This window comes from Astyanax mexicanus, chromosome 1 (assembly GCF_023375975.1).
Source record: "Astyanax mexicanus isolate ESR-SI-001 chromosome 1, AstMex3_surface, whole genome shotgun sequence".
In the NCBI taxonomy this organism is placed as follows: Eukaryota; Metazoa; Chordata; class Actinopteri; order Characiformes; family Acestrorhamphidae; genus Astyanax; species Astyanax mexicanus.
The window spans coordinates 87,188,647-87,260,735 of NC_064408.1; the positions used below are offsets into that span (position 1 = coordinate 87,188,647).

General features: G+C 38.5%; 2 protein-coding genes across 2 annotated transcripts; one reads left to right on the forward strand and one right to left on the reverse strand.

The window, feature by feature from the left end:
- The first annotated feature begins 4,451 nt into the window (after nucleotides 1-4,451).
- On the forward strand, nucleotides 4,452-46,792 carry si:dkey-174m14.3 (uncharacterized protein LOC563117 homolog). Its single transcript, XM_007252924.3, has 7 exons — nucleotides 4,452-5,514; nucleotides 10,686-10,714; nucleotides 33,667-33,828; nucleotides 34,117-34,183; nucleotides 36,494-36,601; nucleotides 39,685-39,765; nucleotides 44,264-46,792. Exons 1-7 carry the CDS (start codon nucleotides 4,678-4,680, stop codon nucleotides 45,653-45,655), a joined length of 2,676 nt encoding a protein of 891 aa, XP_007252986.3. The 5' UTR covers nucleotides 4,452-4,677; the 3' UTR covers nucleotides 45,656-46,792.
- An 11,913-nt stretch (nucleotides 46,793-58,705) lies between these two features.
- On the reverse strand, nucleotides 58,706-71,041 carry crip2l (cysteine-rich protein 2-like). The gene is made up of 8 exons (XM_007252928.4): nucleotides 70,884-71,041; nucleotides 66,222-66,316; nucleotides 64,763-64,820; nucleotides 63,897-64,031; nucleotides 62,411-62,479; nucleotides 61,190-61,284; nucleotides 60,779-60,836; nucleotides 58,706-59,181 (listed from the first exon to the last, which is right to left on the reverse strand). Exons 1-8 carry the CDS (start codon nucleotides 70,924-70,926, stop codon nucleotides 59,117-59,119), a joined length of 618 nt encoding a protein of 205 aa, XP_007252990.1. The 5' UTR covers nucleotides 70,927-71,041; the 3' UTR covers nucleotides 58,706-59,116.
- Between the last annotated feature and the right edge of the window lie 1,048 nt (nucleotides 71,042-72,089).

Below are 72,089 nucleotides of genomic sequence, written 5' to 3' on the forward strand. Positions count from 1 at the left end.
TTATAATGACCCTGCAGGGGACGCTGTGGAGGCATCATCGTCATTGTAAACTAAAAGCCACAATACTCTGGGTTTTCATTGTCCACTAAGGTACATTGTTTGTGCACTGCTTATTGGGATGCATTGTGGGATTGGTAGAGTGCACTGCATATTCAAAAACGCTTCCCATTACAGAAATAGTGCAGTTTATAGTGTCAGCTGTTTTATTGTGTTGCTTGAAATCTCACTGAAATTTCACTGCCTATTTAGTTCACGATTCCTGAGAGGGACCTAGACCTATAATTGAAACACACACACACACACGCATAGACACACAAACGAGGTGCTGCAAGATGCCAGGTTTGTACACAAAGTACACAGATATGCAAAAGATAGCAAGACAAACAAAACCAATTCAGATTTATACTTACATTACTGGCTTTCAGTAGTCTAGACATTCATTACCTAACAACTATATCTATATTTCATTATATAACAACACATCCAGTCAAGTAACAGAAGTGTTGATCTAGAAAAAAACAAACATGATGAAGTGCCCAGTTAGGCAATCAGTATTGGATTGAATGTGATGAAGACTATTTAACCCTATATGGTTCACGCTGTGCAATATATATATTTTTTTCTGCCCCTGCCATTTAAACTGTCCACCACTAGAGAGAGAGGTTAGTTATGCTCTTCGGGACTCCGAGCCACAAATGGCTGTGGCATCACCAGGGACTGAACCTGTGATTTTCACAGAGCCAACACCTAGATGCCTTCAATTTAAAAGAGTTGCACTGCCGGCGTCTCTGTAGATGCTCTAGTGTCCATTCTACTGTAAACCCCCCTGGAATAAAAGAGCTTGAGAGCTTCTCTTCGTTCACTGTGAGTGGGGGAAAAAGCATCCTCCAGCTCAGTCGTCGCCAATTATCCCCTCTTCTCCTGCGTAGTAGGAATCAATTCCTCATCCACAGGCTCTCCAGGGGCCTTTCTCCTCATCGTCTTCCTGTCAGTGGCGAGGAGGCTAAACTGGCCCCCAGCTCCTCCAGAGAAACAGAGCAGATTATTAAAAACATTTATCATCGCAGAATGTTTAAACCGTCCACTTTATTACTAGGTGGACATGTTCAGGAGACCGCAGGGTCCACTCCGGTCTCGGCTCCGACAACAAACGGCAATCAGAATGAGTCTGCGGGGTGGTTTGTTTATTAGCAAGAGAGGCATAAACAGCCCGGCAGCGAGGGGCGCTGTAGAGCCTGCTCCTCCAGGAGTTGCTATATTTAGCTTCAGAAACTTCAAGCAGGCTTTGATTAGAGCTCGGGGTGCTTTATCTCGGCACAGTGCCGAGCTGCGTGAGCAAGCTGTGCCAACAGCTAGCATGTGTTAGCATTTGCCTCAGGCTAACGTGCTAACATATCTCAGACTATTTTTAGATACGCAACTCCAATAAAAAGGGTTCAACCTACATCACGGGACATTATATATCAAAAGTGATGAAATAACATGGCCATGCTATTCTAAAGGAAAACAAACCATTAATTTATGCAAACTAAGCTGCAAAAACAGCATTTTTTAAATCACTGTTTCTCAGCTGTCAGCCTACCAAGGTTTAGACCCTTCTATTACATTTTAGCACATTAATCGTATATAGTAAAGCACATTTAGGTTTATAATAGAGAAAGCTCTGAAGCAATCATCTAACCTACACATCAACCCAAATTTAAAATACAACCTACTGTACCTAAACCTAAACTCAAACCTAATGTACACCTCAACCTAAAACTAAACTTAACCTACACCTTAGCCTAACAATATAACCTTAATATATACCTTAAACTAAAGCTAAACTTAACCTACAACACAACCTAACACATATTTGGTTCTACCACATTTAGCTCAACCCATTTATATTACAGTTCTCAGGAAAGTTAAAGCTTTGGAGTTATTTTTAATACTCATTATCAGATTCAATACCACGTCATCTGTCAAACTTGGTGGAGGGTCAAAAGCAGTTTATGGGTCAAAGCACATATTGGGTGATTTATTTCAAACAGAAGCAAAATGTTATTTATAAATGTACAAAATACTAAATATAATGATAAAGGACAGGATGTGACATAAAAGTCTCAGCATTTACCTTCTAAAATATCTCACATTACATTTTTTTTTACATAAAATTAATCAAATCCATTGAAGAGACTGATAAAAAATTCTTATAATCTTATCTTATTTTACATGATAAATATTACATATACAGTGGTATGATAAGGTTTGGGCACCCTGATCATTTTCATGATTTTTCTTTATAAATCATTGGTTGTTCAGATCGGCAATTAAAGTTAAATATATCTTATAACAGATGAACACAGTGATATTTGAGATGTGAAATGAAGTTTATAGGTTTTACAGAAAAAGTGCAATAATCATTTAAACATAATTAGGCAGGTGCATAAATTTGGGCAGCCTTGTCGTTTTATTGATTTGAACACATTTAGCACTAATTATTGGAACACAAAATTAGTTTGGTAAGAGAAAGGGTTAAACCAACTGCTTTTTTTTTTCAAGTTTCTCTTCTCTTTGCATCTTTTATTGAAGAGTGGCAACATGGGAGCCTCAAAACAATTCTCAAATATCCCGAAAACAAAGATTGTTCAACATCTTGGCTTAGGGGAGAATACAAAAAGCAGATGTCAGTTTCCACTGTGAGGAACATAGTGAGGAAATGGAAGATTACAGGCACAGTTCTAGTTAAGACCCGAAGTGGCAGACCAAGAAAAATCTCAGATAATCAGTGGAAAAGGATGGTAAGAACAGTCATAGTCAACCCACAGACCAGCTCCAAAAACCTACAACATCATATTGCTGCAGATGGAGTCACTGTGCATCGTTCAGTTATTCAGTGAATTTTAAACAAGGAGGCTGTATAGGAGGAATGCAGAAGAAGCCTTTTCTGAGCACACGCCACAAACACACAGCATTCCAAGACGAACACTTGCTAGCCACAGTAAAATTTGGTGGCGGTTCCATCATGCAGTGGGACTGTGTGGCCAGTGCAGGTACTGGGAATCTTGTTAAAGTTGAGGGTCGAAATAATTATTGAAATAATTATTGCACACTTTTTGTAAATCCTATAAACTTAATTTCACTTCTCAAATATCATTATGTTCATCTACTATATGATTTATATTCAACTGAAATTGTTGATCTGAAAAACCAACCAAACCTGAATTAGAGAGGAAAATCAAGATAATTATCAATAGTGCCCAAACTTCTTCGTACCACTGTATCAATTTTGTTTTTGTACATTTCAGAGATTTTCAGAAAAATCTGCTGTGTAAATAAAAGTTCAGCCTGCATTACCAGCCTGCTGCTCTCAGCACTGGTGCCGAATCTGATCGCTCCCAGCAATCAGGCTTTGTGTTTTATCTGCGATCAATCCTCACAGCAGGATGCACTGACCTGGAAAGCGTCTGAAAAAGAGAACACAGGCAGAGCTGCCATCAATAGACGGCCTAATTAAAGCCATAACTCTTGAAAACACTCTCACTGATGACCTGGCAAGTCTCAGTTTTACATGGGTTTAGCCTCATTAGCTCTTCTTTGTGGGTCACATGCTTTGATTTGGGGGGGTTCTCTGAAGTGTTCCCTCACTCGGCAGAACGGTGGGACTGCGGGGTGTTGGAAACACAGTCACACCGAGCACGCTAACGGTGTGAGCACGAATCAACTCACATGCAGGGTCACTCTCTGAAGCACTGACCGTAACTGCAGGCTGACTTGTGCTGATTTTAATCAATCTCCAGCACACACAAAAAAAGGTGTACAATAATGGAACCAATTCTCTTGCTGTATAGAACCACTTTGAAAAAAGTCATTTGAAGTAATGTAAAAGAGAACTGCTGAATTGTTAAGATACAATTTTAACAATTCTAAATATGGAACTGTTATGGCTTAACTAAATGGTATTCTACTATGGATACAATTGAGCCTTTCCATTAAATAACCATATACACTCTCCTCAAAAAGTATTGGAACAGTGAGGCCACAATACTTAGTTGCATAAAATTTGTTTGCAATAACTGCATCAATGTTTGACCTATTGCCATAGTTAAACTTTCGTGTTCTTCTTTTGTGATGTTTTTCAGGCTTCTGCTGCAGCCTTTTTTTAGGTGGTGTTTGTGACTGTATCAACCATTTCTTTGTTTTGGGAAAAATCTGTCATTTTACTTTACTGTTGTATATTATTTTATTTTACATGTCCTAATGAATGAAGTATACATTTTTACTATATTTTTTAAGGGGAAATATTATAGTTATTTTTAAAGGTTTTATCAGAAAAGATGTACCAGATGTATCAGGTATTGTTTTATTGCTTTTATTGTTGTTACTTTTAAGAAATTATGCCTGGCATAACATAATTCTTATCTTATAACAGTTTAACAATTGTTATTATTATCATTATTTTTATTATTATTATTATTAGTCAGCATCTCAATTCTTCTGAATACATAAAAGCAGAAAGGAATGGCCCAGCCTGATGCCAGGCAGAGACCACTTATCCTACATATTGAACGTTGTGGTGTTTTTGGGACACATTGGGGTTGAACAGTTTAAAATCAGTACTGCGCAGCCATTAGTGTCCAAGCCATTTGTGTCCCAGCCTTCGATGCATCCACTCCAGTTGTGCAGGACAGCAGCATGCTGACCAGCAGCTTCTACACCGAGATTCGGAGAACATCATGGAGCTCCACCACCACCTCCTCTACTTCCTCCTCCTCTGTTCATCCTCAGCCTCTCCACAAAGGTCCAGCATGGCCTCCAGTGTCCTTCAGCAGCTCCTCCAGCGCCTCCTCCAGCAGTGTGGGCTCCAGCAGCAGCTGGGACACCGTGGGTTCAGACGCTTCCAGCGTCCAGCAGCTTCTGCCCAGAGACAGAAAAGTGGAGCACAGCGAGGATGTCCAGCAGCACTGGCCGAGCTACAGAACAGCTTCATGTGGGTCTGAGGGAAGCAGCGACCAGCAGGGGGCTGCACTGAGCTGGAAGCAGGGCCAGAGGGGCTCTGTCCTAGGACTGACCACTGGACAGGAATTGGCTCTAATGGGCGGGTCGCTGCAGCGGCTAGAGCTAAAAATCGAAGCCAAATTGAAGTTCTCCCAGTTCCTGGACGAGGTGAGCCACCAAGTGCTAAAGCCCACCAGCTTAACGGCCTTTAACTGCCGCAGAAGGTCCAGCTCAACAGACTCCACCTACGTCCGACTGCAGGCCCCACGGGACCAGCCAGAGAACAGGTCTCAGCAGGTCAGCATGCAGGAGACAGTGGGCAAAACATACCTGGAGACAGACATTGACAGTGTGTTTAAGGGCGAAGAGCTGAAGGAGGTGAAGGTCAAAAAGGAGACGGCCATAACGTTTGAAAGTAAAGATGCGAAAGATGGTCCAGCCTCTCCAGAGTCCAGTTCTGGATCCTACCAGAGTTTACGGAGCTTCACCAAGAGCACGCCCAGAGCTGTTGCCTCACCCAGAAGCATCCACAAGGTGGGTTTACAAATAGAAGGCCTTCTTTAGAACACCCACATGTTTTTAAAGTGATAGTTTTGTTTAAAAAATTATATTTAAATATCATAGTCCACACAGATATAATGGATCAAATGTTTTTTGAATTGCTTGATTAGATTTTGGTAGTGTTGACTATAGTCACTTTCAGAAGCAACTTTAGGAGGTCCATAAGCCCACATTACATTTTTTGTTCATAACAAATGTTAATGTAAATGCATGTTTGATTTAGTTTGTTTTTTGTGAGTGACATGAACACACTGCAGTGATCACTATAGCCTCTGACACCAGCATGGCAAAAACCAAGCTGAGCAAATAATTGTGTCCTAGAAAGTAGAACGTTCTTGTTAGATGTCTAAATGTTTAAGGCATGTTTTGGGCAAGGTATCACTTTTTCAGCTAATTTTCCTTTGGTGCTATGAGTAAACGTGCATATGTGTTATCCTGTGTGTTTGTGTGTGTGTTTGTGTGTGTGTGTGTGTGTGTTTGTTTGTGTTAGAGTAGTAAACAGTGCAGGCTGGCCTGACTCATCCACTGCTCCTGAATCAGACTGTTATCAGCAGGAGCTTCTGCATTACTCTTTCCCTCTCTCTCTTTCTCTCTCTCACCCTCTCTCTCTCTGTTTCCTCTTGCTTTCCCTCTCTCTCCCTCTTTTCTCTCTCTACTTTTTCCTTTCTCTTCTATCTCTCTTTCTGCCATGCCTCATTTCCCTGCCTCACACTGTTAAACAGGCTTATAGAAACCACACTGCAGCAGACTAGCTTTGCACAGTGCCACTTAGGCCCATGCACACTCAGTTTTCTGATGGGGGTGGAGGGGGGGGCAACCTGAAATAGTGACAGTAATGCAAATTATACTTGCATTTATTTATGCAATTGCAAACAATCTTGTGACACCCTAGTTGTGTTTCAGAGGAGAGCAAATATAGTGATACGAGATACTGAAGGCAGTCTAAACTACACTTTAGACTTTAAACTCAGTCACATTGCTTAGTCCCAAACCCTGCATTAAGACGTTTTCCTGTCTGTTTTTTTTATATGCAGCTCATGTAATTCATGTGAATCCACTAGATAGTTAGTGGAGACTTGCCAGAGCTGGAGCCATACTCACTTACTTTGTTAGACCCACCTCTTGCTTCCAGAACAAGTGTGTTTCAGCCTTATTGAGCTTACAGTACAGAAGCAAAGCAGTACTTAGTGCTTACGACTTACAAAATCACTTCATGTTTTTAAATTTTAATTAATTTATTATGGATACTTTCAAACTTCTTGAAAATTAATCTCCTTGAGTATTCTTTATTCTGTACTAATTTAATCAAAATAAAGCTAATCAGCATACACAAACTCCATATCTTCAAAAAACAACTGATGCTCTCAATCACATTAAGAGGACAAGAAATTTAGGTAATTGTTAACTCTTAAAAAGGTACAGCTGTTAACTGAAAGTCATTCTAGGTGACTACCACATAAAGATACAATGCCTAGATATGCAAAGCTGTCATCTAAGCAAGAGGTGCTTACTTTAAAAAAATCTTGATTGTAAAACATATTCTTGTTTGTTTAACACTTTTTTTTTACTAAATAATTAATAGTTTGGATGTCTTTAGTATTCCTCTACACTGCAGAATTTTAAAATAATGAACAAACACAAAATTTAAAGTGTGTCCAAACTTTTTGTTCCACTGCAACTCACTACATGTAATGGACAGAAAAGCCGTGATGCAGGTCCGGCAGATGTGCCAATATAGCACAAGGCGTGCTTCTTGGTATAAGTATATTAAACAGATGTGGCACTGCTAGTAAAATATTGAAGCATTGACATTTGACATTTGGCACTTCTAGGGGTAGCTCCCAGTCTTGGACTACACAGGTTTTTAAATGTAGATTTCCCATTGAAAGGAAAATAAAGTCTATGACTAGACTGAAAACTCAACCCTAGTGTAAAGAGGCCATTCATGAATAATTACACAACTAAATGCAGTTAATCATAATTAATTACATATTATAATAACATCAATCACTGCTGCTCTTCAGCATCACAACCTCCTTAATCTCAGTTGCTTTGCTTTTAGCTGCAAGTTAAGACTGTAAATGTCCCGAGTTAATGGACGGGGGCCTGTGTACTGTGGTGCTCTGTACATCAGACACGTTGCATGTGTGTATGTGTGTGTGAGACTGGTGGGATTGATCTGTGTTTATGTAAGAGTCTGAAATGTCGCCTGACTGAGTGCTGGTTTAGCCCGTACAGCTGAGCTTTCGGCACAGCAACTCCATTCACAAAATGTTACGGAGAGAAAAAAAGACAAAATTAAATAAATAAATAAAGATAAAGTGCATTATCTCCTCATTATCTGAGGATATGTTTACACCACAGATCCATACGTACATCCAGTGCTCTGCGGCGCAACAGGAGAGAGCACGCCGCCTTCATTTACTGTCTGATTAAAATGCAGCCGTCACCTTAGCAACTGCCTGAAAAAAAGGTGGGCGGTGAGGGGGCAGAGAGACGAGCCTGTGTGTTCCTGTGAGAATGCTGAGAGTGTGTGTGTGTGTGTGTGTGTGTGCGTGTGTGTGAGCGTGTGAGTGTGTTAGTGTGTGCCTGTCAGCAACAACACTGTTCCTGTGCTGTCTGTCAAAGTGTGGTTCAGTTTCCAGCTGACGCAGGACACATACACACAAACACACACACACACAAACACACACCAGACACACACACGACAGCCCAAAGCCCAAACAAAAATTGTAACTCACTAGTTGAAATGTAGTCTCAGCAAACACAGTTCTACCAATCACTACATGTAGCATGGTTCATCTATCCATAAATTGAATGGAGTTCTACATAAAACCTTTGAAGGTTGACGACACGGGTTCGGTCCCGCTTAAGGAGCGGTGTGTTTATTTATTTATTTTTTCCTTTCTTCTTGGATTTACCTGCTTTAAGATCAACTGTTCTGCAATTGGGTTCAACAACCCTCTGGGCTGGAGAGCTACTAGTCTGTAGCACTCCATCCCATTACACTTCATTTTCCAAAACAGAATTTTTTTTTGTGGCCCGCCACTAATGGCTTGGAAAATAGTTGTCCCGCAGCCAAACTTATTTGCGACCCCTGATTTAAATCCTCAAATAAGTCAAATGAGGTTTCACAATTCCACACAAAACCGTTAATGTTACTAAAAAAACTATGAAGAATCCCCTTTTTCTGTCAAAGTAAAAACAATTTAAACATTTAAAAGTTTCTTTTAGTTGTCACGGTACCACACAGGCCAATATCTTTTCTAAAAATATTAAACAACTCCATTCTTTTATCATGCAGAAAAACATTGAAATTGTTCTTTACGTTTTCACAATGTCACAAAAAATGTTAAAGAATCATTTTCTTTATCATACATGAAATCAGTTTAAACATTAAAGATAACATAGTATCACAGCTAACAGATTTTAAAACGTCACAATTTACATTCTTAAAATGATCAATGTCAAGTTTTCTGAATGTTCTTAATAATACTTAATATGAGCAAACATCAAACCTTAGCAACAACCTTGGATATCACATAAACCACTTAGCAATACATTAGCAACGCCCTAGCAACAACATTGAGTACCATTGGAAAAAAAAACTCTTATCAATACTTAAACCACTTAAACAGAATAGAATAGTGCTAAGATGGATTCAAGCAGCCACCTTAAAACCAAGGAAATCACCTAGCAACCTTTTGGGCTACACACCGTTCCAACACTGTTACACTAGCAATCACCAAGGTTATCATAGAAAGTGCTTAGCAACACCTTAGCAACCACACTGAATACACCCTAGCAACTACCTGAGAACTGCCTAAACTCTGCAGTCTCTGCTTTTTTTGCACTTTTATAGTTGCATCATAACAGAACGCTGTATTCTGGATATTCCCCTGCTGGGTTTATGTTGTGTGTGTGTGTGCACGAATGTGTGGATACTGGATAAATCAGTATTTATCATGCGAGGTGTCTGTTATTTGCAAACGCAGTGTTATACAGACTTGATCTGCATATGCAAATATAATCATCATGAACAGACAGATTTTGTGCTATAGCATTTATGACATGTGTCTGAACATACAGAACCCATAACGGAACACCGGCACTGTTCCCATACACACACCTGACTACAGAGCTGAATGAGAACACCAGAACTCCAGCACCTTCTAACTACTGCATTATTCACACACACACAGAGAGAGAGAGAGAGAGAGAGAGAGAGAGAGAGAGAGAAAAGAGAGAAATTGCAGAGTGAAAAAGACAGAGCAGGGAGAGATAGCAGAGTGAAAATAAGGATTAAAAGAGAAATAACATAGAGAAATGGAGAAAGAGAAGGAAAGAGAGAGAGAAAGAGGAGATGGCTGAAAATGCTCCATCTATCAACAGATGGGACCACCTGTTATCTCTCTTATCAGTTTTGTCTTGTTCTCTCCGTCTCTCTCTTTATCTCTCTCTCACTTTGTATGTGTGTGTGTGTTTGTACGCAGTGTGGCGACAATCTAATATGCCAAGATTTTCTTCTCCCCCTCTTTATTCATGCAAAGAGAAAGAGAGAAAGAGAGAAAATGTGAAAGATAGAGAGAGAGAGAGAGAGAAAGAGAGAGAGAACAGAAGAGGTATAGTGAGAGAAGAAAATAGGGGAAAGGAAAACAGATAGAGAACAAGTAGGAGACAGGAAGAAAATAGAAGAAAAAGAGGAAGGAAGAGAGAAGGTAAAGAAGGTAAAGAGAGGTGCAGTGTGTGTGTGAGAGAGAAAGAGAGAGAGAGAGATTGGAGTAGAGGAGCGAAAGAGGGGGTAAAGAGAGGTGCAGTGAGAGGGAGAGAAAGAGAGAGAAAAAGGAGGAGAGGTGGCAGACAGAGCGGGTGAAGAGAGATGTAGTGGATGTTAGGGAGAGAGAGGTAGAAGAGAGGAGAGGGAGGGGGGTAGAAGAAAGAGAGAAAGAGAAAGGAGGAGAGAGAAAAAAAGTGGTTGGTAGAGAGAGGTGCACTGTGTGTGTGTGTGCGTGAGAGAGAGAGAGGGTAGAGCTGTAGTGTGTTGCAGTGTCAGTAGCTGGAAGAACGCAGTGCTGTCTGTTTCAACCCGTTTATTTTCTTCTTTTTCTCCTCTCTCCTCTACATTCATCCATCTATCCATCCAGCCTTCTGATGAGGAGATGAAGACTATAAGGTAAGCTCTCTCTCTCTCTCTCTCTCTCTCTCTCTCTCTTTCTCTCTCTCTCTCTCTGGCTGGGTTTTCCTCAGTGTCTGTACAGCAGGTTGCAGATCACTCTGGTACTCCGCTGTGGAACGCAGGATTCCCCAACGCTCCTCCATCTATCCATCTGCAGAGATGAGGTGGTGTATGATGGCAAGGTAGATGACGAGCGGCGTTTCCCTCCATCTGTAAAGCAGCAGGATGTGTGATGATGCTGAGGGATTTTTCTGCATGCTAATTTAAAGCTGTGTGTGTATGTGCTGCTGCAGGGCAGGGCAGTGTGTTGGCTGTTTCTGATGATTTTCAGTATGTGTTTCTGTCAGTCATCTCAGGTTCTGGATTATTCTAGACATCTGCAGCCCACCACATTGACTGGGCTGGGATTTTAAGGGGGAATCACCCCCTGTTCCCCTCACCAAAATGTTCTCAGTGAGAGTGTTGTAAGAGTGTTTTTAAGCTTTAGGGTTCTGCTGAGTGTTGTTGGTCCATCCTCAGTCTGCATTAGTCAGAGGAAAGCACAGCAAGGCGAGAGAGAGGGGCGAGAGAGGCAGGATGTACGTGTGAAACTCTCAGCTTCTCTTGTGTGCTCCAGGAATTATTGCCATGGTGACACACACTGTACTCAGCAGGGCTCCGGTGCAGCGCCACTGAACGGGAGAGCCGACCGAGTCTGATGTGTTTTAGAGAGAACATGTCTCCGGAATTGTTCCCTTTACTGCTTCCTTTATTGAACATCAATGAGACAGTTACAGTAACAGCGATGATTTGGTAATAATGCTAATTCAGTTACAGCACTGATCCAGTAACAGTTACAGTTCCGATTCAATACTGCATTTAGTAGCATCCCTAATTCAGTAGCAGTAACATCACTTATTCAGTAAGAGCACAGGTTCAGAAACAGTACTGATTCCGTAGCTGTTCTGATTCAGTAACAGTCACACCACTCATTCAGTTACACCTCTTATTAAATAACATCACATATTCTAAAACAGTAACAACACAGGTTTAGTCACAGCACTGCTTCTGTAACAGTGTCACTAACAACAGTAACAGTAACACTAACAACACATTTAGTAACCATAACAGCAGTTATTCAGATAAAGCACTGATTCAGTAATAGCACTGATTCAGTAACAGTACTGATTCCGTAGCTGTTCTGATTCAGTAACAGTAACACCACTCATTCAGTTACACCTCTTATTTAATAACATCACAGATTCTAAAGCAGTAACAACACAGGTTTAGTCACAGCACTGCTTCTGTAACAGTGTCACAAACAACACATTTAGTAACCGTAACAACAGTTATTCAGATAAAGCACTGATTCAGTAATAGCACTGATTCATTAACAGTGCTGATTTAACAAGAATTTTACTGATTCAGTAAAATCCCATTTTGAGGAACAGTAACATCACAGATTTAGTAAATGTACCAATTTTGCAACATAACAGATTCAGTAACATCTCTGATTCGACAAACTTACAGAATTAGCAACATCAGAAATTTACATACAGTAATATCACTGGTTTAGTAACAGTACGGATTCAGGAAAATAACAGCACTAATTCAGATGTAGTGGAAGTAACATCACAGATTCAGCACTGTATGATAACAGCAATTCAGCAACAGTAACAATACGTATGTAGTAACAGCACTAATTCAGTTACAGTTACAGCAATGATTCAGTTATGGCACTGATTAATGCAAAACATTCCATTTTGTAACAGGATATAAATTGATTCAGAAACAGTAATAGCACAAATTGATTAGTATTTAACTAAAATATAGCACTGATTCAGGAAAAGTAACAGCACTAAATCAGGAACAGTAACATCACTAATTCAGGAACAGTAACAGCACTGATTCAGGAACAGTGACATCACTAATTTAGGAACAGTAACAGCACTAATTCAGGAACAGTAACAACACTAATTCAGGAACAGTTACATCACTAATTCAGGAACAGTAACAGCACTAATTCAGGAACAGTGACATCACTAATTTAGGAACAGTAACAGCACTAATTCAGGAACAGTAACAGCACTAATTTATGGAAGCCCATTCCCGCCACCTAAAAAAAATAAATAATCCAGCAAAATGTTTTTTTATTATTATTAAGTAAACTGCTATCTCAATATTTTGAGATACTAAGTCAATATTTTGAGATACTAAGTCAATATTTTGAGATACTAAGTCAATATTTTGAGATACTATCTCAATATTTTGAGATACTAAGTCAATATTTTGAGATACTATCTCAATATTTTGAGATACTAGTAGGCTGTACAGAGACAGAAGCAGGTGAGACAAAGATGCAAAATGGATACCATCATTGAGGACTACTTCAGACGTGGATTCACAAATCATGAAATATTGGAACTTTTAGAGGAATCACACAATATCAAAATAAGCCTCCGGATCTTGGACGAGGCTGAAGTTAGCTTCTTATTCGCCAGTGTCTTATTCAGATTTCCGTTCCACCTTAAATGCTGGCTGAACATTCATGCGGCCGCCTGTAGATGTCGCATTTTAACAGTAAAAAACAGCATGTAAGCAAAGTGCTGTGAAAACGCTCTGAATAAAGGGGAGAACACAATGCGAGGGACAGAGTTTAACTCTGAGTGAAATATAATGTAAATAAAATTAAATATGAATTAAAACGTTATTGCTCTCACTTTTGGCCTAATTCCCAGGTCATTATCTACAGGTGGCCGCATGTATATTCAGCCAGCATTTAAGGTATCTCAAAATATTGACTTAGTATCTCAAAATATTGACTTAGTATCTCAAAATATTGAGATAGTATCTCAAAATATTGACTTAGTATCTCAAAATATTGAGATAGTATCTCAAAATATTGACTTAGTATCTCAAAATATTGAGATAGCAATTTACTTAATAATAATTAAAAAAAATTGCTGGAGTATTTTTATTTTTTAGGTGGCGGGAATGGGCTTCCATACTAATTCAGGAACAGTAACAGCACTGATTCAGGAACAGTAACAGCACTAATTCAGGAACATTAACATCACTAATTCAGGAACAGTAACAGCACTGATTCAGGAACAGTGACATCACTAATTTAGGAACAGTAACAGCACTAATTCAGGAACAGTAACATCACTAATTTAGGAACAGTAACAGCACTAATTCAGGAACAGTAACAACACTAATTCAGGAACAGTAACATCACTAATTCAGGAACAGTAACATCACTAATTCAGGAACAGTAACATCACTAATTCAGGAACAGTAACAACACTAATTCAGGAACAGTAACATCACTAATTCAGGAACAGTAACATCACTAATTCAGGAACAGTAACAGCACTAATTCAGGAACAGTAACAACACTAATTCAGGAACAGTAACATCACTAATTCAGGAACAGTAACAGCACTAATTCAGGAACAGTGACATCACTAATTCAGGAACAGTAACAGCACTAATTCAGGAACAGTGACATCACTAATTTAGGAACAGTAACATCACTAATTCAGGAACAGTAACATCACTAATTCAGGAACAGTAACATTACTAATTCAGGAACAGTAACAGCACTAATTCAGGAACAGTGACATCACTAATTTAGGAACAGTAACAGCACTAATTCAGGAACAGTAACAACACTAATTCAGGAACAGTAACATCACTAATTCAGGAACAGTAACATCACTAATTCAGGAACAGTAACATCACTAATTCAGGAACAGTAACAACACTAATTCAGGAACAGTAACATCACTAATTCAGGAACAGTAACATCACTAATTCAGGAACAGTAACAGCACTAATTCAGGAACAGTAACAACACTAATTCAGGAACAGTAACATCACTAATTCAGGAACAGTAACAACACTAATTCAGGAACAGTAACATCACTAATTCAGGAACAGTAACAGCACTAATTCAGGAACAGTGACATCACAAATTCAGGAACAGTAACAGCACTAATTCAGGAACAGTGACATCACTAATTTAGGAACAGTAACAGCACTAATTCAGGAACAGTAACATCACTAATTCAGGAACAGTAACATCACTAATTCAGGAACAGTAACAGCACTAATTCAGGAACAGTGACATCACTAATTTAGGAACAGTAACAGCACTAATTCAGGAACAGTAACAACACTAATTCAGGAACAGTGACATCACTAATTCAGGAACAGTAACAGCACTAATTCAGGAACAGTAACAACACTAATTCAGGAACAGTAACATCACTAATTCAGGAGCAGTAACAACACTAATTCAGGAACAGTAACATCACTAATTCAGGAACAGTAACAGCACTGATTAAGGAACAGTAACATCACTAATTCAGGAACAGTAACATCACTAATTTAGGAACAGTAACAGCACTAATTCAGGAACAGTAACATCACTAATTTAGGAACAGTAACAGCACTAATTCAGGAACAGTAACAGCACTAATTCAGGAACAGTAACATCACTAATTCAGGAACAGTAACAACACTAATTCAGGAACAGTAACATCACTAATTCAGGAACAGTAACAACACTAATTCAGGAACAGTAACATCACTAATTCAGGAACAGTAACAGCACTAATTCAGGAACAGTGACATCACTAATTCAGGAACAGTAACAGCACTAATTCAGGAACAGTGACATCACTAATTTAGGAACAGTAACAGCACTAATTCAGGAACAGTAACATCACTAATTCAGGAACAGTAACATCACTAATTCAGGAACAGTAACAGCACTAATTCAGGAACAGTGACATCACTAATTTAGGAACAGTAACAGCACTAATTCAGGAACAGTAACAACACTAATTCAGGAACAGTGACATCACTAATTCAGGAACAGTAACAGCACTAATTCAGGAACAGTAACAACACTAATTCAGGAACAGTAACATCACTAATTCAGGAGCAGTAACAACACTAATTCAGGAACAGTAACATCACTAATTCAGGAACAGTAACAGCACTGTTTAAGGAACAGTAACATCACTAATTCAGGAACAGTAACAGCACTAATTCAGGAACAGTAACATCACTAATTTAGGAACAGTAACAGCACTAATTCAGGAACGGTAACAGCACTGATTTAGGAACAGTAACATCACTATTTTAGGAACAGTTACAGCACTAATTCAGGAACGGTAACAGCACTAATTCAGGAACAGTAACATCACTAATTCAGGAACAGTAACAACACTAATTCAGGAACAGTAACAGCACTAATTCAGGAACAGTAACATCACTAATTTAGGAACAGTAACAGCACTAATTCAGGAACGGTAACAGCACTGATTTAGGAACAGTAACATCACTATTTTAGGAACAGTTACAGCACTAATTCAGGAACGGTAACAGCACTAATTCAGGAACAGTAACGTCACTAATTCAGGAACAGTAACAACACTAATTCAGGAACAGTAACTGCACTGATTCAGGAACAGTAACAACACTAATTCAGGAACAGTAACAACACTAATTCAGGAAAAGTAACAGAACTGATTCAGGAACGTTAACAGCACTAATTCAGGAACATTAACAGCACTGATTCATGAACAGTAACAGCACTGATTCAGGAACGTTAACAGCACTAATTCAGGAACATTAACAGCACTAATTCATGAACAGTAACAGCACTGATTCAGGGACAGTAACAGCTCTAATTCAGGAACGGTCACAACACTAATTCAGGAAAGTAAAAGCACTGATTCAGGAACGGTAACAGAACTAATTCAGGAAAAGTAACAGCACTGATTCAGGGAAAGTAACAGCACTGACTCAAAAACGGAAACAGCACTGATTTAGGAACTGTAACAACACTAATTCAGGAAAAGTAACAGCACCGATTCAGGAATGGCAACAGCTCTAATTTAGGAAAAGTAACAGCACTGATTTAGTAACAGAAAAAGCACAATGTCAAGAACTGTAACAAGACTAATTCAGAAACAGTAACAGCACTAATTCAGTAACTGTAACAGCACTGATTCAGGAAATGTAACAGCACTGATTCAGGAACTGAAACAATACTGTTTCAAGAACTGTAACAGCACTGATTCAGGAACAGTAACAACACAAATTCAGTAACTGTAACGGCACTAATCTGTATATTCAATAAATACATTGTCAAGCACTAAATTAAACTAATCCTTTTTTTAGAATGCTCATAATTCCAACGGAATATAATGAATATATTTTATCAACACAGGGACATTTAACAGTGACAATAAAAATACAGTAACAATAAAACATATTTGAGTAAAAAATCAATATCTGACTTTTACATCTGTCTTTCTATCTGTCTGTCTATCCATCTGTGTGAATATCACTGTGGCATTCTAAGCTAAGGCCAAATTAAATATGCACTGATTGTTAAATGATGAAAAAGACGCTCTCTGTGGGCTCCTGAAGTGTCAGTGTATCTGACGCCTGGGGGAGGAGTGGGGGCTGTCTGTTCTTTTCTCTTATTCCATCCCATCATTAGGCCAATTCAGCCCGCTGGAGTGATAGTGTGACACTGTATGAAGTGAAGGGCTGAAGGCTGAACGACAGCAGAGGAGGAGTGCGGCACCCAGACATTCTGATTCATAACGAGCACCCCAGCATGGCCTTGACCCCTGAGCGCCCAATCTGATGAAATGCCCTGAAATCTCATTTTTCATCCTCTTATTTCTTCGCTCTTCTGCTTTAGGAGAACACTATTTTCAGTCTGACTCACAGACCAATGAGACATCTGTTTTCTAATGTCCGTTTGCGGACGCTGCCATACTTTAACAGGAGGCTGCATATGGAGATGTAGAATTGGATGGGTCACACTAAATTTGCATTTGGGAGGCTATTGTCAGTGTCTGGTGCGTTTTGTGGTTTAACTTGGTTAAGAACCACTTACATTGGCAGTATATTGACAATATACTGCAATATAACTGACAGATAAACCGACCAATCATGGGACTGAACACAAAAAGACATTTTCAAGAGCTGTGTAAACAAGTAGTCTATTTAGTCAGTATAACCTGCACACTGAACTTCTGTCCTTCTGTTTAAAATGGTTTGTGGCATGTAGATTAGGTTAGCTGTGGGGTTTGATTCAGTATAGGGTTTATTGTAACAGCCCTGATTCAGTAACAGTGACATTACTGATTCTATTACAGCAGCAGTACTGATTCAGTAATAGCTCTCATTTGGTAACAACACAGATTCTGCAACAGCAGCAGCACTGATTCATTTAAAGAAATGTTCAAAAAAGTAAATGAACCGATTCAGGAATTACAACAGCACTGAATCAACAGTACTGATCTGTCTGTTAAAGGTGAATTAATTTTATACTTTAACAGGGGGCGTGTATGACTGACTGGAGAACGCCATGAACTCAGTTTTGCAAGGATGTTGTTGTTGAGTCTAGTTCTTTTTGTGACTTAGATTTAGGTTAGCTTTAGAGCTTTTGCCTAATTTAAGATTTAGGTTAGGTTAGTCTGATTTAGGGTTCAAAATAGCTTTCAAATGTTTAATCTCATTTAGTCTTTGGTCTTGTTAAGAGTTCAGTCTTTTTTAAAGTTTAGATTTAGATTTAGGTTTCAGTTTAGCTTTAACCTAAATCATTTTGGCTTTAGGATTTAGGTTAGGGTTTAGTTTAGCTTTAGATTTTTTTCTGATTTTGTTTTTCGGTTAACTTTAGGATTTGGTTTTGTTTAGGGTTTAAATTAGTGTTAGTATTTGCTCTGGCTTATGTTTATAACTTGTTTCTGTTCACGGTTTTGTTTAGTCTGAGTTAGGTCTGATTTATGGATTAGGTTTAGGGTTTAGGGTTTTATGTTGAGCTCAGTAAGACAGTGTTCAATACAGGCTACTGCAGTGAGTTTCTGATGTCTGCATCCATATGTGTTATTAAAATAGGTCTTCCTCTACACTCTGTCTAATTAAATAGCCATGTGGACATATCACCTAGACATGCAAAAGAGGAGAAAAAAGAGAACAATGATATTTAGCTGTGTTTCAGTTAATGTTTTTGCAATTTAAAAATGATAAAATGAAAATACATTATTCTGATTATTCTGGCAAAGTCAGGAGCTAGCTATGTTTATGCTGTCAGTTCAGTAGTCCTGTTTGCTAGTATAGGATTTAGCTTAGGGTTTGTTTCAGGGTTTTAATCTAGCCTTACTGTCCCCCCGTATCATTTGACTGCCGGTTCCTTTATACAAAGCTTCAGGACTGGACTGGGAAATTAGACAAAAGACAAGAATGGTGCTAATTGGATACACCTTGTATATCTGTGGCTTTAAATGAATGCAGTGTCAGGCCTGGTGTAGACAGAGAAAATAATTTTAAATTGACAGTTGTGTTATCGCTGTCTTCATCAGTATCACAGCGTTCATCATATATTATCATTACTGGTGCCCACACACAGAAATTCCTCCACAGTTACTCTTCCTTTCATAATATAAAATACCACACTAGATCAGTGTGGACCACTTTACTGAGCCAAGACTTTCCATGGCAGAAATCAAAGCTTGCAAGCACTTTTTGTTTATTTCTTCCTTTCTATTTTTCTATCAAAACTAGAAGATAATTAGCCTTTCACTAGCAATGTCTCCAACACTAGGCAGGTAAAGACTAGTACATGCCTCCTCCACACATGTGATGTCAGCCACTGGCTCTTTTTAAACTGTCGCTGGGTAGCCTGCACGCTCGGAGGAAAGTGATGGGTCTGATACATCAGCTAACAGACGCCTGTGATTAAAAAACATCACACAAAAAGTTTGACTTATTTCTTATTGGATTCCTAAGAATACTTCATGTATGTTGAGTTTTGTGATTAGATCAATGATAAGATTTCCTTCTTATGATATGTTTGTGCAGGCAATGCTGCACAGTAGAACAGTGCACCACCATCATGACTCGACTAAACGTTCATTCTGGTACTTAGCAATAATTTGGGGTACTGCCTGTATAGAGAATCTGAGCCAAGCAGTGGTTTGTCAGACTTGCCTGTCTTACCAGTGGACAAATACTACATCCAAAAGACATTCAGTGGAGTTGATATTTCACAAGTATTGCCTCTCATGGCTTTCAGTAAAAACCTGATTTTGTTAATTAAAACCCAGGGGTAAAAATGGATTTTGGAGTGTGTCACTTGAGGTGAGTCATTTGCGTCAGTGGAAGTGATTGGACAGAAATCATATGAGGGTTGATTCCATTTTGGTGGGAGCCCTACACAGGATTATATATACTGTTAGAAGATCAGCATTAGCTGCAGGAGAGTACTGCAGCACCTGTACACCCAAAAGTACCTGGACTGTCTTTTAAGGAGTGATTTCTTTTGCTTTAAGGTGAAGCGCCCACACACAGCTTGTATAATCTCCACAGAAAAGTAGTGCAGACTATAGGGGTGTAAAGCCCCCCAGCCTTGGACTGTGGAGCAGTGAAGCTGCATTCTTTGCAACAATGCTAAAAAAACAAACAAAAAAAAAACTAACAAAAAGCAAGTAAAACAATCTAAAATCTAGTCTGAAATATTTGAGAAATTGAGATTATTTTAGAAGCTCCTACTTAAAAATATTTCTTTTAAGCAATTTTGTGTAGTTAGGGTGTTTTGGTATATTGACAGATAATATTGCCTATTTAAAAATGTATATTAATTACACAAATGTAAATATTTTCCATTGAAACAATACTTGAATAATGTAAATATAAATATATAAATTCTATAAATATCTAAAAATAAGTGAAATAATTTACCCTAGTCTTAAAACTATAAATAAATGTGTGTGCATTGCATCCAATACTTCTGGGAAAACATCTAACAATGCTTAACAATGCTTTTTTGGGACTGAAGGCAATAAAATCAATGAAATTACAACAAAGTTCCAACATCTAGTGAAAATCCCTCCCAGAAGAGTAGAACTCACACTTAACTCCCTATTAGCTAGTACTCTTAATACAGTTTATTAAGGAGAAACCCATTGTGCGTTTACATGGACTATGTCAGTAATTCGATTAACTTGCTTACATTACCTAGGTTATTCAAAATAGGGGAAAATTTACATGATTCAGACAATAACTAGAATGTTACTTTGCAACCAGTTAATAATTTCACAAAAATAATAAACATCATGTAAACCTTCATATGGTAAACAGATGTTGTAAGCTGTACTATAATCTGTTTTTACTCATGCACAGACTAAAAAATCTGAGAAAACTCTAGTTAGAAGTACACATGGATGGAAAAATCTTATAACTGAGATAAAATATAGCGCTCTTTATTGAATTTCTTACTCAGATTTAAATGGGATGTTTGAAATCTGAGTATACTGCTTACTTTCCTTACTTGAATAATCAGATAAGTGCCGATGAATGCATGTAAACACACTCACTGTGTCATTAATTCAGTGCATATGTAGTTTAAATGTTTTAATGTCTTGTCTTACAATTCTAAAGGAAGCAAGTCCGCTCTGAAACACGACTGCCTCGGTTAGAAAATCTGTGAACATAGTGCTGCAGTCTGAACAGCGTGTGTGAGAGAGGGAGTGTGTGTACACACGTGTGCCCTGTGCAATTTCACATGTCCTACACAGTCAATACAATATTCATCCAGTAATAGGCAGAAATATTCAATAACCCTGATCTATAGCTCTCAGCAGAAAGCCTCATTAAAGCATTGCAGCACAACCATGGTGTGTGTGTGTAAGCTTGATAGAGTCAGGGAGGACAGACGTTAAGGCTAGCACTAGTGGCTTTTGTTTAAAAGATTATCAGGAGCAAACAGAAGAAGGAAAGGTAGATAAGTCTATGAACGTGAATAAATTATGAAATAAAACAAAAAGAAAATGTCAGTTTATCTAAATAACTTGTCAAACCTGATCCTATTGGTCAGTCTTGTTCATTAACTTATGACTTAACTTACATTATATACTTATGCATTAACTTACATTATATATACAAACGGTATGGGCCACCTTCTGGGCCCACAATGGTATTTACTGTTCTTACAAGATGTATGTATTTTTCAATAGTTAGTAGATACACAGTATGGTCAAATGTATTGGAACACCTGCCCAATAATAATATATATTTTTTAAACTGTTAAAATGCTGATCCTGTTTTTGTTGAAGTAACTGTCTCTACTGGCCAGGGAAGAATTTCTGCTACATTTTGGAGTGTTGCTGTGGGAATATGATTGCCTTCAGTGATAATTGCATCAGTCATTCCCAACTCATCCCAAAAGTATTGAATGCAGCACCATCATTCCAGAGGACACAGTTTCACTGCTCCACAGCTCTATCCCACTACCAACATTAGGCATCTAATTTGCACATCTGTGTCAGCATGGGTGCAATTTATATTTGAACAAATTTATTAGAAGGAATGTCCACAAATACCTGAAATTCCTACATAAGCTGTTAAACCTTTTAGACCCTGTATGTGAGCCTATACCTCAATACTTCATTCTCATAACCACAGTACTATCATAATTAACCTCAGTTCTAAAGGTTATATCATAGAAATCTATGAGGAATAGCAATTAAATAAGAAATGTAAGGTTTAGTTGGACATATAATTAGGTTCATTCTAAGCTAAATGTATTATAAAAGCAATTGTATGTTTAATAAATGTTCTGTTTGTGAGTGGTTTTTCATTGATTTGTTGCTGCTATAGTGATTGTACATATGTGCTGATATAATATTAAAATTGGACTGATTACCTGGTTCCTAGATATTTCTAAAATTCGCCTGCAGGTGTTTCTGCAGTGTATCCTTGAGCATGTATCCCAGCACAAGAGCCTTTATTAATCAAAAAAGACATATTTGAACAACAAAAAAATCAGATGCCTGTTAATAAGGGGATTAAGGGGAAATATTTGTTTTTAAAATAAGTGTTGGGTTTACCCTGTTCAATTAGAAACTTTGAGAGATCCGTGCAAAGCCTGTTTGGCAAAGATTAGCTCCAATTGTACACTTAGGAATCTACTACAGATTCTCTAATACAATTTCAGAATTAACACAACCAGTATTTGAACATGCATTGCTGGTCAGGTGCATTGATTAAGCTGTTTTGTGTCAGGTGTGCTGAATCTAATTTGCTGGTATAAAATTGCTGGGAAAAAAATAAGAAACCACTTAAAAATGATAAGTGTCTTTGATTATACCAAATTGAAAACCTCTGATATATTTAAGAAAGCCGAACAGCTTGTATTTTTGCACCAGTAGTGGCATATAGTTATCCAAAAGCAGTGTCTAAGACTGGTGGAGGAGAACATGCCAAGATGCATAAAAACTGTAATTAAAACCAGGGTCATTACACCAAATAATTGATTTCTGAACTTTTAAAACTTGAATATGAATATGAACTTGTTTTCTTTGCATTATTTGAGGTCTGAGCTCTGCATCTTTTTTTTGTTATTTCAGCCAATTCTCACTTTCTGCATTGAAGTATAATTTGGAATTTTAAGAGAAATGTTGTTCTTAGTTTATAGAATAAAACATCAATGTTCATTTTACTCAAACATATACCTATAAATAGCAAAATCAGAGAAACTGATTCAGAAACTGAAGTGGTCTCTTAATTTTTTTAGAGCTGTAGATTGTTTCTCTTATTCGTACTTATTCATAAGACTGTGTGTTCAGATTGTTTGTATAAAATGCTATTATTTACAGAATGTTACAATTACAATGTGCATTTATAATTAAGGAAGTGTGACTATGTGAGGAAATGGTTTATAAAATGGGATGTTTTATAGGGAGAGGGGGCAGCTCTTATTTTGCCAGAGGACTTTGTGATCCTACTGTAGCAGTTTTACAGCGAGTTTTTCAGTAAGAGTCCTGGCACAGAACTGCAGCTGCTGTTTTTTATTTGTAACAACTGACTGCAAACCGCAACACTACCACTCACATTCACTGTCAATCACATCTACACCACCCGTATCTAAAACATCCAGAAGGCCTAGAGTGACCTTTTTATTTACATCATGCCCCACTGTAAATCAGAACATGATTGCTTGTTTCCTAATTATATTGGTGGTTAATTTAACCTGCAAGTATTTCAGTGCAGTGTGGAGTGTTATATCAGTTGCTGGTGTAACAGTTTGGAATGAGTTCAATGGGTCAGTGGTGTAACGGTGTGAAGTATGTTTATATCACTGGTGTAACGGTGTGGAGTGTGTTACAGGAGTTAGTGGTGTAACAGTGTGAAGTGTGTTAAAGGAGTTAGTGGTGTAACGGTGTGAAGTACGTTTTGCATCACTGGTGTAACGGTGTGGAATGTGTTACAGGAGTTAGTGGTGTAACAGTGTGAAGTGTGTTACAGGAGTTATTGGTGTAACGGTGTGGAGTATGTTTTGCATCACTGGTGTAATGGTGTGGAGTGTGTTACAGGAGTTAGTGGTGTAACAGTGTGAAGTGTGTTACAGGAGTTATTGGTGTAACGGTGTGGAGTATGTTTTGCATCACTGGTGTAACGGTGTGGAGTATGTTTTGCATCACTGGTGTAATGGTGTGGAGTGTGTTACAGGAGTTATTGGTGTAACGGTGTGGAGTATGTTTTGCATCACTGGTGTAATGGTGTGGAGTGTGTTACAGGAGTTATTGGTGTAACGGTGTGGAGTAGATTTTGGGTCAATGGTGTAATGATGTGGAGTGTATTAAAGGAGTTAGTGGTGTAACAATGTGGAGTATGTTATGGGTCACTGATGTAATAGTTTGGACTGTGTTACAGCAGTTATTGGTGTGGAGTATGTTATGGGTCACTGGTGTAACTGGAGTGTGTTAAAGAAGTTATTGGTGTAACAGTGTGGAGTGTGTTATAGGTCACTGGTCTAACGGTGTGGAGTGTGTTACAGGAGTTTTTGGTCTAACAGTGTGGGGTATGTTATGGGTCTCTGGTGTAACAGTGTGGAGTATGTTATTGGTCTCTGGTGTAACCGTGTGGAGTGTGTTATTGGTTTGTGGTGTAACAGTGTGGAGTGTGTTAGGGGTCAGTGGTGTAACAGTTTGGAGTGTGTTATGGGTCAGTGGTGTAACAGTGTGGAGTGTGTTATGGATCAGGGTTGTAACAGTGTTGAATGTGTTACAGGTCAGTGGTGTTTGGAGTGTGGTTTGGGTCACTGGTGTAACAGTGTGGAGCGTGTTACTGGAGTTATTGAGATAACAGTGAGAAATATGTTATGGGTCAATGTGTGGAGTGTTACAGGAGTTATTGGTACAACAGTGTGGAATGTAAAATTGGTCACTGGTGAAACAGTGTGGAGTGTATAGCAGGTCACTGGTGTAACAGTGTGGAGTGTGTTACAGGAGTTATTGGTACAACAGTGTGGAATGTAAAATTGGTCACTGGTGTAACAGTATGGATTGTATAGCGGGTCACTGGTGTAACAGTGTGGAGTGTGTTACAGGAGTTATTGGTACAACAGTGTGGAATGTAAAATTGGTCACTGGTGTAACAGCGTGGAGTGTATAGCAGGTCACTGGTGTAACAGTGTGGAGTGTTACAGGAGTTATTGGTACAACAGTGTGGAATGTAAAATTGGTCACTGGTGTAACAGCGTGGAGTGTATAGCAGGTCACTGGTGTAACAGTGTGGAGTGTTACAGGAGTTATTGGTACAACAGTGTGGAATGTAAAATTGGTCACTGGTGTAACAGCGTGGAGTGTATAGCAGGTCACTGGTGTAACAGTGTGGAGTGTTACAGGAGTTATTGGTACAACAGTGTGGAATGTAAAATTGGTCACTGGTGTAACAGCGTGGAGTGTATAGCAGGTCACTGGTGTAACAGTGTGGAGTGTTACAGGAATTATTGGTACAACAGTGTGGAATGTAGCTCTCTGTAGCTTCCCTCTTTCTGTTTTTATCTGTTTCTTCACCCTCACTTACTTTGTTTCTCTCTTTACCCTCTGTCCTATCCTTTCTCTCCCTCTCTCTCAAATTACAGAAATGATTATGTCTGTCCCCTTCTTTTTTATTTCTCTTTTTTATTTTCTCTTTTCTCTATCATAAATGACTACAATCTCTCTCTCTCTCTGTCGGTGGGTAGGATGGTTTTACCCCATGTCTGTCACTGTTGTATTCACCAGTGTGGATATCTGATAGCTGATATAAGAGAAAGTATTAGTGTTGTGCTCCAATGTTGGAGCTTCATGTGTTTCAGATGGAAATTGTGCTAGTCTTCTCCCAGAGCGGTTAATACTGTGTATCCTAATTCGCAGATGAATAATTCCCGTATTGATGCATCCTATCTTCTTTTCATGATTACCTAGCACCACTTCCCTAAAACATCATGGCAAATATAGGTGTGTGTGTGTTTGTGTGTGTTTGTGTGTGTGTGTGTGTGTGTGTGTGTGTGTGTGTGTGTGTGTGTGTGTGTGAGCGTGTGTGTAAGGTGTGAGTCAGCCTCACTGGGTTTCCGTGAATGTGCTGCGGCGAAGGCGTTTCCTGGGAGATAATCAGTCAGAATTGAGAGACAAAATACAGAGAGACTAATTCTCTCTCTTTTTCTCTCTCTCTCTCTCTCTCCCTCTTTCTACTTCCTCATTCTTTATTTTTCTCCCTCTCTCCCCCTTTTTCTTCTTTAACATTCATTCCATTCTCTCTATGTAAATTTTACTCTTTCTCTCTCTTGCTTTTCTATTTATATCACTCTCCTCTTTTTATCTTTTTAATTTCTCTCTATAACTACTCTCTTTACCCACCCCTTTCTCATCAGTCTTTGCACTCTCTCACCTTTTTCTTTCTGCTATTTATATCTCCTCATTTTCTTTTTTCTCTGTTCCTTTCTTTTGCCTCCTGTCCCCTCTTTTACTTCTTCCCCTTATACTCCTTTTTCTCATTTTCGTTTCTCTCTCTCTTTTTCTCCCACTCCCCGTCTCTCTGTTGGTCAGTGTTAGTAGGTGAGATATTTTGGAGGAATGGTGTTGAATTAACCTCCTGCTGCGTGTGTGTGAAAGAGAGAGAGAGCGAGTGAGTGAGAGAAAGAGAGAGAGAAAGAGAGACTCACACAAGCACCAAGTGATGACTCACACGTAGGGAGTGAAGAAAAACCTCACACACACACTCACACTCACACACAACCCTCGCCATCTGGATAGACAGAAGCCAAAAGAGGGGAATTAGCACAGGGACAGAAGTGTGTGTGTGTGGGTGTGTGTGTAAGTCTGTGTGTGAATGTGGTGGAACTCTTTCTTTTTTTATTCTGTTGCTGTACTGACCCCACTGTTGACCCCCGCCATCTCTGCCGTCACTGATCTCTCTGTTCAGGAGCACAGCTGCACCAGAGATCAACCACAGGGGATGCTTTACTATAACCAGCTTAACCAACATAGTTCTCTTTTTTACACTGAAGCTAAAAGGTTAATATAGCTAACAAGCAATGGGAGCTTGTACCACAACAGGTCTGAGTACAGTTTGTTAATTGTTTTTCAAATTCTAATCCTATTTCCCTATTTTGAAATTTATCAAAAGCACTGGAGATCATGTATTTACTTGCTTTTTTTCACAATATAGGTAATTTTATTCATTTATTATATTTTATTAACTTTTGAATGGATAGTGGCAGTCAGTGAATGTACCTTAACTTTAGTAATCAGGCCAGTACAGACATAGAGAACTACTCTTTTTGTCTTAATACACATATTTTCTAAACTTGGAACCAGGGGCGGAATAACGCACAGAGTACCCTAGGCTGCAGTCTTGGGGCATTTCAAGGTTGTTGAAGGTAGAATATGCAGTGACACTTAGCATTTCTTTTCTCTGTTAAAGCTCTCAGTTAAACTCAGCATATATATATAATTATATATAAATCATCAAAACTACCCTGAGATATGCCTAAAAAATAAATAATGATTTTAATTATGATTAATCACATAATATTCTTGTGATTAATACAATTAAAAACAGATATTTTTAAGTGATTGACGTCATTAATATGAAGAGCATTATTTGCTCTAGCAGACTTTATTTATCCCGAAGGAAATTTAGGAATTTTGAAAATTTTGATAGCTAATATAAGAGAAATTATAAGTTAGAAATTAGTTGTTCTCCTCCATGCATGTTGTGCTCCAGTGTTTTAAATAAATGCTAGTCTTCTCCCATCGCTATTAATACTGTGTATCCCAATTCACAGGTGAACAATTCCCATACTGGTGCATCCCTGTGTGAGCTTCTCTCCATAATTACTTCTAAAACATAATGGCAAATATAGGTGTGTGTGTAAAAGTGTTTGGGATGGGGTGCCCTTTCTGTGTAGCCTAGGGGCCTCCATCACCTTAATACACTACTGCTTGGAACAATAAAATGTATTTAAATGCATGGAAACCATTTAAAGGAACACAAATGCAGGTGCACAGATGCAGGAGTGGTCTAGAAACACGTGTGTTTTATTCTGATTGTAAATATACTCTTTGGTTTTTGTGGCACAAAAGAGCAATATATAAGATCTAACCACAAAAGAAAAGATGTGTGTCACTCTCTGGGGCCGTACTGTACGAATTATTTAAGTATTAGCTCAGATAAATTAAATATTATAAATAAAATAGATGGTTACAGATGGTTGATGCATTGGGAACAATTTAATCTGCAGTCTTCTGTGCATTTGATAGAATTCAAAAAAGAGAAATGGGTAACTTTTTGTTTTAGCAAAAAGACAGACAGACCTCAGTAATTAGCACTGGAGCTAACTGGATGTCTAAATCATCAGTTGCCTGAGGTCCCAGAATGCAACCGCCACACCAGTTAAGATGGAATTGTAGTGTCAGCTCAGCACAATTAGTGGTACTGTTAAGGCCAGTTTATACGTCTGCATCAAATCTACACTGTAGCCTATGCAAAGCCACGTACCCTACACCATAGCCTACATTGTAGCCACCTGCGTACCTCCCCAGAAATGTAATCACATGGAGATGATTGGCCCGCACACAGCAGCATAGGGCAATAGACAACAAGCTGACTTGGCACAGACATATAAACCAGCTTTTATATAATCTTAACTTCTATTACTTTTAGCCAAATTAGCCACACAACTCCAGTACTTGATGGTGGAGTATAAACTTCTATTATCACATTTGCCTCAAGATCCAGTGCTTTTTTGTAGGGTATAAGCTTCTATTACTTTTCTAGCCACACAACTCCAGTGCTAGTTGTTAGGGTCCAAACTTCTATTATCATATTAACGTCCAGCTCCATTGCTTGTTAGTGGGGTATACGCTTCTATTACTTGTAAGCCACATTAACATCGAACTACAGAGCTTATTAGTGGAATTTAAGCTTCTATCACTTTAAAGTGGCAGTGTAAAACTAAAGAAGCACCAATGATGTAGCTCTGAGAGAGCACAACTGCCCTTGCTCTGTCTGGGTGGGTAGATGGTGCTCTCTCCCCACATCACTCCAAAGGGTGATGTCAATCAGCACGAGGTGTTTGTGAGCTTATGTTTATGATCCGAGTCGCTGTGCTTTCCTCCGAGTGTGCTGTGATGCAACTGTGTAATGCTGCATCAGCAACAGTTCAAAAAGAGGCGGAGTATGACTTCACATGTATGGGATGAGGTATGTGCTAGTCTTCACCCTTGTGGTGTTGGAGCATCACTAGTGATAGGGGGAGTTCTAATGAGTGGGTTGAGTAATTGGTCGTGTAAATTGGGAGAAAATGGGATTAAAAATTAGAAATTAAATTTTTGTCAAAATTTTGTTGATCAATTGGAAGATGGAAGACACTGGAGAAATCATATTTTTTTTCACAACTTTCACCTTAATGACAACTGTCCATGTGGTGCTTCCTGTGTCAGATGTTGAATTTATTGGCAGTGTGGAGTGTATAGCCTGTATAGCCTGAACCTGCCAAACCTCACTTGCTTTTCTCTTCCATGTTGGCAGGACGCCCACCCAGCGGCGTCTCAGAGCTTCAGGGAACATGTAACACAGTTCCATCGTGTGTCAAGCAGAGAGAACCAAACAGAGAGAGTGAGAGGGAGGGAGGGGGAGATCGGTTTAAAATCTACATGAGAGGTGGTGTCCCCAAACAAACCATGAAAAAGATTTATATCGGCAAAACCGCCCTCAAAACCGCTCGCAATGGTTGTAAACACCAGAAAAAGAGGTAAGAGAACACGAGTGTCCGTGCCTTCCGCCCACCTGGATCATCTCATCATCCATTATCATCGAGTGTCGCATGCGCATGCAGTGAATGTGGCCCTGTAAACAACAAACATGCAACAAAACAACACAAACAACTGACTAAGAGAGAGAGAGAGAGATCTTTACTGGTTCAGATGATTCATCTCCAGAGTAAAGTGGGGTTAAAGGTCACAAAATAACACACACTGATTCACCCGGGACACTTTCCAATTACTGTGTTTTAGGGGCATGCTGGCTTTGTTAATGCGACAAAATTAAAGCAGTACTCTAGTGAATTCATCCTAATCTCTATCTCCATGCTATAACGGTAGTGAATCATTAAAAAACACAGATAATCACTTTAATTTGTTTCCCGGAATTTGCAAAACAACAGACTCTATATATACTTATAATAAAAATAATTAGGCAGATGTACTATATTTAATATATGGCAAGAATTCTTAATTATAGTTTAAGTACATTATATTGCGAATATATGTGTTCATCACTCTAAATCATTGAACTCAGGTTCCAATCACTTTCATAGCCCCATAGTATGAATGGAATAAATCCAAGCACCAGGCATGAAGACTGTTTCTACAAACATTAGTGAAAGAATGGATGTCTCTCAAAAGGTCAGTGAATTCCACAGTGGTACTGTAATCGGATGTAGCACCTGTTGTTCATGACCAGTCATTAAATGTCCTCAGTACTTAATATTCCAACTGTCAGTGATATTATCACAAAGTGGAAGTTTGTGAGAACAAAAACAACTCATTCTGTCAATGTAAAATGACAGAGCGTGGTCAGCAGATGCTGAGGTGCATACTGCACAGAGGTCGCCGACTTTCTGCAGGGTCAATCACTACAGACTTCCAAAATTCAGATTAGCTTGAGAACAGTAGAGTGTACAGAGCTGGAATGGGTTTCCATAGCTGAGTGGCTCCATTCAAGCCTCCACCAAATGCAATGTAGGTAAGCGGATACTTTTGGCAATACAGTGTATATCTAGATTAAACGATTAAGTACAGATATAGACCAAATATACGTAGACATTTCTGCAGCCTGTCAGTACAATTGAAGTATACCTAAGTAAAATGTGCATAAGTACATATGCACCTTAAAAAGTAAACATAATAAGCATATTTTTTGGAAGTGTTGCTTACAGCAAATTGTATTGAAGGACACAGACAAACAGGACAGCAACAGTGTCCACTGAGACTCAAAAATAAAAAGGGGGTTTTAATGACAGCATTTTTGCTTCTTCGAGCTGTCACAGTAAAAGAGTATTACCATGGGTTTCACAAGCCCCCTGTAAAATAAAAATCACCACAACCAGTCATGTAGTTTTTATCAAAGAACAACCTGAAATATTCAAATAATGCATTATGTGACACCTTTAAACTACAAAGATGTGTGTGTTCACCTGGTGACACTGAATTGTAAGTACAAATGCCTACAAGGTTTTTGTATTGTAATTGTGGTTCCTATCCCCACTATTGTAAATGATTATTGTGCTAAAAGAACACACACAGGGCAGAACACCATCCAGTAATACTTGGACATAAAATGAGGGTTTTAATAACATTTAGCTTTGGTGAGCTGTCACAGTGCTGTAAACCAGCAAGTAAAAGAAGAAAGTGTCATCACGGGTTTCACAACCCCCTGTGAAAGAAGAAAAGAGCGTGTTTTATTGTAAGGTAGAATAACAGGGTTGTAAATAGGCTTTTAAAGTTGTATCAGAGAATATTTTCCCCAATAAAAGTCACATAATTATTATTAAATATTAACCTGAAATTCTCCAGTATTTTGCAGCTTCACTCATGGTACTGGATAGTAAATAAAATGACTAACATTTGTGTTAAATAAAATGAAGAAATATAACTTTATATATTTCCCTAAAATGAACCACAACCCAATCTGATTTTTTTTTAAATCCCTGGACATCTCCATTAAAAGAAGTAGTGTTCTGCACTTGCACTTTCCACTGGCTTAGCAGATGAGATCAGATCCCATCAGATCAGATCAGTGAGGCAGAAATGACTGGAGGTGTTTTGGAAGACACCTGATAATAACGTGTGAATCTCTGAGGGAGGGCGCGCACTGTTTGTGTCTCGTGTGTGTGCATGTGTGTGCGAGTATTGATTTCCAATACTGTGTGGTGCGCATGTTTATGCACTCTCTCACTGCGGGTGGGCTTCTGACCACCAGGGGTTGACCCCATGCCCAGCAGTGATGTCATCAGCACTCTCCATCTGTCTATCAATATATCATCAATCCTTCTCTCCATCTGTGTATCCGTTCCCAGTCATTAGTGCTGCTGCAGGAGGGTCTGTGACGCCTTCTCCCCTTCATGCTGAGGGTTTCGTCCTGAAACAAACTGAAAATGGGTCAGATGACCTGGATCTGTGTAACAGAAGAGAAGCACTTTCTCGCAAAAGTTTAGTTTCACCTATTTAATCTACAGCTTAGCCTACCCACTTGAACTTTTACCCCCAGCAACAGCATAACCACCTCAATAGTTTAGCCCCACCCATTCATTCTACAGCAGCTTAACCCCACTCGTTCATCCTACAGCAGTTTTAAACCAGCCATTCAGGTCTACAATAATTTAGTCATTCCCGTTCATCCTACACTCGTTTACTTCAGTTATAGTAACACTTCTAATGTTAAGCCAATTAGAACATAACTATTTGACATAATTAATCTTTTCTCTTTTTTAAACTGCAGGAAAGTGTTTGATTATTAAAATAAAGAAAAAAAAATAAAGAGCTGATATTACTGTATGAATAAATGAGACACAGTGAAAGGCACACTCATGTAACATGTCTTGAAAAGTTTATCAGGATAAAACTAAACCCCTCTTTCAGTACACAGAAGGAACACCGCTTTTTCCTCATTAAACCAAATCATCCATCCATCTGTTCTACTTTATTCACATGTGGAATTTGTTTGTTGTTTTTTGCTGTGCCCTAATTAAATCACAGTGTTGTTTTGTGGCCTGAAACCAAGTTAAAACACTACAACTTACCTCACAAGCTGAGCAATTATAACAAACTGAGAGAGGAGCTGTAACAGTCACTGTACAGTCTTGTGAAATCATACAATCACAATTAATTGACCCCTTCCAAAGAATAAGGAAAATATCAACCATTCCCCCTTTTAGTAGAAATCCGTTTTTTTTACTTATTTTCTTTTTTGCACATTAAAACCTATAATATGATTTATTTACACTTATAATTATTTATTCAGGAAGGCAGTTAAAATAAAATTTAAATAAAACTCATAATAGCAAAGAAAAAAAATCTAAAAAGGGACAAATGCCTGATATTTGCTTATTGGAAGGGCTTAATTATGATCAATTCAGTTCCTTATTAAAACCTTTGGTTCTATAGAGAACCATGACAATTCAAATAACCATTTGGACATTTAATTGATTATTTGAGCTTTTATATTTTGAGTCATGAGAATGCATTTGTTGCTACATAAAACAAATGATAACAGGTTCAGGAAAATACCACACATGAGGAATTTCTTGCAGGTATATGTAATAAAACAATTTAATCAGCAAAAGAAAATACAAAATTAAGCATTCATACGGTTCTTTGAGTTTTCATGGCTCATGTAGTCCCAAAGCATTTACTAAAGTAGCCTTGAACCACTCCTATATTTTAAGAGTGTTTGTGATCACAGTTTGTCTTTCAGATTCCTGATGCTTAGCAGCAGCTCAGTTCATGTATTGGATTTATGTGCAGCACTTTGTTTCAGTACCACTGTGAAGAAGAAAAACACAGTCGATGATCTGTGAGCTGTTGAATTGAGGTTTGTGTGTATTCGTGTAGCTCTCTGCAGGAGCAGAAGGAGGATCTGCGGAAGCGACTATCCTACACCACCCATAAGCTGGAGCTGCTGGAGAGCGAGTTTGACTCCACTCGGCAGTACCTGGAGACCGAGCTTCGCCGTGCTCAGGAGGAGCTTGACAAATTCACTGATAAGCTAAGAAGGTATAATAAGCACTTACTCTATAGAGTCAGAGAAATTTTATAAATAGAAATGAATGGAAGACTGTAGAAGTAAACCCATTTAAGGATTTTATAATTTAGTACTGAAATATTCAGCAGATAAACACCACCGGATCATACTGTACCACTTTCTCAACCATTGAGCCTACAGCATTTTAGCCCCACAAATTATTGAACAGCAGATTAGCCTCATCCATGTATTTTATGGTAGCTTATTTCTTCCCTTTCTTTCTATAGTACTTTAACTCCACTTGTGTGTGTGTGTTTCAGAATACAGAGCAGTTACTCAGCACTGCAAAGAATCAATCAGGACCTGGAGGACAAAATCCACAGAACTGTGAGTCACTTTCTACAAACATCACATAGCTTTCATATCACCACCATCTAAACTGCATCTATCTGAGACGATATCTGTACAGGCGATATCTGTACAGACGATATCTGTACTTAACATTAAGGTACATTAATTAACCTGATGCGTAACACAGGGTCATTTCTGTCGGTTAATTTATTGCACGGTGTATAATGAGAAGATTGATTAACTGTTCATAAAATGCTTTCAGGTCAGGAGTCAAGTGGCTTTTATTGTCATTCCATCTGAGTAAAAGTACACAGTGAAAAAAAAAGTTTCTCCTGAACCATGGTGCAACATGGAACAAACAGTACAGCATACGTGAAAAAATGCAAAAGTGCAAATGTGCAACAAATTTGCAGATATGGTTCAGTTCCCTCTCTGTGTGTTGAGGAGTCTGATTGACTGGTGGAATAAGCTGTTGCAGAGTCTGGTAGTGATGTCTCATATGCCCTGTTATCTTTTGCCAGACAATTTTGGCACTTTGCTGTGGGGATTTGCTTACATCCTGCAGCATCTTGTCTGAGTTAAAACACAGTTCTACGGCTTCACAGCTCACTGTTGGGTTTTTTTCTATCTCTCTACCCCAAGCCTGGCATTTGGCAAGGTGCCAATAGGTTTATGTTTGTCTACTACAGAGAGTCCTATTGTATTAGCAGGTATTTGCTACAGGAATTAGATAAGCTATATGTGTGCATTTGAATATTTAGGTCAGCAATAGGTGCAATACTTAGAAGGGAGATCTGCAAACATTTATACATATATTGTAGATTAATTGCATAGAATTGTTCTATTATATATTTTTTAACATGATACATTTTAAAAGATGAATACATGTAAGAGAATTACACAAACTGTACAAATTTTGGTTTTAGTTGAATTTTAAATGTGAAGTAAGATTAATAGCTATGAATAACAATTTTAGGGTTGAATATACAGTATTTGTAATATTGAATGCATAAATTGATAACATAATTGTAGGTAAATTAGGTTCAATTGAATAAAGTTAACATGTAATTCTGTATTGCCACATTAACCACCACTGTGCTATGGATTTAATGTAGTGTGTTCAAGACAGTCATGCATAAACAGCCTTTGTTTTAAATAGATTTCTATATGTGAATAAGTAATTTCAGGGCTTTTGTGTGCATTGTTATCAGTGTGTGGTTGATGTATAAGTGTGAGCATGTGCAGTACTGGGTGTTTGAGGGAATTTGAATATCAATACGCTGCTCTGTCTGTCGCTGCTGTTAATTATAGTCTTTTACAGTAGCCTGTCCGCCTTCGAGCCGCATGGCGATACTGAGTGTATTGCAGCAGCAGCTCGGTGGCTCACAGGATGCATCCCCTGCGGGACTGAAATGGGGGATGTAATTAGCCAACCTCAGCAGAGCACTGTACGACTGCCACATGTCTTTATCACAAACTCTCAGATTTACCCTCAAGTCTGTTAAAGCTTTAGCAGAGCTTCCTCACAAACTGCTCAGCCGGCCAACTAATTCATGTTCAAGTTCTTTATTAAGAAATGTGTTGCGTTCAGTTCAACATTCACGAAAAAATGAGCGTGTTCAATGAACGCGTTCTTTTGAACTCGTTCAAGCACAACACTGAAATGACGACTTGTAATTTACACCATTCCCATAAACTGATTTACACCACTTCCACTTTCTAATTTAGACCTTGTCCACTTTCTGATTTACACACTGTCCACTATCTGATTAACTTATTACCACTTTCGGATTTATAGCATTGCCTCTTTCTGGCTGACACAACATACACTGCCTGATTAGTCTACATGCATTTTTTTCCACACTCACCTCCATATATCTTATACCTGCTTTGCTATATGCCTTAGCCACTTGGGCACACATCAAACCCACCTTTGATTTACATCACTTCCTCTTTGTTTACAACAGACCCACTTCTTATGTACACCACACCTACTTCTGGTTCAAATCTAAATATAGACACAGATACACTGAGCACTAAACATCTATAGACACAGTTACAGATACTGACAGTGGCTCTGTATATCATCCTTTAATATTCGTTATGACAGTATGTGATGATCTGGGAGTGTGTAGAGGTTTGTCCGAATTCTCTGCGCTTATTACCCACTTTGGATTAGATGAGGAGAATCTCCCTGTGTTTCATAACTGTGCTGAATTTTCTACGCACAGAATTCATAAGCAGAAATCATTTCCATAGTTATTAATTAGAGAGTTGTTGTTGTAAATGGCAAAGATTTGCCTCTCTGCTACTTATCTACTCCTCCTTCTCCTCCTCTCTCCTCAGTCGCAGCACCACGATGATGAGAAACGAGCACTGAGTCGAGAAATCATCGTCCTCAACAACCATCTCATGGAGGCCAAGATGACCATCGAGAAGCTGAGGGAGGATAATGTAAGAGCTACTTCAGTCTCAGTCGTTTCTCCACAGCGAACAAACAACCCATAGCATGTGTTTTCCCCTTTAACTTTTCTCATAGCCTTTGAGTGACATTTACGACATCATAACCGTGCTGGATTAAAAAAACTGTTTTCATAAATGTTCCAGGTTAGTTCCCATAGTTTTACAGCATGGAGAGAACAGTAATAGAGAGTTGGGCATGAACTAGGGCTGCACGATATTGGAAAATTTTCACATTGTAAATGTTCTTTTTTCAACAATACAGTATATATTGAGATATTAAACAATGCAGGGCCCATGACGTCACCAGCTCCCCCCCACCCGCACGCTGTCTCGCGTCTGGACTGATCAGGAGTTAGCTCAGAGCACTCAAACCCAGAGGAAAACAGCAAAACAACAGTAATCGGCCATTTAATCAGTCATTTCAATGGCTTTTTTAAAAAGGTAAATAAGAGCGTTTTGATGGGATTAAAAGCATGAATTCGGCTGTAACTGGAAACATCTGCACAAAACTGTGCTGGAGTGAGGTGCACAGCTTTCAACATGTGCGTTTACAACCATGTGGAGGCCATGCTGTTACCTCGTGTATACTCCTGCCCCTCCCTTATGCTCCCCCTTAAATGATCGTGCAGCCCTATTATGAACTAATATTGAGTAAGGACCATTCCCATCGCAGTGTTCTCTGCCAATTCCCACAGCAAAATTTTTTATGAACTTTAACCAGACTAAAACTGCACTAAACTGAATAAAATGTGTTTGAACACACGTTTATGGGTTGTAACATTAACATAACTAGAATTGTCCATATAAACAGATATCACATCCACACTCAAATCAGGGGACCCCGCACTGGTCATAGCACTGCTCTTTGCCTTCCTTTGAAGATGGCAAATGTCATGGGACACAATATTACTCCCATATCTCAGTAATTGGATGCTGTATTCCACTCTAGCTTATGCCTGGCTTTAGGCTTGAAGGAGAACTAAAAAGGTGTAAAATTGACTTTATTGTAATAAAACACGATAAAGAGTAATAACCTTTGTTGAATAGCACACTTCTGCTCTCCCGCAGCTTTCTGAGATCCAGTAATTGTTGTGCTTTTTTGAGCATTCTTTACAACGGGCGCTTCATGGCATCCACTTGCCCCTGCAGATAAATTGCATTATCCAGGCTCAAAATAGCTCCACACCTCATTGGTAGAATCCGGAGAGCCCTGACATTTAAAACGAGGCATTAATAACTTTAAAAGCTTATTAAAACCACTGTTTACAACCTGTAATGTAGCCTAATCTCTGGGTGTCTGGAGATTAGGCTATGCTACAGGTGTCACACAAGACAAGTTAGAGGATCCAAATGCAGGTTTATTTACAAAAATACAGAAAAACACAGGCAAACGGTACAGAACGGGGCAAATGAATATAAAAAAAAACAGAACAAAGGTCAGAGAAAGAAACGCTTTGAAATGCCGTACGGATACAAACACAACGTTGTACAAACAAGACAAGTACAGGTGTGACCTCCCTAAATATTGCTACTGATTGGACAATAGACAACAGGTGATCACAGTTGCTAATTCTGGGGAGATAGCGACCTGCTATGTTGTAAAGGTGCAACACCAGGCTCAGTCGTGACAGCGGGTAAACATTTGGACATATAGTGTAACTCTATTCTGATTATTTTTATGTAAAATCTGCACTCACTGGATGATTTTCTTCTGGACATAAAATAAACTTGCACATCTACAAAAAAAAAAATGCAAAAACAAGCAATCTATAACTTATTTTATATTTTCACCCTAAAACAGTGAGAAGTGGCCCAATAATTGCATGAAACCACTTCCATATCTGCTCTCTTTGTTTTTCCTGATCGGGAAAAACAACGAGCAGACAGGAAGAGAAGTCTGATGTAAATATTTGGACGCAGCAGAGAGCAGATAGTCTCACCGCCTTGTTCAGGAGAGTAAAGTTCATAAGCACTGTCTCGCAGCTCAGATGTTTGTACTGTTTTTGAAGCTCCACACAAGATGAAGACACGATAGCATCAGTTCTATGTGGGTATAAATTTATTTAATGACATCTCTATATATCTGGTGTGTACTGTTAATTAGGGAAAATGTAGAATATCATATATTTATAAAATATAAATAAATGATGTAAAGTTTAAAAATATCCTTCACACTTACACATACTATGTGCAGAAATGGTTTTCTCTGTGCCCACTGTCCTACACATTATACTCCTTCATCTGCTCCCAGGTCACTGGACCCATCTAAACAGTACAGTAACACTTATGCACTTACTGAGTCAAGGTGTGTGTTAAAGCCGGACAACAATCATGCAGGGCATTGGACCTCCAGGACAAGGGTTGGGGACCACTACTATATAGAACCATTCATTGAATGACCATTGAAACACTGAAAAAGTTATCTGTAAAACCAAAAGTGGTCCTTCTTGACATAATTAAAAAACAATCATTTGACTCAAATGTCATACAAAAGAGGTCATACATAGTACTGCAAAGGGTTATTTGGCTCAACAGAAAACAACAGAAATGATCACACTTGTTTCCAATGTATGGATTACCCTTCAGGCACCAAGAGTTTTTATTATTAAACTCTAATTTTCACTCTAACTCTAATAATTTTTTCTTCAAATGCAATTAGCTTATTAATTGTATTACATTTTACTACTTGTACTTTTATAATTATACATTTCATTATTTTTGTATGCTTTTTAGTTACTTTCTTTACACTTATTTTAATGTTTTTTTTTCTGGTCGCTCTTAATTATTTACTTTATTTTACTGTTCCCAAGTTTAACATTTATGTATCATTTTTATGATTACATTTATGGTCTTGTTTTAATGTCCCCGTTATACTTTTGAATCTTAAATTTATAGATACTATTATCCATCCTGTCTTCTGGACGCTAGGCTGCATTATAAATGAGGGTCACCCTCAAAATATTCAGAGTGATAATCGATTGAAAAAGGTTGTTTGATTGATACTTTTTTTGGTATTTTACAGAAACATTTTTTTACTCTTTCCTTTTCTTTCCATCCCCCTTCTCTTTCTGCAGGACCTGTACAGGAAGGACTGTAACCTGGCTGCTCAGCTCCTGCAGTGCAACAAAACACACTACAGAGCCCAGCTGTCTGAGGTCAGATGCACTGCAGTGTGTGTGTGTATGTGTGTGTGATCAGTTTGTAGGTTCTTTCCCTCTAATCCCTCTAATCTCCTTTACTTCTGGATCATTTAAACTACAGGTAGATGAAGGTGATAAATATGAACAGTGCTACAGCTATGTTTTAAACTAAGCTAACTCTGATGATGCACAAAAGTGTGCCCGAACTTCATCACTATTATAGAATTCAATTCTTGCTACTCAAGCTGTGGCTTAAAACTGACAAAGCTCTGTACTTCCACACTAGCCAGAACTAATTGGACTAAAATTGAATTATGTATTTATAGTTTTTAAAAATCGCCTGTTTTCTCTTCCACTTATTTTTCTTGCAATCTTGTTTTTTTTTTTAGATTGGCTTTCAAGATAACATCCTGGTGACTAGCAGGCAAAAGCTGTTGAACACAGAATAAGGGAAGAAAATGTTAATTATATTAAAAATATTAATTAATTGTTTATTACTATGAAATAAAGGAATACAATCAGAAATTCAGGATTCTATAGGAAAGAAATTATGTGTTCAACTGCTTTTACCTACAACTCACCCAGCTTTTATTTTAAAAGAGTTTGAGTTTGAGTGATAGTAGTGGGTGCCAGATGTAAGAAAAAAAGCATTACCACCCACAGTGGACAGACAAGTGGGTGGTAATGATTGTGACCTGCAGTGTCTGACAGAAATCACATCTACATTAAATGCAGGAGACTGTACCCACACAGCCTGCAGGTCAGTATAGTGTTCTTTAGCTTCCACTGGACATGGCAACAGTGAAACGGGAATTAATGTAGAAGTAGAAGCCAAATATATTTTAGAAACTGATCATATGCTTTCATTATATTTAATTTATTAATCCTATTCATGCATCCTCAAATGTAAGAATGATGTCAGATTTCTTCTTTCCAAATCCCAAAAATTCAGTTCAGGTTCATGTTCATGTTCAGGTTTCTGTTGTTATGGCTCTAACTCCATCTCTCCTGGAGTGAAGCCGAGAAAATAAACACAAGCCAATAAGTGTTCCTGTCAGTTTTCCCCTCAGCAGGACTGTGATCCTGGGGAGACATGGGATTTTTCTGTGACCTGTTTTATTCTTCTGCCACAGAAAAACAAGGACTTGGACTCAGTGCTTATTATCATGCTCTATAATTAGCCTGGTATGCTGTGCTAGCTAATTAAGCTCTCTTTACTTTTCTCTTGTTGCTATGGAAAAAGAACTGAAAATTAGAATAGAATAGAAATGGATATATGTCTCATCAGTGGCCACAGTTTGCCTTTCACACTCATTCAACTCCATATACCAATTAACAAATAAGAAAAAGGTTTATATAGAAGTAAAGTAAAAAAATAAATAAATAACCAGTTATTTTTGGAATGGCTCAAACCATTATTATGGGGAATTATTATTGTGATTAATACGGTAAATTAATATTTGTTCATGTAAACACTTACTAAATATATGTAAACAGACAAAAACACTATTATTTAACAATAGAAAAAGCTAAATATTACATTAATCTTGTCTTGTTTTTTACTCACCTAAGTTTCCCCTCATCCCCTCAGTCCTTTGCTGCAGCATTACCTCTTAAGGTAAAACTGGCTCTCTGTTGTGTTTGAGGGATGTGTTTGATTAGAAATAGTTTGTCTAATTTGAGGTGCACTGTACAAATATTATGCGGCATAACCACTATCTGTAGCAGCTCCCAAAACTGGGAAAACATAATTTATAATGATAACATATCTGCTATATTCCTTCTTTAGTCCTTCTTACAGTTAACCTTTTAAACACTGCAGAAACATCACTGATTACTGGCCTTTCCCCAATGGTGTTTCTTAGAAACAACTCCCATTGCCTTGTGAGTGGTTCCCAAACAGTAATCCTTAGGGTGTAAAAAATGTCAGGGGGGCAGCATGCTGCTGAAGCATAAATAAATCAATATATACATGCATACATATAAAAAGAAAGAAAATATGAATTGATTTATGTCCGCATTTCTTCTCATATGATTATACTCCGACCTGTTTAACCAATTTTACTAAGTATTTTTGTTTATTTTATATTTTATTCATTTATGAAAAATGTGCCAAGCATTTATTATTGTTTTCAATTCTATAACTCATATATATTCATTTATTTGCAGTTTTATTAATTGTCTTGTCATTTGGAGTGCATTGTCTTCCCCAAGATTCACACTACATATATTAAGAACAATTTACATCGCATGTTTGCACTTGTCAGCACTTCCATTGAAAAAGTGGTGGCAGTGTAGCTCTTTAAAGCTCTAAGTGTTTTATAAAGTATTAGCAAAACACAGTTAAGAGTGCTGAATAGAATCTTTTTTTGTTTAAAGAATCATTAATCATTAACTAAAATACTTCAAAAAGTGTGAGGTTATACTACCTTTGCTAAAGAACATTTGGAACCCTTTTTAAGTGTGTACCCATCAGGAACTGTGTTTTTCGAAAGATATTGAGAAAATGTCAGTGCTGACATTTAAAATAAGTTAAAATATTAAAATATTCTTTTTCAAATGGATAAAAAGATGTTTATAAGACTTATTTTTAGGGATGCACTGATGTAAGATAACTTTTAACCACCTCAAAAAGAGATCTTTTCACCATTCAATTTTAACCAAAATAGAACGTAATTTCAATTAACAGCACTGATATTTTTCAGTGAATATTTAACAACATAGTGCTGATTGGGTAAGTATTTAAGCCTGAGTTTAAACCATATTATATAACTAAAAATGTGACTTATATTAGGTAGTATGCTTTCTGTCCATAACAATTTTGACAACTGTTTAGAAACATTAAACAAGAACTGATTAAACAAGAAGAATCGGGTGTAGATCTGCTTGATTGGAAAGAAATGAAAACCTGCAGCCACATCACCCCTATTTGTGGATAAGAGCAGGACGTCTATGCTCAAAATTGCGCACTTATCACAGGAGAGTTGTGAAGAGCTCATCACTGCAGACTTTAGTGTTTTTCCTGATTTAACACACCTGATTCCACTCAGCTAATTACAGGGCTCTTCATGATTGGTGGTAGAGGTTGAGGTTGTTGGTAAATGTTGAAAGGTGGCAAATCTGTGGGTTTACACATCGGTTTTATTTGTTCTTTTTTGAGTATAGGCGTTAGCACATTATAGTATATTTACATTTACATTTAAGGTATTAAGAAGACGCCTTTATCCAGAGCGACTTACAAGAGTGCTTTGTTGTCCATATCTATAGCTAGTTTGTAGAGTATAATATAGTATAGTATGGTATAGTATAGTATAGTATAGTATAGGTAAAGGATAGGACAGTATAGTATAGGCATTAATGATGGTCTTGACAATTTATAGTGCTGCAGTTTTTGATTAGTCTTGCCTGCCATGAACTGTTATAGGGGTTTTCCAGCACTAATAATTTCTCCTCTATGCTTGTCTGGCAGAGTTATAGTGTATATTTCCGTATCGTTCCATGTGTTGACACAGCAGTATTATAGCCAGAGTATCAGCAAAATCAATAATATTCTGGCTCCATTTATGTGCTGGACTGGAATCAAGGCTGAGAAATAAAAGAGTTTGTGGGGTGTGGTAACACCAGGGACAGGTGAAATTCTTTACAGGAGTTGACATTCCATTACCCAAAAGGAGTTGAGGCCAAAATATGTCTTATATGTTTTTATTGTTTGCTTTGTTGTAATCAGTGGGATGTACACGATAAATTGAAAGATTTCTTAAAACAAAGTTGTATGTGGGTTTAGCAGAGCAAAAGAGTTGCTTCTAAATAAATTAAATGGTTTAAGAAAGTTAAATGTGTCCAGCACCCCCAACGTTACATCATTTAGATGGTGTTGAGGGTCTGAAACTCAGTTCCCAGTTCTGTCCCAAGCAGCACCATTTCTTCTATTAATGATTGATTAATTCTTAAGAAGAAGTACCTTATTAGCGGTTGTTGTTGGATGTGTCCGATCTCATTCTTACATGCTAACTTGCGAAACAGGGCATACTATCTAAATGCAAAATGGAAAACTGTGTTTTCATACCAGCTAGCGGCCTTGTCCAACATTACTACCAGTCTCTTCCAGCATTTCAACCACAACATTAGCATACCAGTGACCAGGCTTATCCTACATTGCTAGCATTGTTTTAGCATGGGCTCATACAACATTGCTACAGTGCCATTAGCACAGAAGTGACCAGGCTTTCCAACATTGCTAATACGTGTTAGCACAATGGCAACCAGGCTTCTCTCACATTACTACCATTGGGTTAACATGCCGGCAGGCCTTGTTCTTCTTTTCTCTGGTCAGCCTTGGTATTGGAGTAGCCTCAGCAAACATATTTTTGCTGTTGGAGCACATTTTGTTGTTTTTCTTTTTGACTTTTTTTAAAATTCCTCGCTAAACTTCATACTGTCCAAGTTTCATGACAAATGAACTAAATATCCTTGAAATATAACACCCTTGCTTCTCTTTTTTTCTTTTGTGCAGCTGCCTGCAGAATTCCAGGAGCGTCTAAGCCTGCACATGGAGAGTTCATCTCTGTGCCACTCACCATACTCTGACACTGTCTCCACCTCCATGATTGCCCAGGCCTTGGAGAAGCCAGAGGAGGCTGAGGCAGGCAGTATCCAGGCCTCGCGTTCTCCCAGCCCACAGCGCCACCAGCCCCAGGGCTTCCTGGTGGGAACAGGTCTGGGAAGCTCTGAGCGTCTAGGTCTCCGTGCTATTTACAAATCTGACCTGTACAGCAGCGACACAGCTCTGTACTGCCCAGACGAGCGGCGGCGGGAGCGTAGGCCTAGCATGGACCTCCATGGCCAGCAGAAGCTTTACGGTCCCCAGAACTCCACCGACAGCACCCCAGAGGAAGGTGAAGGGTCGCTTTCCCTGCAGCAGGGCTTCACTCAAGAGCGCTTCAGCAAGTTTGCTACATCTCTTGGCGGAGCATCCAGCTCCTACTCCAGCTTCAGCGGCGGTGGGTCAGAGGATAAAGGACCAGATCCTCCCAGTAGTGCTGGCTCCTCCCCCAGACACCATGCCCATGTTTACATGGACTGGAGAGATGGTGCTACCGAATATGAGCACAAAAGTGACTCTTCTTGGGAAAGAGACAGTCCAAGCGCCTTCAGCAGCAAAGCCCATGGCTTCCAGGCAGCCGAACCCAGCCACCACCAGAATGGCAGCTCTCCCATCTACAGCAGGACCATGTCCTCCTGCTACAGCGAGCCTTACGAACCACTCCCTCCGTCCACCTCTCCCAGCGTCACCTATGGTGACAGTCGACGTGGTAGCGCTCTTTTAGCCCCAGAGGAAGAGATGGAGGAAGAAGAGCTAATCGTAGGCCGCTGGAGGCAGCTCAGCGTTGAGGACGTAAGTGCCCACTCGTACCGCAGTCCCGGACGAGCCTCCCCTTACAGCTTCTCTGAGCAGCATTTCTCCGTGCGGCCTGCAAAGATCCGCCTCGGGCCGCTTTATAGCAGCTTTCAGGAGGGTACTGATGTGTATCACCACCACAGTGGGGTTTTAGATCCCTTCTCCAGCCCAAGCCCGGAGTGCAGCCCTGGGATCCACCAGACCCACCTGTACCGGGCCAAGGAAGACAGCCAAGAATCCGAGCACAGCCTCTACAGCCCCAAGGAGCAGAAGAGTGAGTACGTGGAAGTCAGTCCGAACAGCTCAAACGAATCTCTCCAACACGCATCCCTGGAGATGCCTGCAGATCTGCAGCACTACCAGCCCGATCGGCACAGTGCCTCCCCTCAGGGAACCAGCCCTCCCCCACCCCAGCCACCGCCGCAATACCAAAAATTTGGCACCCTGGGTCTGTCACGGAAGGACAGTCTCACCAAGGCTCAGCTCTACGGTACCCTGCTAAATTGAAGTTACATGGGCTTCTCCGAGTAGTCCCGTTCTCCTTCCAGCAGGACCTGAATGTGATAACCACAAAAATCAAGCCAAACATAAGGAGCTCTTTGTTTAAATAGTTTGTAAGCTCTCTCTCTTTTCTCTACTTCGGTATCGGTCCATGTTGTTTTCTACGCAGTGGACATGAAGTGTGCTCATGGATTCTGTGATTGATATGAAGCTCTGATCTTCCACGGCATTTGTACAGCTCTTCTGAAAGACCGTATTACTGGTCCGTGTGGTTGGTGCAAGCTGCAGGCTTTGTTTTCTGTAAGGATTTTTGAGAAAAATTTGATACGGAGTGTGTGTGAAGTGAGGTAATGTTACGCCAAATCTTGGCCAATCTGAGATTACCTACAGTTTAACAAGATGCAGGAGATTGGATAGTGCTACGCTAGTTGTATAAAGAGAAACTAATTTTGACAGTGAAATCGAACTTCTATTTTATGCATAGCTGTATTTAATGTTAAGTATGATATATCAGTAAATGTATCACAGAATTAAGTGGTATACACTGATCTGACCTGGTAACTTAGTTGGCTGGGTCTTGGCAAAAGTACTGACCACTTTGTGAAGTCTAAATATAATGACTGACGTGATTTACCAGATATTTTTTTTCATGAAAGCTTTGAAATGAAAATGAGTGGAATGAGTGAGTCAGACTTGCAGACGCTAGTCGCTGGTCTAAATAAAGTAATGACCATTGTGAACAGAACAGGATGGTAACGTTAATATTCTATTAAGGTGTATTTCCCTGGGATTTTCTTTCAAGGCCAGTTTGCAACCAAAGTTCCACTTAAGTTCAGCTCTACTTCAACACAAATGGAGTCTTGAAAGCGCTTGGAAACAATTGTTTATTTATTTATTTATTTCCTTTTTTGGTGTGCTTTGTTACTGATTGGATTTTCTGAGGTTGCTGTTCTTTTCGGTGTTCTCCCTCTTGTGTTTCTGCAGTGCTCGGAGTCTCCCCCAGGCCCTCTCTACCTCATGCTTTCTGATCCTCCTTTCCTCTCCTAATCAACTGCCACCCTGTGTAGGCTGACACCATGATGCATGACTCTATTTCTTCTGTTTGGTTTTCTCTATCTAATAAAGCACAAGTGCTGCGCTGTGTTTCTCTCTTGCTTTCTCTCTCTCTTTCTACCCGCAGTCAACGCGTGCCTGTCAGGCCTCGATGGTGTGATGTTCGAAGAGAATAAATAATTGAGGTCCCTGTTTACAGAGTTAAGTGTTGCATTGTGGGACGATATTAACATGCAGGAGTGTTTGCCGGCGCTCCGCTGCCTCTCCAAAGCGGACGGGAAACGAACCTGAGAGGTTTACACTCGGCAGCCGGGCGTCACCGGCACAGCTGTAGGTCTGCCAGCTACTTTTGATTTACCCAGGCAGCACACAACTCACAAAAGACATTTACACTTCAAACACTTCATGAAAGGGCAGCAGTCACTGTGCACTACCAACATCCGGCGAGAGCAAGAGTCAGGTAAAAATAGCTTTCTGTGGCTGTGTAATGATATTTATACACTTGATGATACTTAAGATTGTTTTTCAAAAGAGTGGCAACAAAGCTTACACTAGCCACCATAATACTTTGTATCCATATTTTACATACTAACTAGGGCTGTAAGTGTAAATCGAAGTTTTGATGTTATCTTAAACTCAAATTGTAACTGTGATCATGTGACGTAACTAGGCTGGATGTAGAGTGAGGTATAGCGAGGTAGAGGTCCCCAGTAAATCTCACACCAAACTACTTCTTAGTCTCGGAAACATGAATGCAGCCAAACCACAAGCCAACACACCTTCAAGAAGCTTCAACTAATTTGGGTCTTAGATCTTAATTAGATGACATTTCACATCGATATTGACATGTCCATTAGCATTATTGGACATCAGGTTTTTTGTCCAAGTTTGTACACCCTTAATGATAACTTCATAGAATAATTTACACCTCTTTTTATTTTTAACTTGAGTGGTTCAAAAGTGGGTCAACACACCATTTTTCAGTACTGTCAAAAATAAACAGCAGATGTTTCTATACAGTCACTGTACTAAGTAAGTAAATCAGTTGGACATTGTGGCTGAGAGCATTACTTACAGACATAACAAGGCACTAATACAATAAGCTAACTTCATTATAGAGGCGTATTAATCCTTTGCTCAGAGTGATTTGAAATATTCATGACCCATGTTCAGATTTCCAATGAGCCATATGTTCCACTGGCCCTTTGTTCAGCTGATTTGTATTCAGAGGAGCTGATGGCATCCTCGATTTTCTGGATCCCGTACGCCAGGCAGGAGGAGAGTGAGTCATGGGCCTGCAGGGCATCTTCTAACATACCAACAGTAAAGGCAGTGCAGACAATCTCTGCTCTTAAGACCTCTTCATGTCTAGTCTCCTATCCTTAGCATTCCCTCGATTCCTCTATGTGACTCCCACCGGATTTGCAGGTTTGAATGTGCCGTTGACTGAGTGGGAGATCCTCTTGAGCTTAAATAAAGAGGTGCTTCGCTGCTCAGTTCTTAAGTCCCACCGGAGACTTCCTTTTAGACCTGTTTTTGCATTTGGTCACAAGCTCGCCCATTGCTTCAGGCAGGATCTTTAGGTCTTGCCAGGTAGCAAAAGCAAAAGAATCACCCTGGTCAAGGCGAGAAAACAGGCCAGGCATGGTGGCATCAAGGCGCCATCCAGTGGGCTCTTCAAGAACAGGCACGGCACCAGAAATAACCGGGATTTGAAATAACCAGCAGGGAGCTCACTATCCCATGAGCGAGAAGCTCTTTTCTCATACAAAATCCAGGAACACTTTCAGACTGAGTGCTGTTCACACATGCAACTTAAACGCATTCACATTTTTCCCCCGTGAAACCTAAGTAGACGTCTTCAGCACGAATGACTGACAGCTTCTTCAGAAACAAAAGCAGAACAAAGTTGCTCTGCTTCGCTGGCTGTGCCGCTTTAGCACAAAATCCCCACCGTGAGGCAAGCTAGATTTTATCGCTCCTCTCTGGAAACATGTACTAAATCCACTCCTGCTGTGTTTTCACTTCCAAGACTTAACGCTCTTCAACTCAAAAGCATTGCGGAAGCAATCTACATAGCTGGCTGTGATCTAGAACCTTACAATGTTTCCTGGTAATGTAACAGCATCTGTTCACACAAGGTTTCTGCTAATCTGCAAATTGTTCTGGCTCATTTGCAGGAAGATTCTGGGAGGTTCACCAGGTTACTGGGATGTCCATTCTAGTTTGTGTAATTCCTTGAAACAGTTTTGTTTCCAGATAAATGTGCTTGTGTGAAAGGGGTAAAGCATCAGTGACTGTTATTATCCACAAAGAGATTGTGAATAGCAGAATGGTAATTAAGTGTGAGTGGAAATTGAAACCTCAGGAGGTGGTCTAGAAGTGCTCACACCTGTATAAGTTGTGAGGTGATTTCCTGTGAGTAAAGCTGGATATTGTTTTAAATTTTTTTATTCGATACTCTGAATTCAGTACAGTTACCCAGACGATAATTTTTTTCAATAGCTTTTGTTCTAAGTTGTAACAAAAAAATAAAAAATTTCTTTACGCATATTGCTTCATGCACTTCAGTTTTAGGAGTTCTTGTTAAAAAAAAAAAATCAGCATTACATTAAACAAAATTAAATGAAATTTATATTAGTGGTGTCAAACACATATAATCATGATTCTTCTTTTTATAATGTTAGTTCCCTACATTTTTGAGAGGTGGCAGTAATAATAGTGTAGTGTGGTTTAGATCAAGCAGACTAGCGCTTTTATAATGTATAATAATATCTTAAGAGAGAGAAGGGAGAACTGTGCGAGTAAGTGAGAGAGCGACTGTGAGAGAGGAAGAGACAGCACAATTTAAGAAGAGAGTACCTGAGATTTTAGCACAGCGGTGGTGAGTCAAAAATTTGAATGATCACCAATTTGAATGATCACTGCGTTTCTGAAAGCATTCTCCCCTTGTGTGCCCCAGGGTGCCGTAGCATTTTTTTTTTTACTTCCCTGTACACTCTTCACATTTGATGTGTTTCATGCACAATATTGAAAACAGGCAACACGTTTTTAAAGACCTTTCGGTGCCTTTTTGCTATTAAATTTCGATGCCCAGCTCTACTTGTGAGTGAGGTTAAACACTGGCCAGTATATTCATGGCAAGGCAACATTAATGATCAGGATCTCAAATCTGACAGTGTTATTTGATATTCACTGCATTGGGTGGTACTGATCATAACCAACTGGTTAAGTTAGTCTATATGAACATTTAATGCAGGAGGGCCCACCCCCAAATTCCACAGGTCAGTGGAAAATTCTTTAGCCTTTATGGGACGTGGAAAACGTTGTGGGCACATTACTATTTTCTGTCCCATTAGTTTTAGCATGTCAGTGTATATACTGTAGGTAGCTTATTGTTGAAAAAAAAAGGTCTTCTTTAGATATGATTGGACACCTCTAGACTAAGGTACAGTAATAGCACATGTTATACATAAAGCATTTAAAGCTCTGTTACTGACAATGCACACTCAAGGTATAAAATGGACAAACCCACCTAAATCTTTCAGACTTAATCCACAATATCAGATGTGCAGTCCACCATAATGGAGAGCCAAAGCTGGGTGAAATACAACACCTTCATAAACACAGTGAGGTCAATATGATCGATAAAGGTAAAATCACCTACACCAGTGGCTCAAATAAGATTTTATGGAGTCTTACAGCCCATCATAGAACAGGCTTTTTTGTTGAATAAAAAATAACAGTGCAATTGACTTTTGTCTTCACATTCACATGATTGCCTGACCGCTGCTGAAAAATATGTTGACAATAATACAATAATCCTCTCAGCACATCCTCATCCCATTGCTTATCCTCACTAATGAACTTGTCAAAAGCAAAGCCTTTGACTAAACTTCTTGCTACCGTTTTCTCATTAACACATTTATTCATTGCACTGGTAAATATCTTTATATAGCTCAAATCTCATAAGCGCATTCATTTGTAATGATTTGGTGGTTGCAGTGCTCAAACAGGTCACAAGTGTTTACTGTGTGCATTGTAACATTTTGTGTGGTGTCATTCTGGAGGTAGGCTATGGTGACCCATGACTTTTGCCGTATCCCATGGAAGTTAAAGAGCGCTGCACTGAACTGCAGAATATGTGTGTGGGCGGTCCTGCATTAAATGTGGATGTGATTTTTGACAAAGTGGCTTGTCTGTTCACATGGACTCCGCTGGTCAAAATCATTCCATTCACTGAGCTGTTTACTGTGGGTGGTAATGTCTTCTATGTTGTATATCCTGTCCTATCGATCTGGCATCAACTATCAGGCCTCACTAAGATAACAAGATAACACCTCACAACTTTCACAAATATCATTAACAATTTGCATACTTCTGTCTCATAAGTTTTGGCATGTCTGTGTAAAAACTGACACATTGATGAAAGCAACCTGATCTAAAAAAAAAAAAAGATTGAAATACTATCACTATTTTGTTTACACCAGATGTGTATACCTGTGAAAAGTTCTGGAACTACACTATACAACCCACAGACATTTCATAGGTGCAAAACTACAGGCCAAAAAGCTCTGGACAAGGAAGACTGTGGGACTAAGAGAGAGGAAGACGTCTGTGTGAAGTTGGAACAGCCATCCTTTAAGCGAGGGGGCGTCTGCCGCCCAATATAATATAGCCATAACATCCTCAACCAGACCAGTTATATCACCTTCACAACAGGCCTCAACCAGGCCTTCTAATCTACAAATCTACACGGGTTTAAGCTTGAATTTTTTTTATAGATTTAGGGACAGATGGGTGGCATAGTGCAGATAGATAAATAAATAAATATATAAATGAAACAAATTTCAACAAAACACAAAAGCCATTTAATTTGAGCTATTCAATCAAGTAGCAAAAATAAATAGAAAAAAAAGGTTAAATTTTCTTTACATGACATCTTTACAATTACAACTTACATTACATACAGCTTCACTGAGCTTATTATTATAGATCACTTTGTTGTTCTATAATAACTGTAGCCCTTCTGCTTCTCTGCACAGGTTGCTGGTCACAGGATGCCGCCCCACAGGGCGCTGTTGGTTTTCTGTTATCCGTCCGGGAGTGATCTGGAGGTGTTTAAAAACTCAAACAGCACTGCTGTGTCTGATACACTTGTACCAGCCAACACACACTAACACACTAACCATCACCATTACAGTATAATACCTGCTCTGTGGGGTCCTATTCAATCGAAGAACAGGGTGAAAGGAGGATAATAAGATATACGTAGAAACTAAAGGACCGTAATTATAGAAACACAAAGTGCTCCCATATGTTTGGTGGAGCTGAAAAAAGAACAAATAGAACCAAGGAGGTGGTCACAATGTAATGCTTGAATAATTTTAATATGAAATTGAAAAAAATTGACATCCACAATTGTTTATTGGATATTTAACAGTTTTCAGACTTGACTTAAGATTTGATTCAATGTAAATTTTGACATGACAAAACAATGAAATAGATAAGGACAAAATGATGAAACACATAGCCTAATATTTTGTTGCAGAACGGCTGCAAACGAGTGATTTCTGTAGCTCTTAATGAGACTCCTGCACTTTTCAACAGTTACTGCATGTTTCAGCTCCTTCCATGAGTGTTCAATAGGATTAAGATCAAGGCCACTTCAGAATAGTCTGATGTTCTGTTCTTAGCCATTCTTGAGTGCTTTTAGCTGTGTTTGGGTCATTATCCTGTTGAAGGACCTGTGACTTGCATCTGACGCAGAGCTTTCTGACTCGGGCAGTACTTTTCACTTTAGAATGCCAGACACAGCAAAGTAGCTCCACAAGATTACCAAGCCCTCCATCTATCACAGCAGGTCTGGTTTTCTTTTCTTTAGAAGCTTCATTTTTTGTACTGTCAACGTGGAGCTGATGTGACTCACCAAAAAGCTTTGGTTTTTTTCTTATCTGTCCAAAGAACAATCCTCCAGAAGCATTGTGGCCTGTCAAAAACATTTTAGTAAATTCCAGTCAGGCCCACTGTCACTGAAAGAGCCATGTATGGTGTGATCAGACACTGATGTACGTCCACCTTAAAAGTTCAGCTTTTATTTATTGTGATTTCCTTAGACAAACAACACCAGCTATTATTCACGTTTTCTGTTTCATATTTAAGGTGGTACACACAATAATACCAAACAGTAGACTGGCTACTGTTCTCCTCTTAAATAAGCAGAATAACTAATTATAATGTTGAAGGTAAGAGCGATACAAATTATTATATATCCTGCCTTATCTCATAGTAAAAACATTCACATTGGTCATGTTTTATCAAGTTGTAAAACAACTCATTGGTATGCTCAGAGAACTACAGATGAAAACAACTACTAGCTAAAAAAACCCAAAAACTACACTCACATTAACTCTTAGGTTTAATTCAAACAAAATCTTACCCAAAGTAAAATGAAGAATCTTTACAATTTCTTCATTAGCTAATTATCGGTTAAATCATTTATTTATGATCCGCAAAAATTATAAACTGCAGGATTTTCTCCAAAATGTCTGTATCAAATGTATGTACAAAATGCTGGCTGCTGAGGTACTATTCTCATGATCCACTGGATTAACTTTGGCAACATTAAAAACAAACATCTGTAGAAATGTAGGCTATGTCATGGTGAGCACAGAATTGCAGACACATGCAGATACTGATAAAACAATACGTTTATTATAAAAATAATGTGAGTATAAATAGCCTGAGCTGTCTGAAGAGCAATAGATAGTGCAGGAAAAGGGAAAAATTTAACCCCCCTAGAAAATCTGTCCACAACTGTTAGAATAGTAGTGTACCCTTCTGATTCAGGTAGATCAGTAACAAAATCTACAGCAATATGTGACCATGGTCTTTCAGGAACAGGCAGAGGACATAGTTTACCAGCTGGAAGGGTTTTGGGTGTTTTGCATTGTGCACAGACAGAACATGAAACTACGAAAGCTTGTATGTTAGCTCGAGTGGTCTCCCACCAATAACGAGCTGAGATCAGTTGTAGCGTACGTGTAACACCAGGGTGTCCAGAAGTAAGGGTAGCATGTGCCCAACCAATGAGTTGATCGTGAAACTGTTCAGGTACATAAATCTTGTGAGGAGGACAGCCCTCCGGAGGTGGTGTGTTAATTTGGCTCTGATGAATGAGATCATCAAGCTCCCATCTAAAGGCAGCCACTTTAACTGTGGGTGGCAGAATGTATTCTGGTTCAGAAGCGCGGCATGTGTCGTCTGGGGGACTAAAGACGCGAGACAAGGCATCAGCCTTAGTATTGCGGTTACCTGGTCGAAACGAGACAGAGAAGTTGAATTGTGAGAAAAACAATGACCAACGAGCTTGACGGGGGTTTAGGCGTTTAGCTGTACGGAGATATTCCAGGTTTTTGTGATCAGTTAGTACAGAGAATGGGTGTGCAGCCCCTTCCAGCCAGTGACGCCACTCCTCTAGAGCAAGTTTAACAGCCAACAGCTCTCTATCCCCTATCCCATAGTTATGCTCTGCAGGTGACATTTTGCGTGAGAAGAAGGCTATGGGATGTAGTTTAGGTGGTGAACCGCTGCGTTGGGAGAGAACAGCTCCTACGCCAGTATCAGAAGCATTGACCTCGACTATGAACGGTAGTTCAGGTTTGGGATGCATGAGAACGGGGGCAGAGACGAAGGCAGCTTTTAACTTCTGGAACGCTTGGTCAGCTTCAGGGGACCACTTAAGAACTTTGGTGGCATTCTTAGTGAGCGCTGTAAGCGGGGCAGCTATACTGCTGAAGTTACGTATGAAACGTCTGTAAAAATGTGCAAACCCTAAGAAACGTTGGAGGTCTTTGATGGATTGGGGAACTGGCCAACTAGTTACGGTGTTTACCTTAGAGTCATCCATGAGAACTCCCTGGGAGCTGATGACATAGCCGAGAAATGCGACTCTCTGAAGGTGGAACTCGGCATTTCTCGGCTTTAGCATAGAGATTGTTCTCCAACAGTCTTTGAAGAACCGAACGAACGTGCTGAACATGAGATTCTAGATCGGGGGAATAAATTAAAATGTCATCTATAAAAAGAGTGACGTGTTTTCCAATCATGTCCCTGAAGATGTCATTCATAAATGACTGAAATACTGCGGGGGCATTAGCGAGACCATAGCTCATAACTAAGTATTCCAGAAGTTGATCCAAACGGATCGACAGTGAGATGAGCTGATTCAAAGTTAGCGAATCATCTCTGCAGGCTAACTCCCTCTGTATGTCAGGGTTGAGTCCGCATCTGAATACGTTAATCAAAGCTGCATTATTCCAACCACTACCAGCTGCAAGAGTGCGGAACTCCAAAGCGTAGGAAGCCACCGGCTTCTGACCTTGCTTGAGAGCCAGCAAAAGTTCTCCATTAGACTGTCCATAACGAGAATGATCAAAAACCGAGCGAAAAATAGCCAAAAAATCAGTGTAGCTAGCCCCAGAAACTTCCTCCCAAATAGATGTAGCCCACTCAAGTGCCTTACCAGAAAGCCGGGAGATAATAAAACCAATTTTAGCATTATCAGTTGTGGGCGGTGAATTACTAAAAAACACGGAGCATTGTAAAAGAAAACCGCTGCATTTTTCCGGATTCCCATCAAAAATCTCCGGTTTAGAGACAGAAAAACCAGGTACAGATAAAATAGCGTTGGGCAAACGGGGGCAGCTAACGGGCTAGGGCTAGGCTCAGTTAAGCCTCTGAGGTGAGCTAGCAGCTCCGAAAGCTGTTGCTGCTGTGTAGCTTGTTGGCTGGCTAGCTCAGAAACTGCTTGGGTCACACCAGCAAGCGTTTGCTGGTGCTGACCGAGTAGCCTCCCCTGGTTGGCTAAACCAGATCTAATAGCCTCAGTATCTGCTATCTGATCTTGTACGGCCGCGTATTCTGTCATGGTGAGCACAGAATTGCAGACACGTGCAGATACTGATAAAACAATACGTTTATTATAAAAATAAACAGATGTAAGACGTGGTTGATACAGAAAAATGGGTAATCACCAGAAACCAGAGCAATGTAGACAAAACCATACCATAAACGAGAGACAGTCCAGAGTTCATACACGAGATATCCAATGTCAGAGGTAATCCAAGAGGCAGTAGTGAAAACACAGTCCAGGTAATACACAAGCAATCCAATATCAGAGGCAAAGGCAATAATCGGCGTCGAGAAAACAAAAGCAAGGTCATACACAAGATAAACTGAGACAAGAGATAAAGTAACGCTTTGTAAAGAGGAGAACCTACAATACGCGGCGTGGGTGTTTGTGTGGAGTGCTCTTATATAGTGCCAGTAATCAGTATTCGGGGCTTCCTGGAGGAAGCAGGTGAGGTGTCACGTGATCAGGTGTGTGCGTGATGTCAGCGGGTGGTGCATTCTGGGTAATGTAGTTGTTGACCTGAGAACCTCCATTAGAGCTGGGTGTGGAAGGGACAGAGGAGCTAACAGCACCAGACGTGACAGGCTATTTATTATATTTTCCAATAATATTTTATTTCTGAAGAAAAACTGTCAGTGTAATAGCCGAATTCTGTTTAATTTTTTTCAACCTAAGTTTGGTCTATATGTTTATTTAGCTGCACCACCAGCTGACAATAGTTGTTGGTATCCAGTCAACGGCGTATATATATATTGTTATATAGCCTAAACGGTAGGATAATGTAGCTACAAGCTGTATGTAAGGGTAATTGCTTTTAGTTTAAATTATTGACAACAACATTGGGTGATTTTAACTAGTGCGTTGCTAATGCTGCTAGCCCAAAGCAAACTAACATGTTGCTAATGCCACTAGCCCGGCTCTCCAAGCCTAGTGTACAGAGCTGCTAATTCTGCTAGCCCGGCACAAGTAACTAACTTTTCAGGTTATCCTATCCCTATCCTTATCCTATCCCTAGACATGCACACGCAAAACAGAGGTGTAGGAATAAAATGGTAAAATGGGATTCAGTCACCTTAAATGGGTAATTCATTCCTTTGACAAAAATCGCAAGTAAAAAAAAAACACATGGTGATCTAGAAACAAAATCAAATATGTAGATTTTTTTGTTATAAAAATTAAGGCAAAATAAAATGTGATGCTATATAAATCATAAAATTCACCTCTGAGCTGGATTGAAGCCCAATTTTTTTTTTTTTTTACATGCGAGCGGATGAATGAAGCAGCATCATGGCCTGCAGGCCAATTAAAGCAACTGCATCAGACAGTTGCTTTAATTTCATCACTGCTCTGCTGCACATAGAACATGGCATGTGTTAGTTCAGGTCAGGCTTTGGTAGGTATAGCCTGTAGCCTCCGTCTGTGTGCTGTGTCAATTTCCATTTATTTATTAATGGTTCCGCTGCAGTGTTTGACTCACTCCCTGTTGGTGTCTACAGGTCAGTGTCAGTGGGGTTTAGATAGAGTGGATTTACTTTTAGTAAGCTGCTAAACTCTATTAAATAGGATTACAACCTTTATCAGGCCGGTTCCAGCCCGCGGGCAGTATGTTTGACAGCCCTGCTCTAGATAATATATCTAACAAGTGTTTTATTGGAATTTATTACTCATTATACTCTTTTAGGGTCATCTACCTTTTTAAAGGATGGTCAGGTCATGACTGTAATATGGCTATCATCGATTTATTATAAAACCTGTCACCCTCCTGCCCCTCTTATCATATTAAGTAATCTATGATGTACTTAGATTGTCACCTGTTTAACACCAGAATCAATGATCACGAAGTAATGCTCATAAAGTTACTCATATACGTTTTTTGCTGTCTGCAGTCAAACTATTAACTTGATTGTGCTGTGATTCATTTATGAAGTAGCCTAAAATTAGGTGGGCTCTGCAAATGTGCAATGTCTACCTGCGACTACAAAATAGATCTACTCCAATATGAGGAAAATAATTTAAAAACTGAAAACATTACTGCCATATTTCATTTCAGTTTGCTTTAATAGATCTTAAATTATTACCCTGTGGGCCTCTACAAGATATACTAAACCAAACAGTTTCCACATAATTTACTGAAGTATCTGCATTAGGATTAATAACTAAATAATACACCTATGGATCGAAAGGTTAAAATTCCTACTGTTTAAAGCGTTGTTTTTGTTGCTGCTTTTAGACTGCTTGGAATGGCAGAGGAGCTGGCATTTCTTATTTAGTCAAATCCAATGTCCCACACTTACACCCATCACACATCAGACGCATTGTGATTTGCAGCACGCAGAAATTGTTTATATATAGTGACTAAAATTTACATGAAACACAAGACGAAAGAAACTCACTTGGAGTTGTCTAGTTTTGTACAAAGTCAGATTTTTCTTGCAAGAAACTGCCTTTGTGGGTGATGGAGTAGGAGAAAATGAACTTATTAGATAATAAATAATCTAGTGTCCATTAAATGTTGTCAGCTCGCTTTACTTCTTCAATCGTCTACAATATAAACAAATCATCTTTTTTTTTGTTCTCATTTTAGTGCTTCATTGTGAAGCGTGGTGCTACTCATATGTTCCACTCAAATATGCCTAGGGATAATAAGAGCAAGTCTGAACACAATATGTAAAAACCTACTGTGTATAGCATGTTTATAATGAAAGGTAATTAAAAAAACTACATAATGGCTTTTTAATTAGACTTCCATTGATATGTATGAAGGATTTAACTTATACTGTAAAGGAGTTTTTTGAGTAAAACAATATGCAACAGTGATGTGGAACACTGTGTAACAATCTTTATGAAAGATTGTGAATATGGCATTTATGATTGCCAAATTAAAGGTCTCATTATTTGATTATACCAGTATAAACTGGCACACTACAATATTTAGCTCTGTGGTATCTACAATATGTAAATGTAAGTGTAATAATGCACAGAAAGTGTTTGATCTTTATATTATTTGTGGTATCCTGAATCATTTTCAAGAGCATGACTACCTTAGTTAGCTAGAGCTAATTAATCTTAATAAAACACACACACACACACAATCTCTAACCTTTTTAATATACAAAACTCTGTGACATCAACAGGCAAGTGGGTGCAGTTAACCAATAGAAAACAGGCACAATAAATAATAAATAAGAGGGCTAAAAAAGCCTCAGAACCTCAGTCACAACTAACATAGCTACAGGTGTTAATCATTAGAAAACATCATAGAGACCGAGATAAATAATACTGTTCATCCCCAGCAGAGTGGACTACACACCAGGTCTTCTAGTTTAAAAAAGTACAAAGTATATAAACATGGCAAGGCTAAGCTCGTGTTAATGCTTATTAGTGAATGAGATTGGCACATGTTAGATGAGTTAGTTCTACACATTCGAGATAAGGAGGATAAAACTGGTTTAAACTAGATGAGGAAGCTGGATAAGTAGGGTTCATCTGGTGCCGCAGGTTCAGGGCTGGTTATCGGCACTTGGCTCTTCGTAGATGTAGCTCCCCATTCCTCCAGTGTTGACTCCTGAACAAACACGCAGCACTCACAGCATTAGATCACCAATTTACAACCATTAGAAATGTTAAATGTTAATAGCCCAGAGTCAGTTTCCTGCACATTAACTACACCTAATCCCAAGAACATTTGTATTTAACTGTTTTTATATATCTCTAACAATCTTTAACTTTTACTATATTGGTGTGCCCTTTGGTCAGACATTGTTTAGAGATCATTGTTTAAAGCAAAAATATATATATTTACATACAATATGAGTATTTTCTGACTATTCCAGTGTTTCCATCATTGCCTTACACTCTAAGAAATATAAGTACAGATTTGTACTTAAAAGAGTACAAAGCTTGTCGCTGGGGCTGTACCTTATATTGAGGTACAAAAAAGTACCTTTCAGTGAAAGTCCTTTTTTGTACCCATGGTTTTTGTGCCAGTATAGATTATAAAGATTATAAACATTGTCATCAACTACAAATGGCTCAAAAACTTGATGATACAAAATTGTCTGGCTTTCAAATAAAAAATGTGCAATTTAAATATATACTGTTCATTAGTACAGTGATGCAGAATACTGAATGTACCTTTTGGCTGGTTAAATGGTACAAATCTGTACTTATTGCTGTTAGAAATTACTTTGTACTTCAGAGGGAACAAATCTGACCCTGTAAAGACCAATATTGTACCTTTGAGGGTACAATTATAAAGAATGTACCTTCGAGTACAAAAAAGTACTCATATCGTACCTCTGTTTTTTAGAGTGTAGCAATGCAGCTGTATCTTGAGTTCCATTAGAAACCAGAAGTTAAAAATGAGCAAGAGGTTCATATTTACCACTACATTAAAGCAAAACATCACAAGCAGATTATAATAAATATGATCAGGCAGAATAGAAAAGCTATTAGCTGTTTAACCTTGGTTAGTTGCCCAGACTTATAATTACATGCCAGTAACATGATTTTACTAATAAGAAGATGTTTGGTGAAAAATGATATCAGGATGTGCATTCGTAGAGCAAGTGGTCACGTCAGTGCTCTAATGTTCCAAGAGAGAGAAAGAGAGAGAAAGCTGAGTAAATAGAGAATGTGAGCCAACCAAAAACCCAAGCTATTTCTAACAGTGCTGTTTACTAAAAAATCTAAATGTTTCACTCTCAGTCAACAAAATGTTCAGGTCCACCTCATCTCTGTAAACAGATTCAGTCAATTGCAGTTGATTGGAAATGGGAAAAGTAAACGTTTGATTTCTTTTTCATTTCTTCAATTGCTTTTAATTTGTCTGGACTATCTATGTACAGCATGTGCTTTTCTGGGTTTTAGTTTCGGTGCACAGTGTGGCAGATATTAGCAAAGCTTTCTCAAATTCTTTAGACTCAGGCACTCGAGTGTCTCTATACAGAACTGTCTATATGGGGTTGTGTTTGACATATCTGGAGTGTGAGCATGTGGATTATAAGATTTGGAATTATACAATGGATTACTCAAAGAGTGAAGAGCAAGATTTCCAAAACTGTACAGTGTTTAGCCTACAAGAATTAGCCATCTAGAAGCAAGATTATTGATATTCATTATTTGATAGTATCGTAATTATAATTTGTGAGATGGTGGAGTACCTTTTGGTCCAAAGAGAACAGCATAGCACGGTTTATGGCAGTACGGCTGTCCATCATGCTGAAGCAAACAAACAATAAAACACAGACATAGCATAATTTAACATTTAGGTGATGAATCATTGTAGGATATGTTGATAAAATAACATTGTTAGGTGGTTAAGTTTTATAAATTGAAATTTGAAATAAAGCGATGGAAATTTTACAAGATTTCCAAACATTGTATCACTGCCCAATTATATTTAAAACGGACTGTATCAGATGCATATTCATAAGTCATTATACATTAAAAATGATATTTCTTATAGTTCTGCAAATATTAAGAAAGGTCATTGCAAAATCAAGCATTTTAGTCCATAGCACAAAAAAGGTCACTAAATCCAGCTGGATCTGATTCCGGCAAATGCCACTCACCTCAGCATGGCTCCCCGGGGCCAGAGTCTTACTGCAGCGCTCACAGCGCAGACACGGCCTGTGCCAGTCTTTACCCAGGGACGACACCTTTTCAGCTAACACACACACATACAACACACACAGCACACACACATTACATTTTAGAAATATGAAAAGAGAATACTTAATGGAGGAGCTGTATTTGTTTGGAAGAGGGGATTTATGGGTGGAGCTGTGGGGGGGGGGGGGGGGTAATAGAAGGAAGGTGATGTATTTGAACATTGGAAAAAGCACAATTTTATTGACCATGTTTCTAAATTACATGTATTGTGCAGAAGACAAGGACTGGCAAACATGATGTTGGTAGTTTTTAGAAATGTTATTTATCTAGAAGATAAAAAATAATTAAGAGGCCACTTTACTTTCTAAATCATTTTCTCTGATTTTGCTATTTATAGGTATACGTTTAACTACGGACAACATTTCTCCCAAATTCCAAATAAAAATATTGTCATTTAGATTAATTACTTGCAGAAAATGAGAAATGGCTGAAATAACAAAAAAGAACTTTCAGACCTCAAATAATGCAAAGAAAACAAGTCCATATTCATAAAGTATTAAGAGTTCAGAAATCAGTATTTGTTGGAATAACCCTGGTTTTTAATCACACATGCATCTTGGCATGTTCTCCTCCACCAGTCTTACACACTGCTTTTGGATAACTTTATGCCACTCCTGGTGCAAAAAGTCAAGCAGTTCAGTTTGGTTTGATGGTTTGTGATCATCCATCTTCCTATTGATTATATTCCAGAGGGTTTCAATTTGGTAAAATCAAAGAAACTCATCATTTTTAAGAGGTCTCTTATTTTTGTCCAGAGCTGTATACATGTTGTAGTGATGGACACTTTTACCATGTTAAAATAGTCTTATCATCACATAACAAATATTACATGTATGGCACCTCGATAAAAGTGGAAACAACATTCATGAGGTTCATTAGCTAAAGCTCAGAGTACAGAAACCCATCACTTCTATACTTCTACATCCTACTCAGTCTACTAAACCCTGGCCTCATTATAAACTGGTTCAGGATGTATAATGGAAGTTGATTCGTTGAGCGTTGTTTTGTGTGTTTGATGTTTTATGGAACAATGTATTCTGCAGGGACTTCACAGTCTCCCCAGAGGGAGCAGAACTGGGGAAAATCTATTTCATTCAAGACAACACGCTGTCAGAACTCACCGAAATACACTGTCTTGCTGCAGCGTGGGCAGATATTTGGTTGTCCAGAAAAAGATGAGAAGCTTGCAGCTGCGTGAAAAGAGAAAGATGAGATGATCATAACATAACCTATATATGACTCCACACTGGAAACAAACAGGATTTCTGTGTTGCGTTTAAATGGACTGTGCAGCTGAAGCATTTAAAGCATTGAAAGTACAATCACACTCTTAAAGTCAATTTCCTAAGTTTTCTCACCTGATGTTGGATTTTTTAAAGTTTTATCTACAATGGAGGTTAAAGGCGAATGCAGCCAACAATTACTGGGTAAACTGGATTTTTGATCAAGTCCACACTTATCATTTAATATCTGGTTCTTGCAACAGGAGCCATATTAGAACAGATACAATAATATTAACATCAGAGCTGCATAGTCAACACCATTGGAGTGTTAGTTTAGAGAATGGCTTAAGACTGACCTAAAGAAAACCTGAATAAGTTGTGGGGTGTTATCTTGTGAGTGAGGCTGAGCACTGGCCAACGTGCTCACGGCACAGATGGATGTGGTACCAGATAGATGTGACATTCTATTCTATGTTCTTTATTTTGTATACTGTATTTTTCACCGTATTATAAGGCGCACTATCAATAAATGTCTATTTTCTGGTCTATTTTCAGGTGCACTGGATTATAAGGAGCATTTTAATCGACACTATAAGGAATTTCTATTTTAGCAGCTGGGTGGTGGTGGGGGGGGGGGGGGGGTAGCTCATAAAAAAAAAATACTTTCTTTTAAAGTAAAACCATCACTGGATGTTGTTAATCTGCACAGATTTCTCTCCTGAAAACTGTTTGTGTGAGTAAAGCGCTTCCATTTATTTACGGAAAGCTTAGATTCCTAGATTTTACCAGCACTAAGGCTGGAGCATTAGCGGCTAACCGCTAGTGGGAAAAGAAGCAGGCTACAGGTCGATAATACTCACATCTGTATATTGAAAGAGCTAGCGTGATTAGCGGGTAATGCTAATGCTGCCCTAGCGGTGCTAGCCAGGGTTAGCAGGCCGCTAATACTCGGGAACTGGAAAATAGCAGTTAGCGGCTAATGCTAATGCTACTCCAGTCTCGGTGCTGGAGAACTAAACTAAAACTATTTTATATCGCTGTAGTTCAGCAGAGTGGATTTATTGCTCCTGGTAAAACTGGTAAAATTCATATATAAGGTGCAGCAGATTATAAGGAGCCCTGACGATTTCAGCTTATAGTGCGAAAAATATGGAAAGTGCTGCGGGCATTAAACATTCCTCCATGATTACGTCTCACTCACAAAATAACACCTCACAAATTATACAGGTGTGAGCAGTCCAAAACCTGCCTCTTGAAATAAGATATCACGTAATGCTTTCCGATGACTTTTTGGCATGTCAGTGTATACTGTATTGGTATTCAAAATAAGGTTTATTTTTAGGTGGTGTTGTATTTCATAGATTTTTTTTCCTCTTAATCTCACCCTTAATTGGACCCCGGGTTGGAGGAGCTGATTTCTTCTCCTCAGGTTTGGGGTCCGGTTCTGAACCAGAACTTGCAGGGGCATCACCCGCAGGGGTCTCATACACATACGATCCAGCACCACCGATATTCACACCTTCAGAGAAAAAACGGATTATTCAATCCTGTTGATCATCAGTGTAGGTCTGTCACAATTATTACATAATCATATAATCAAATTTATTTGCCTTAACTGCGATTATTTGTACTGATCACAATCATTTACTGCTTTTACTATTTTTTATTATTAAAAAGACAAAACACAGAGAATACGAGTTTGCAACAAATAAGATGAGACAGTTGTTTTATAACTACTGTTTAAAGAGTGTAAAATTTAATTCGATAATTAATTCAAATGTATTTATTCACACTAACCTAAGATACACTTGATGCATGAAGTTTGCTTAATTAATTTAAACACCTTTATGAAACACCAGAATTTGCAACTATTACTCACAAGCTAATGAAGCATAAATATTTAATATTATAAATGTATTGTTCTATTCTATTCAATTGTTAATTGCAATTAATTGTCAGCTAAGACTTCCTGATTGTGACAGCTCTACATCAGTGTGACATGATTCAATCAGATTACAGTCACTGATCAATACAGGGTTCACCACACTTCCCTCCAATCATTGTTGTGTTGGATTCAGTGACCCAAATACAGCAGCACTGTACAGATTCTGCAGCTGCGCTGTTGATGCTGCGTCTCTAATGAAGTGTTTGTGTCATCAAGGGAGAAGATGTCCTACTTTACACAAGCACCGCAAATTAGCATCAAACACACACACACACACACACACACAGTAATTAGACGTATTTCACCTTTGGGCCCATAGAGGGCAGCGTAGCACGGCTTGTGGCAGTACGGCTTTCCATCATGCTGTGAAAACAAAACACACAGCTCAGACGGGTTAGCTGCAGTCTGCTGAGGATGATCTTTCATCCACAGTGGTCCAAATATCATGCTTATGAGCCAAACAATTAAAACTGGCTTTTTTACCATATATTTCACAATTTATATATTTTTTCACTACTGGCCAATTTATTAGAAACACTTACCTTTATAATTTTCCAAATAGTTTTTTTAGGAAAAACCCTTTGAGAGTTGATATGTTATTACTCTCTTAAAACACGCACTGCTGAATAATAGAAATTAATCTAAATAAAAGACTGAAATGTCTTTCCATATTATTCCAGATTAGAGATTATTAAACACATAATCGTACACAACTCACTGGCAGTACTGCAATATTAACAGAGGATTTATTTACACTATAAAACAATAATGTGACTTGATAACTCAATTTTAAAATGTGGATCTGAATGTTTTAAAACAGCCAGAAAATCTTAATTAAATATTTGTTTTATATTTAGGTTATAATGTATTAGTGGTGAAACTTTTACAATTATTTTAGAGTCTTCTCATCAATTTTATACAGACACTGTTATTAATATGTTATTATAGTTACTATTATTATTATAAACTGTCTGATCAAAGATGATTCTCTAAACAATGTTATGAATAGGCTTAGATTGAGGAATAGGTTAGAAGAGTTCAAAGGAAAGTTCAGGTTAGGTTCAAAATTTTGTAAAAGTGAATATTAAAATTAGGTTTCATGGGGTGTTTAGGTTAGGTTTATATTACAGTTTGAAATCAGAAATAGTATTAGGTTTTGTTTTGAATTGAAGTTAAGTTTAGGATCAGGTTTATATTTCGTGTATAGCAGAAGACTAGAATTATGTTTGAATTTTGTACTAAGGTTTAAATTGGGGTTTAGATTTAATAGAACCTATATTATTATTACATTATTACATACACTTAATAATTTATTGATTTGCCTATTACATATAACAGGTCATGGTTAACTAGCATTGATTAAATACATCTAAACTGTGTATTTTCAATTGTATTTAATCCAAGTTAGTTAATGGTAAACAGTGTAAACCTGGAACTAGAGTATCTTAATAATATACTTCATAAGCATGCATGGGTCAAACTAATGACACTACGCAAAATAAAATTTAAAGTAGGGTAGGGGTTAGGATAGGTATCTAGCACCTCTAAATGAAACATATTTATGTGTCTGTAACTTTAATTTAAAGCACCTGCTTGATTAAAATACAAAAACAGAAAGTAAACAAGCAAATTACACCACTCACTATCTTTAAATTAAGGTATTTGATTTTTGAACCACTTGTTTATACCTAGACAATGGAAAACACATGGTACAATCAGACTCTGACTCAGAACCGTTTACCCCACATTCTTTCTTATCTTTACCTCGGCGTGTCCTCCAGGATTTAGGGTCTTGCTGCAGCGCTCACACTTCAGACAGAACTTGTGCCAGTCTTTCCCCAGAGACGTCACTTTCTCCGCTACAGAGGGAAAAACACACATAACAAAAAAATAAGCGTTTATTAGCAATATAGTTTCCTTCCACAAACTGGCCATTTTATTAGAAAACCTTACTTATTCAATTCAATGCCCACTTTGTTAGAAACATCTACCCTGCGCTTCCACTCACTGGCCACTTTATTAGAAACTCCTACTACCTTGTACTTTCACTCACTGGCCACTTTATTAGAAACACCTACTACCTTGTGCTTCCACTCACTGGACACTTTATTAGAAACACCTACTACCTTGTGCTTCCACTCACTGGACACTTTATTAGAAACACCTACTACCTTGTGCTTCCACTCACTGGCCACTTTACTAGAAACACCTACTACCTTGTGCTTCCACTCACTGGACACTTTATTAGAAACACCTACTACCTTGTGCTTCCACTCACTGGCCACTTTATTAGAAACACCTACTACTACCTTGTACTTTCACTCACTGGCCCCTTTATAGGAAACACCTACAACCATGTGCTTCTATTCACTGGTCACTTTATTAGAAACCCCTGCTCTAAGCTTTCACATGTCATTCACTAACTGTACACCAACAAACTTAAATAAAGTGACCGGTGTGTGTGTGTGTGTATCTGGCTGATTGCCTGGAATGCTCTGATCAGCACCCATTGATTTATAGCCATTCCTCAGATCCGAAACTAATCCAGATGAACTACTGTTGACACTGTTTGTGTTCCCCTGCAATTATAGTCACAATATCTCATACAGGTAATCTCTCAGGGAGCTGCAGTGTGTCCTTCCCAAAAATGTGCTCCCCTGCCCAGCATTAACACTGATACTGTGAAAGAGTCTTATCAGTCAGTGTCACGTCCCACTAGCCCAGAATATCCCAGTCACATTCCACTGGAAGTGTCAGAAACCAGTTAGAGAAATAAACTGATTCTTACTATCAGTGGAAAAAAGGGTGGAGTCTGAATGATGAATCTTTATGAATCTGAATGTGTTGTTACACTGCACTGGTATCATACCATTTAAAACTTGCTTTCTCACAAATTAATTTTGTAATTTGAATGTATGTTAATCAAACAAGGTAATTTTTTTTCATATAAAATTTCTGTGAGACAGATCACAGTCTCACTAACACAGAGTCACTGACCAACCAGGGCAAAATGGCAGGTCTTGTGGAATTATCCTGTACAAAGTGGTATAGTACCAATACAGAGAAAGGAGTCATGAGCGCCCAAGGTGATCTATGAGAACCTGTGAGGCCCCCAATGGCCCTTTTTTATTAAAATCTGGTTCCAGATACGACAGGACCCCGCATCATCAAAGGGTCAGAACTGTTTTGGTAGCCAGGAGGGCAACTGCACAATACTATGAAGGTGGTTTTAATGTTATGGCTGATCTGTGAAAATTTCACAAAAGGCCCTTGGCTCATGGGGCCCTAAAGGACTGCTTACCCGTACTTTCATCCATTGCAAGCACCATCATTGCCCACCAGGTTCATCCCTGACCACACACACACACACTCTCCTGAAACAGCAGGTGGGTATGTGTGCTAATAATTAAAAAGAGCATCTTTTTGGGAATTAAAGCTCCAGTTTTCTCCACATTCTGATGAACCAGATTACACCAGAGATAACAGCTGCCTCTCAATAAAAACACAAACAAAACACAGCCACCTCAGCTCTCCCTCCATCAAAACAGGAAGAGGACCTCAGCAGTGGACCAGCTGGACGCTGAATTATTCACAGCACAAACTGTCTGTCAGAGTATAACACAGCTCACTTTCACTTATTAATTTACTGAGCTGCTACTGCTGAGCCATACTCATACCATTCACCACACATCACATATATATAGCAGCAGTAGTCTACATCAAACAATACATAACTTAAAAAAGTTCATTTTCAGTCAGAGTTTCAGGTTTAATTAAATGTATATTTAAAAATGTATGAAGTAGGTGTTAATAACATTTCTAATTTAATTAGAAGCCAAAATCTTAGCTTTAATAATATATACAACTTTGAACTTATAAAGTCAATATCTTATCTTTCATAAAATGTGGCTTATAATATAGAATTGATAAAAAGCTTTAATGATAAGCAGGGATGTGAGACAATATTGATATTGTATTGCAATATTTTGTTTTAACATACTGTATTGATTTTTAAGTATTAGATAACATTAGATCTTTTACTTAGATGTTATTAATATGGTATTGCAATATATTGTCGTATTTTGAAACCTAACCCCTGTATTATGATATCATGTATAGATACGCATCACATCACCAAGTTCCTTCCAATACAGCTCTAATAACTGCATGCCAATTACTAACACTAATTAGTTTGTTAGTATGGAGAATGCAGTATACATAAAAGTGTCACAGTTGAGTACTCAAATATAGGGGAGTGATAAAATATCTATGTTGAATATTGGTTGTTAAACTTCCACTTCCACCAATAAATCCATAATTCCTGGTATTTACTTATTTAGAAGTAACACAGCAACACAGATGCTGTAAAGTATTGTAGAGAATTGTCGTGCCATATATCGAGCATTGCAGAATCACAGTACTGTGGTATCATTGTTATCATGGGCAATGTATTGTGATAATAATTATCATGAGAGGCCCTGTGATTCCCACACATAATTTTAATAATCAAGATACATACTCGGAACAGGTCACTTTTCTACAATGCCATTTTAGTTCACTTTGAGAATAAAGTCATAATATTATGAGATTAAAATCTCAGTATTAAGAACTTCAATTTGCTATATTACAAGATTAAAGTTGTAATATTACAAAAATGAAGTCGTTATATTAAATATTAAAGTCATAATATTATGAAAATAAAAACATATTACAAGAATAAAGCCATAATATTACGAGATTAAAGTTGTTGAACATTTTACATCTGAAACAAACAAACCAAAACAACTATAATGATGCAAGTGCAGTGGCAAAGGCAGCAGAAGACATCATCACTCTGTTTATAGGGGTAATATACTTTTCTACTGACCTGCCAAACCTGCACTATTAAAAATGGCATTTAGCTAGTTTATACGTTTATAGTATAAGTGTGTATTATGCAATTGGGACGAGGCATCAATATTCAGTGATATCCATGAGCTCTAAGAGATTATATAAATTAAAATTATCACTAACACTGAAAGCTGAAATGTCACAGTGTGTGGTATGCTTACAGTATACTAATACAGACTATATCATTGGATAGCACTGCTGCACGAGCCTTGTATAGGTCAGTAAAACTGTGTGTCTGGTCTGGGCAGGCAGTGGTCCGTGTAGCTTCATCTGGCCCTAAATTAAAGGTGACATTTATCTCTAGGGAATTACACACGGCTTTCATTCAATGGGGACTTTTATTAAGTATTTCAAATTAAAAGCTTTTCATGACAATATTCCTTGACTGCAGCTAAAATCTTAAAAAATGCAATAAATATAAAATATATATATATATTATACATGGCACATTTCTCATTTGCCTTTTACTTGCAATAAATTGTTCAAATTAAACCTTTTTTTTTAATTAAGAGACCACTTCAGTTTCTAAATCTGATTTTGCTATTTATATGTTTGAGTAAAATGAACAAACTACTTCCAACATTTCTCCCAAATTCCAAATAAAAATATTGTCGTTTAGAGCATGTATTTGCATAAAATGAGAAATGGATGAAATAACAAAAAATTGCAGCTTTCAGACCTTAAATAATGCAAAGAAAACAAGTTCATATTCATAAAGTTTTAAGAGCTCAGAAATCAATATTTGGTGGAACAACCCTGGTTTTTAATGCATCCACAGTTTTCATGCATCTTGGCAGGTGCTCCTCCACCAGTCTTACACACTGCTTTTGAATAACTTTCTGCCACTCCTGGTGCAGAAATTCAAGCAGTTTAGCTTGGTCATTCATCTTTCTATTGATTATATTCCAGAGGTTTTCAGTTTGGTAAAAACAAAGAAACTCATTATTTTTATGTGGTCTTATTTTTCCAGAGCTGTACCCGTTTTATGTTAAATGAGTTTTATTCTGCATTCACACTAATAATCTTATTTTTTTTTTTTTTTACTGTATTTCTTTTCTTAATTTAAATTTATTTGACAGTATACCATTTACACTAATCCTACAGGGTTCCTCGTGCATGATAATGCAATCCACATTTACAGCTCTAAACACAGCCATATTTCACATGTGACATCAAGCTCGTACAGGGGGCTAGTCTGCAGGAAAAGCCCCGATCACTAAAGAGACACCATAAGGGATATCATAAAAATACGGAATGATGCAACCCAGAGGTCTGGTTAAATTCGGGATTAGCGTGAGCTTAAATGAGATTAAACCAGATCAAAGACTAGTCTCCTGATGTTCGTGCTGGAACACTATTAAGATGAATAAAGGAACAGTTAAAGGAGATGGAGGATAATAAAATGACCACTGCTGCTGCTGCTGCTGCATGGTCAGTGGTACAGTGTCAGTCACGCCATTCATTCAGCGCTGGGCTTTTTCTTCAGTTTCTGAAATAAAAACAGGTGAACTAAATTGAAATAAACCCACCACTTACCAAAATACACCGTTTTGTCACATTTTGGACATTTTGATGCCATTGTTTTCTGTTCCAGGCGCGCCGCTCGCTCTCTGCTGGATCAGATTCTGCTAATTTCACTCTCTCAGTGATGCTCAGCGCGGCGGAGACAGACCGCCCCTCCCTGCCGACAGTGACGACAGCGACGCCCAGCCTCCGCGCCCTCTGATTGGCTGGGGCACCCCTTTTCCTTCATTAACACTGGCTAATAGAGCAGCCAAGAAGCCTATGTTATAGCCAATCACACGGAAGGAGGCGGGGTTTAGTGGCTTGTTCTGTCGGCTGATTAGCTGATACTCACATGATGAAAGAGACTGTCACACTATAGAGCCAACAGCAGTAATAGTACAGATAATAAATGATCAGAAATTGTTCATTCAACTGATTGCTAATGAATAGCAGTTTGGTGATCAATATCAGAGCACAGCACAGCCGAATCACATAAATAACTTAGAACTTTGAACATATGTGTGTGAGAGTTTCTAATAAAGTGGCCAGTGAGTGGAAGCACAAGGTAGGTGTTTCTAATAAAGTGGCCAGTTAATGGAAGCTCGAGGTTGGGGTTTCTAATAAAGTGACCAATTGGTGGAGACGTAAGTTAGGTGTTTCTAATAAAGTGGCCGGTTGGTGCAATCTCAAGGTAGGTGTTTCTAATAAAGTGGCCGGTTATTGGAAGCATAAGGTAGGTGTTTCTAATAAAGTGGCCGGTTATTGGAAGCATAAGGTAGGTGTTTCTAATAAAGTGGCCAGTGAGTGGAAGCATAAGATTGTAGGTGTTTCTAATAAACTGCCCTGTGTTTAAAAGCACAGAGTGTTTCCAATAAAGTGGCCAGTTAATGGAAGCATAAGTTAGGTGTTTCTAATAAAGTGGCCAGTGATTGGAAGCATAAGTTAGTTGTTTCTAATAAAGTGGCCGGTTGGTGGAAGCATAAGATTGTAAGTGTTTCTAATAAACTGGCCTGTGTTTAAAAGCACAGAGTGTTTCCAATAAAGTAGCCAGTTGATGGAAGCATAAGTTAGGTGTTTCTAATAAAGTGGCCGATTGGTGGAGGCATAATTAGGTCTTTTTTAATAAAGTGGGCAGTGTGTGGAAGCACAAGGAAGGAGTTTCTAATAAAGTGGCCAGTGAGTGAGAGTATAAGGTAAGTGTATTTTAATAAAATGTTCAGTTAATGGAAGCAGTAG

Excerpts from the sequence above, each read along its gene's own strand:
- si:dkey-174m14.3 (XM_007252924.3), top strand. The coding sequence starts at position 4,678 with ATGCTGACCAGCAGCTTCTACACCGAGATTCGGAGAACATCATGGAGC. Across the intron at positions 36,602-39,684 it reads AGAAGCTGAGGGAGGATAAT|GACCTGTACAGGAAGGACTG; the intron begins GTAAGAGCTACT and ends CTCTTTCTGCAG. Across the intron at positions 39,766-44,263 it reads ACAGAGCCCAGCTGTCTGAG|CTGCCTGCAGAATTCCAGGA; the intron begins GTCAGATGCACT and ends TCTTTTGTGCAG.
- crip2l (XM_007252928.4), bottom strand. The coding sequence starts at position 70,926 with ATGGCATCAAAATGTCCAAAATGTGACAAAACGGTGTATTTTG. Across the intron at positions 66,317-70,883 it reads TGACAAAACGGTGTATTTTG|CGGAGAAAGTGACGTCTCTG; the intron begins GTAAGTGGTGGG and ends TTCCCTCTGTAG. Across the intron at positions 60,837-61,189 it reads CCCCGGGGAGCCATGCTGAG|CATGATGGACAGCCGTACTG; the intron begins GTGAGTGGCATT and ends TGTTTGCTTCAG.